Raw genomic sequence first — 72,089 nt, 5'->3', positions numbered from 1 at the left:
CGCTGGAATTTATGATGATTTTTATCACTTGGCTGAGAATGCAGGCCTCACCGACTTCCTCCACGACCAGCGCGAACAGTATCTCCTACTCACTAATATTTTTGTGCAAAATTTTTATTTTCATACTAAGAAATCACCACCTTCAGTGGAGTTTCATTTATATGATGAGGTGAAGGAGAGGTCACTCCGTGATTTTTGTCGGGTCTGCAAGATACCCTTTGTAGGCAGCATCGAGGAACCACACCGTAGTGATGTGGAGGATTTATTGATGAAATTGTTGTAGGGGAAACGAGAAAAGTTTCCGATGCAAGAATTACTAGCATACATTTTCCTGTTCTACGTTACTTTGTAATATTTGCTAGTAGATGTTTAATTGGTCGCGGGAACAGTGGAAATCTCAGAACTCCTGCTATTGTTATTTTGCGCCATGCTTTGTTTCGTGATACAACTTTCAGTTTAGGCGCTATTATTGCTAAACGATTAAGTCTGAACCGTACAAAGGGCCCCATCTTCGGTGGCATCTTTGCTTCGTGCCTTGCTGCACACTTTGAGATACCTATTAGGCATTATGAGAAAGAGAAAAAGTTCCTGCCCCCTGTTTTTCTAGATTATAAGAGTATGATAGCACATGACTTTACTGTTAAAAATAAGAAGCAACTGCTTAAGTATAATTTGATTTTTGGCAAAACTCACTATGAGGTTATTACCTTGCCTGCACCCTCTTTGTTTAACATATTTTCAGGCACATACCTCATCTTGCCGGAGGCCGTTTATGCATACTGGAGTCTGACACCAGTTCTAGAGCCTGAGCCGGAGCCACCCCTGGACCCTTATCGACAGTCTGTTTATCAGTGGGATCCGGAGGAGATCGCCAACCAGCGGCACCCAGAGGACACTCCTCCATACACCAGAGGGGGCAGCTTTGAGCCGTGGTCCTAGACCAACTTAGGCCAAAAGCCTAAGCTTGGAGGAGTACGTATTTCTCACCGACATTACATTCATGTTCACACACTCATGCCAGTTGTCGGTGCTCATACTTTTTCACTGTACTATCCATGCTAGTTTATTTTCTGTTTTAAGCCTTCTTCTTGTGTGTTTGAAAAACCTTAAGAAAAACCAAAAAAATTAGTTGTAGCTTTTAGCTAGTTTACTTTCCATGCCTGTAGTAGTAATAATTAAAAGAAAACCCAAAAAGATTTCTCGTTCTTCTTTTGCTTGTTGGGAGCTTTCCGGTGTAAATAGTTTTATTTCTTTTCTTTCCTTTGAGGGTCGAGAGGAGAAGACCATTATGAAAATGTTGAGTGGCTCTTATATGCATTATTGTTGATTTAACCAAGAGCCCATATTACCTTGTCTTCTCCCTTGTATTGAATGCTTGCAGATTCCATTTTATTCCAATGCACATGCATTATTATTATTATCCACACCGTTCGGTCATGCAAGTGAAAGGCAATAATGACGATATATGATGGACTGATTGAGATGAGAGAAGCTGGTATGAACTCGACCTATCTTGTTTTTTGTAAATATGATTAGTTCATCGTTCCTGATTTAGCCTATTATGAATGAAACATGTTTGCAGTGACAATTAGAGATTATAGTTGCTCATGCCATGCTTAATTAGCTAGGAGTTTATAATGGTTTACCTTGCGTGCCAACATGCTATTAAAATGGTTGTGATGTGGTATGATAGGGTGGTATCCTCCTTTGAATGATTCGAGTGGCTTGACTTGGCACATGTTCACGCATGTAGTTGAAACAAAATCAACATAGCCTCCATGATATTTATATTCATGGTGAATTATATCCTACTCATGCTTGCACTCAGTGTTGATTAATTTTAATGCATGTTCATGACTGTTTTCGCTCTCTAGTTGGTCGCTTCCCGGTCTTTTTTCTAGTATTCACTTGTACTAAGCGGGAATACTGCTTGTGCATCCACTTCCATAAACCCCAAAAAGTTATTCCATATGAGTTCATCATACCTTCCTATATGTTGTATCTACCTGCTGTTCCAAGTAAATTTGTATGTGCCAAACTCTAAACCTTCAAATAAAACTATGTTTTGTATGCTCAAATAGCTCATGTATCAACTAGGGTTGTCTATATCTTCCATGCTAGGTGAGTTATTCTCATGATGAGTGGACTCCGCACACCATTCACGAGAAAATGGCTGGTAACCGGGATGCCCAGTCCCATGCTCAAATCAAAATAATTGCAAACAAAACTCCCCGAGGACTGTTGTTAGTTGGAGGCACCTGTTGTTTCAGGCAAGCCATGGATTGATGCTTGTTGGTGGTGGGGTAGTATAAACTTTACCATTCTGTCTGGGAACCGCCTATAATGTGTGTAGCATGGAAGATATCGAGATCTCTTGGTTGTTATGTTGACAATGAAAGTATGCCACTCAAAATATTATTTACCTCTATTTCAAAAATCGAGCTCTGGCACCTCTACGAATCCCTGCTTCCCTCTGCGAAGGGCATATCTATTTACTTTTATGTTGAGTCATCATCTTCTTATTAAAAAGCACCAGTTGGAGAGCACCTGTGTCATTTGCATGCATTACTATTAACTTACATTGAGTATGACTATGACTGGATCTCTTTTACCACAAATTACAATGTCTAGTCAGTCCCTGATCTTCAGAGGTGCTCTGCATTTATGTTTTGCGGTCTCAGAAAGGGCTAGCGAGATACCATCTTGTCATATCATATTATGATTGTTTTGAAAAAGTGTTGTCATCTGAGATTTATTATTATTGCTCGCTAGTTGATTATGCCATTGATATGAGTAAACATGAGAGCTAAATGTTATTGTGAATATGGTTGGTTCATAATCTTTACTGAAAACTTGAATGCTGGCTTTACATATTTACAACAACAAGAGCAAACAGAGTTTGTAGAAGTTTTTCTTTATCACTTTCAGTTTGTCAACTGAATTGCTTGAGGACAAGCAAATGTTTAAGCTTGGGGGAGTCGATACGTCTCCAACGTATGTACTTTTCCAAACACTTTTGCCCTTGTTTTGGACTCTAACTTGCATGATTTGAATGTAACTAACCCGGACTGACGATGTTTTCAGCAGAATTGCCCTGGTGTTATTTTTGTGCAGAAATAAAAGTTTTCGGAATGACCTAAAACTTCACGGAGAATATTTTTGGAATAAATAAAAAATATTGGCGAAAGAATCAACACCAGGGGGCCCACACCATGTCCACAAGGGTGGAGGGCGCGCCCCCTGTCTCGTGGGCCCCCTGAGGCTCCACCGACCTCAACTCCAACTCTATATATTCACGTTTGGGGAGAAAAAAAATCGGATAGAAGGATTCATCGCGTTTTACAATAGAGAGCCGCCGCCAAGCCCCAATCTCTCTCGGGAGGGCTGATCTGGAGTCCGTTCGGGGCTCCGGAGAGGGGAATCCGTCACCGTTGTCATCATCAACCTTCCTCCGTCACCAATTTCATGATGCTCACCGCCGTGCGTGAGTAATTCCATTGTAGGCTTGCTGGACGGTGATGGTTTGGATGAGATTTATCATGTAATCGAGTTAGTTTTCTTAGGGTTTGATTCCTACTATCCATTATGTTCTGAGATTGATGTTGCTATGACTTTGCTATGATTAATGCTTGTCACTAGGGCTCAAGTGCCATGATTTCAGATCTGAACCTATTATGTTTTCATGAATATATGTGAGTTCTTGATCCTATTCTGCAAGTCAATAGTCACCTACTATGTGTTATGATCCGGTAACCTCGAAGTGACAATAATCGGGACCACTCCTGGTGATGACCGTAGTTTGAGGAGTTCATGTATTCACTAAGTGTTAATGCTTTGGTCCGGTACTCTATTAAAAGAAGACATTAATATCCCTTAGTTTCCAATAGGACCCCGCTGCCACGGGGGGGTAGGACAAAAGATGTCATGCAAGTTCTTTTCCATAAGCACGTATGACTATATTCGGAATACATGCCTACATTACACCGATGAACTGGAGCTAGTTCTGTGTCACCCTATGTTATAACTGTTGCATGAGGAATCGCATACGACATAATTATCCATCACTAATCCAATGCCTACGAGCTTTTCACATATTGATCTTTGCTTAGTTACTTTTCCGTTGCCACTGTTACAATTACTACAAAACTTCTACTGTTACCTTTGCCACCATTACCATTACTTCCATACTACTTTACTACTAAATACTTTGCTGCAGATATTAAGTTTTCCAGGTGTGGTTGAATTGACAACTCAACTGCTAATACTTGAGATTATTCTTTGGATCCCTTGTGTCAAATCAATAAATTTGTGTTGAATACTCTACCCTCAAAAACTGTTGCGATCCCCTATACTTGTGGGTTATCACTGTCCACCACCGGGCGCGCAGGCAGCGAGGCAGGGTCAGGCGCTGCAGCACCAGATTCTGAAGCACATCGATCTGCCGCCTGCAGAAGCGATCCGGAGGCGGATCCGCCTCGTGTTTCAGTGTCTCCTGCTGGGGGGGGGGCACATAAAATGATGCCCATTTGGACCCAAAATTGCTCCTGGGGATGAATCTGCAGCAATAAACTTAGGCAAAACATGATGAGTAGTCAAAGGTTGATCAGTACTATTGTGTTCACCCCCGTGATCAACGCCGGAAAGGGAAGGTGGAAGAAGGAGTATTTCTTGTTTGAGAAGGGCATCAGAATTTGGATGAAGGGATTCAAAAGGGAATTTTGTTTCATCGAAAACAACATCACGGGAGATGTATATATACATGTCTTGTGGCCACATCAAGACATTTACTCCCTTGTGTTGGGCACTATAGCCAAGAAAAATGCACTGTTTGGATCTGAAGCTAAGTTTGTGAGTATTATAAGTAGTGGCGGAGCTTGAGCCGAAATTAGGGGGGGGCATGGGCTAGAGGGGGGCAAACATAACTAGTTTAGCTGTTTTTAATGAAAAATATGCCTAGCGCAAAGGAGCATATACATGTTTTCATGTGAGCTTGGGGGGGCATGGTCCAGGTTGGCCCCATGTAGCTCCGCCACTGATTATAAGGACGGAGATTGGGCCAACAGACGCACCCAAAGACATGGAGAGAAGTATAATCTGGCTTGGTGTGGAAGAGGCGCTTAGTTGGGGTTTCATTGTTGATAACTCGACTAGGTAGGAGATTTATGAGGTGAACCGCGGTTAGGAAGGCCTCATCCCAAAACTTCAAGGGCATGGAGGCGGTAGCAAGAAGTGAAAAAACCCACATCAACAATGTGTCTGTGTTTACGTTCTGTGGAGCCATTTTGCTGGTGAGCGTGGGGCCAGGATGCATGATGAGGGATCCCTATTTTCTGGAAAAGGGAGTTCAATTTTTCATACTCACCACCCCAGTCTGATTGCATGGCAATAATTTTGCTATCAAATTTTCTCTCAATTAGGGATTGGAAGTTGTGAAATACTTGGAAAACATCGGAACATTTCTTAAGCAAATAGAGATACTTGCTATAATCATCAATAAAGCTCACGTGGTATGTGTGTCTACCAACAGAGCAGGGGGCTGGACCCCATACATCAGAAAAAAATGAGCTGCAAGGGTTTTGTGGACACACTGGTAGAAATAGAATAGGGCAATTGGTGACTTTTTGCCCTTTGACAAGCATCACAAATGGTTTCACGATCATGCTCACCAACAAATGGTAGCTTATGTTTACTAATAATTTGATAAACAATGGAAAAAGATGGGTGGCCTAAACGATTGTGCCATCGTTCCGAAGAGACTTTGAAGGCTCCATGAACTTGCTGATTGAACTTGGAAAACTTGGAAATCAGCGGATAGAGACCGTGCACGCATCTACCGCGATAGATGTCCCTTCTCGTGACCTGGTCCTTGATCAAAAAGAAAAATGGGTGAAATTCAATAAAGACACCATTATCAAGTGTGATACGATGAACAGACAGAAGATTTTTTGATGCACTTGGAACATGTAAGACATCTTTGAGATGAATATCACAATGTGGGGTTTCAACAATAGACTGACCAACATGACTTATCATCATACCTGCAGCATTTTCTGCCGTGTTGATTTGCTCCTTGCCGTGGTATCTTCCATGCATGGTCAGCTTCTCAAGATCAGAGGTGATGTTCTCGTTGGTGCCTAAATCAAGGTACCAGTTGGAGTCAACTCCGTAGGAGGTATCCACTGCATTCGCAACTCATTTCCTATGGGATTTATCCTCTGCATAGCGCCATTTGCATTCTTTTGCGATGTGGTTAGTTTTTTTTTTTTTGCAAATCTGACATTTGTTCACATATTCCTCATACCCGGCAAAGTGACGACTTTGGTTGTTGTTGTAGTAGGGGCGCGGCTGGCCGTTGTTGTTGTAGTAGCCGCCACCGCCACGATGATTGTTGCTGTAGTTGTTGTGGTTGCCGCCACCGCCGCCACGGTAGCCACTGCCACCGCTGTTTCCATGGCCGCCACCGCTGCTGCGGTAGCCGCCGTTGTTGCCGGCGTTGTTGCCGTCGTTTTTGAAGCCGCCGTTGCTGCTGCCGTTGTTGCCGCCACCCTTGGGGAAGCCGTGGTTACCCTTAGGAGGGCCACCACGTCCTCGAGCAGCGGCGTTTCCAGACGACTTGAAGGCGCCCGATCTAGAGCCGTGGAACATCTCCACTCTTTGATCGAAGTTCGACACCATGCCGAATAGATCATCGACAGAGAGGGGCTCAGTGCAGACGTCAAGAGCAGATATGAGGGGTTGGTAGTCCATATCAAGGCCAGCAATGAGGAAGTAGATCAGCTCTCCCTCGAGAAGAGGCTTTCCAGCCATGGCCAGTTCATCTGCGAGTGCACGCATCTGATCGAAGTAAGCAGCAGCAGATTGAGAGCCCTTTTGGGCATTGGAGAGGGCGGTGCGGCAGTTGTTGGCACGTGACCTGGACTGGGCAGCAAACATGTTTGCGAGGGCAGTCCAGATGGCGTGGGATTTTTCTAGGGAGGCGACTTGCACCAGAACTTCTTTCGAGAGATTGTGAAGCAGATAGGCTACAAGCTGCTGATCCTGGATCAACCAGGCGGAGTAGGCTGGGTTTGGAATGATCTGATCTTTGCCTTCAGCGTTCTTTGAGGTGATGGTGGCTGGTGGTTCTGAGATTGTCTCCTATAATCTGAGACCGGGCTTGAGCTCGCCACAGAACATAGTTCGTGCAAGTCAGGGGTTCTGAGATGGTGTTGTTTAGGCCAGCGGAGGAGAGGGTTGAACTGGAGGAAGACATGGCGAGATGAGGTTGGATGCGTTGGTGGAGGTTGATGACGGGAGCTAGATGAGAGGGAAGAGGGAGGCTCTGTATACCATGTTAGGTTTTGTAGAAGCGTCTCAACTCCTGTAACATGGGAGCCCGCGTATATATATTGATATGGACGAGGCCAGCTCTCGCGGGAGGCATACATTGAGGTAGTTGGAACCACGAGAGAGATACATGGAGATAGAGAGGATTACATCAAGAGATAAACATGAAATAAAACAAAGAGATCTCCTCTAACTACCCTAGCACCAGAGGTGGCATGTATGCGTATGTGACATAGCATGGGTGTATAATCCAATGTTTAACAGCAAAAATGTTAAGCAATCTCAGAATGCTGCCATCAAAAAACACAATTTGTTCAGTGCTCCGGACAAACCATCAGCCACATCTGTTCAAAATTACCACCAAAGGTACCAAGTACTCCCTCCGTCCCAAAATATAAAAATGTTTTTGACACTAGTACATACTAGTGATTAGTGAAGTACAGTTACTCATCTTGTTTAATCAGGATGCTTGTAGGTACCAGCTGGTGCTTGAAAACCTACGCAGCTCCTGCAGAACGGCGTGGCATTGTCAACCGTTGAACCTCAAAATGGCGGACAACCAGGTTGAAAGAGACACCACGATAGTTGCACTTTGGAGACCACCAGTATAGCTTGCACTGTGTACAGCTGTCTCCCCTTTGTACTTTCCCGAAAACAAGTTAGTATGCCGGACACCTCGCTTTGTTGTTGCTGCCCTTTTTTTAGATCATCAGGGATCACGGTTCCATTTCATTTGGAGGAGGAGGAAGATCACCCCGCATCAGCACATGCATGGTGTCGCTCTCCCATCCGGGGAAGCATAGGCATAGCCACCCTCCGTCTTGAGCCGTTCCGGACCAAGTATGAACATCAGCCCGCTCTTTGCATTCTCCCGTCCGGTGTCCAATGGCAAAAGAACCCTGAGCTTGTTCATCAAGTGCTGAATGGACATCGGTCTGTTGCTGCCTTTTGTCTCCTGCAAATTTTGTTTATCTGAAACACAAAAATAGTAATAAACAAACTGAAAGGTGGTCAGTGGCTTCTTTCACTTGTCCGGTACGTACTCGTCCAGAGCTCCCGCATATATATCTCGAAATTGATGTACACACGACATGGTATGGCCGATGTGCAGCCGACGCAGACTCTACACCGTGAGATTGACATGAATCTAATTAACAAACGGCCTGATGGGCAACGTCGTCTGAGTATCGTCTGAAAGCATCGGCTGCATAGCAATGCTCTATATATCTCACGAAAAAGGGAGCAGTTCTAGCAACCGACTAGAATAACACCTACACCTACACATAGCTGTCGATCGACTAAGTATGTTGTATCCTTATATGATTGACACTCTCAAGCAAATCATTGCCATCTGGTTGAAGATGATCGGTCTGAACTTTCGGGCATGCATGCGGTGTTCGGCACTGGCTAGTGCTGCTCCTAGTGAGCTGAAAAATGCAGGAACATGAACAGTGTAATTGGACCACGTCATGCATGAAGGATGATTGGCGAGATCGATTAGCACATGCAGTGCATACACGTATCCTTCCTTGGCGATGAAGCTTAGAGATTGTTGTTGGATAACCAGTCATAGGGTCATAGGCTAGCTAGCTATATGTGCCAAGTGCTGCAAGTCAGTTACATCCGACTATTGTTCGGTACGTACTGTTTGGTACTATTGGAGCTACTACTATGGAGTAGTAGGTTGGTAGGTCTTGGAAAAGAAAAAGAATCATAAGAAGGACAGTTTATTAACGGAAAAGGTAACTCCAAATGCATAGTATTATTCCCTTCGTTCGGTATTACTTTTCAAAAAATAGATGTATCTACAACTAAAATACATTTAGATACATTTATATTTTGGACGAGTAATTCCAAACGGAGGGAGTACGTGCTGCTAGTTGCCTTGCCTAGATGGATGGATGGATGATCGTGGCCGCAGTGTGCATCCGGTGGGGTGAAGACGACACGTTTTGCCACGCAAGTTTTTTTTTAAAACGAATTTTGCCACGCAAGTAGGTAACGGAGGTGAGCATGTATGGATAGGGAGGAGCTTGATTTGGGTTGCATCGGATGGGTCAATGTGAGTTTAATTTACGTGTGTTGCTAGCTAGCTGATAGGGCTTATCCATTCTCGACAAGGACGGCTGGAAGACGATATCATAGGATGTCTACGTGATAAGCACGTACGTACGCTGAAGGCTTGCTAATCGAGAACCGAACTGACACCGGCCGATCACCGCGCTGCCGGCACCTCACACCGCGCTTTCGCGTCGCACCACGGGTTCCGTGCAAGCATCCGGGTGCCTGTTTCGAGTCGCAAAGCTCGACCTCGACTCTCCAGCCGGCCGCTGTCAACTCCTCTTGCTCGCAATCTATCAACGCACGCTTGTCCCAGTCCGGCTCGACGACCTTGATGCGCCCACTTTCCAAGCGACGAGGATTTTGTGTATGCTCGCGCACCGCCGGTTCCAGAAAAAAAAAAAATTTATTTAGTACGACAACGACGGTGATGGAACGGCACCGATGCTTATCGTGGCGGTCGTGTCTAGGATCGGAACAAATTGATTCCGGGCCATCACAATTCAACATTCATCCTCATGCCAAGGATCCCACTTTCGGGATGCCTCCTCAAGTCCATGCTATCGCTGTCTGCGATCCATCACGCGGAGGCCAATAGATACAACGGAGCACGGAATTATTCAGTGCGCAGGGGATAGGCAGGAACCAACTGCGAGACTCGCTTGCAGTCGCCTCCAAGGGGCGGCTCGGGCGAACCATAGCCGCCCCCGACCCCCGACCTTCCCACGAACCCTGGCGGACGGCGGGCGCTCCTCCTCTCTCCGCGAGGGTATCTTTGGCCGAGGTGCGATGGTGACCCTGGGCGCCCGGCGTGGAGGCGGAGTTGTCACGTTTGGGCGGTGGCCTGATGGGATTCCGGCGGCGGCTAGGTCACCACGGTTGCGGGGGCAGCGTGGGGCCGGCCATGGCGGGTGGCGGTGGCGGATCTGGAGTTTCCCACTCCAGATCGGTTCATCTCCGTCATCACGCGAACGCTTGGGGCGGTGACCCTGGGCTTGGCGGTGGTGGTCATCCCCTTCATCGGGAGTGGTCGGCCAAAAGGCTGGGTGGTCGGATCTCAGATCCGTCATCTAGTGCCGGCTGCGAGTCGGGGAGACATAGTTGCCAGTGAGCCGACGGCGGGCGATGACTGTGTTCTGCGTCGTTACCTCGATGAAGGCATCGCGGTGTAACTACTGTTGACCCACTCGTGCTGCTCCGGAGAAACCCTAGGATCTGGTCTTCCAGATCGAATGATGGCGGCACTGCGGTGTCGTTTCTCTCTTGGGAGCATCGTTTGTGGAGTAGCGTTGGACGATAGAGGCAGGAGATGGAGCGGCTTTCTCTTGCACGGAGCTTCGATGGAGATGTCAAGTCATGCCTGGCCGATAGGTACTATGTTGTGTCATACTTGTTCGGCAAGTGCTGCGCACGACGGATCTTCCAGAGACTTAAAGCTGCGTTGGCTGGTGGTACTTGGCGGCATGGTGCTGCAGTGTACCGGCGGCGATAGCGACGTACTCAGCAGTTTGCGCGCAGGGAGGTGGTGTCATTGGGCGCCGTGGTGGCATTGTGGATGGCCGGACTGGCAAGGATGATGCAGATCTCTGTTCTGAAGATGGGTTATCGGTTCGATGATGATGTAGGTTTCGATATGTTATGTAGATGGATCGGTGACGAAACCAGTTTTAGATATGAAGAGTGAGAGCACTCCACATTATTGAGTTTGTAAGTATGAGTGATGGCTTCGGTAGCTTGATATATGCTTTTATGAGATCTTTATTGATTAATTAATAAAGATGGTTGTATGCATCGATTGATGCAAAGGCACAGGGTTTTAACGTCCTTTTAAAAAAAATTCAGTGCGCACGAAGATATTACTACTCTACGTCTACGTGATAAGATCACTCGATCGGGCCATCACTTACGGCCTGATGAAAAACGGCGTACGAGTGTCTCGGAGCCTCAGCGCTAGCGATAAGAGCAGGTCCGTGGTCGATGCCATCCGACCAAAGCTTTCCAAATCCAAAGAATAAAAATGGCGGCTGGGTGGACGGACCTCCACAACGCTGGCTCCTGGCTGGCCATATACGTCAACGATCTCTCCCTGCTCCTCTTTTATACACGACGTTGTTGGCCAACTACGTAAATATATATTCTGTCCAGGTTATTTGCTCGTCTCTTTCTCCCGTAGTGCGACCGTGGTAAGATAAATTACTCATCTTGTGAACATGCCTGATGATCAAAGGATGCGATGTATGTGGTGGATGAGTGAGTGGGTTAGTGGCCAGCACAGAAGCCAGGCATATACGGCGCCGAAGGTCTCATCCGAAACTGGATCCTGACCCTCAGGCACAGGGACAAAGCACTTGCTGTCCTCACTCCGACGCCAACCATCTCATTTAATCTGCTGGTTTTATGGTGCAAGAACGTTCAGACAACGCAATTGGGCGGTTTAATGATGGGTTCAGTGCAAGTGGTTAGTGGACCATGTTGCCATCGTCCATTTTCATTTCACAACATCGCTTCTCCTCATATCATCCATTACATGGGACATGTTTCATTTTTTATTATGGCTCCGTTGGAAATCATTCAGAGATGTTGCAATATTTTGAACACGCTCACATAACAAAAATTCCCCAGCCAGTCGGCGTTCTTCAAGGACATGCGGGCAGCTTGGAACCCGGCACAGCCGGCAAGATTCCGGCCGGTTGGTGCCAATCTGTTTATGGTGTAGGCTTCATGCCTTGGCGATTGGGAGCGGATCATGTTCCAGGGGCCATGGCTTTTTAGATTTTGGGTTGTACTTCTTCACCCATACGATGGATTCAGCAGGGTAAAGGATGTCCAGTTCGTTCATATTCCTATTTGGTTGCAGATACACAAACTTCCTGACGGGTATTGCAGTAAAGATACTGTGGAAAAATTGATTCGCAAGGCTGGTGAGATCTTGGATTTCAGGCTTTCAGAAAATTCTAGAGGATATTATGTGAGGATTAGAGTGAAACATGATGTCAGAGAACCTCTAACAAAGCACTTTAGTATTATTACAGGAAAGGAGAGGCAGGTGTATGCTGTGAGATAGGAGAAACTTGCACGTTTTTGTAAGCATTGTGGTAAAATAGGCCATGAGCATAAGGAGTGTGGATTGGGTGTTTACACCGCAAAGGAATTGAAGTTTGGGGACTGGTTATATGCAGATCTACCAAACATGAACAGAGCTGAGATTAGAGGAGGTGGTCGGGTTTTTGCTCCTCCACCGTCTGCAAGTGTTGATGAGGATTTAACTGATACGGCAACTTGCCCAAGTAAAAACCTTCCTGCTGTGTTGGTTCCAGCGGGGTAGGGGATTGACAATCATATAAACATGAGTATGGACGAGGACAAAGGTGTTAGGAAACGCCTTCTAGGGGGTGTGCAGGTCATCAGGGCGAGGCAAAAGAACCATTGTTTGCTGTAACTTCAGGTACCGGTGATGATATCCAGACTTCTTCCCCAAAGTCAAGCTCCGATGATAAGAGGGCGAGAATGGTGTTGAACTCTGGTGATGATATTCATAATCTGGTGGGCTCCCTTCCGAAGTCGCGCCGGGAGCAATGAATTCCTTGATTTGGAACTGCCGGGGGGCGGGGAACCGCCAGACAGTTCGTGAGGTGTTGGCCCTCTCTAAAACCAACGTCCCCAAGCTTGTCTTTCTCTGTGAGACGACGCAAGCAGCTGATAAGATAGAAAAGATAAGGTGGAGGCTAGGTTTGAAAGGTTTCTGTGGTGTTAGTTATGTGGGACTAAGTGGTGGCCTTGCTCTATATTGGGATGAACCGTTACTGGTCATGGTGTTGGACTCATGTTAGTGTTTTATTGATGTTTCCGTGGAGGACAAGGGTTGTGATAAAAAGTGGCGTATGACCTCTGTATATGGTGAGGCAAGGGTTGAGAATCGACACAGCATGTGGGATCATCTCACTCGGTTGAAATCGGTGTCGCAAGATCCTTGGCTAGTATGTGGTGATTTCAATGGAGCCTTGTGGCAACATGAGCATATGTCAAGGGCACTGAGATCCGAGTCTCAGATGGCGGCTTTCCGGGATTGCTTGTTGTTATGTGAGTTGGAAGACCTGGGTTTTTCTGGATTGCCTTTCACTTATGATAATGGGTAGCTCGGTAACCGTAATGTTAGTGTGCATTTGGATCGGGTCTGCACGAACGAACAATGGCAGAACCTCTTTCTGGCGTCGAGAGTGGTACACCTTGCGTCCTCCTGCTCGGACCACTGCCCGGTCATCCTTGAAATGGTGCCGGTTGATGACCAAAGACGTCGTGGTGCTTCTAGGTATGAAATAATGTGGCAGCATGACCCCGCCTTGCCGGACATTGTCGCATGTTCTTGGGACGTAAACAAACCGGTTAGGAGGTTGGGATCAGTTGCAAAATCACTAAAACAGTTGATGAGGAATCTGCGTTTATGGAGTAGGAAGAATTTCGGATCAGAACGACCAGGAGAGCGCGATGGCAAGGGCGCCCTCGTCGCTGCCCACGTTGGCGCCGACCCTCGTCGCCGGGCGTCCCTTCCTCGTTGTCTCCTTCCCGCCACTCTCTCCTGCCGGCCTCCCGTCCCCGCCCTGCCCCTCCTCCCCGGCTCGCGACACCCCCTCCTCCCGTCCCTGAGCCGCCCGTGCTGGGCCGATTGGGCGGCGGAGGAGGACCGAGTCGAGGCTGTGGCGGCTACGGCGGGTCTCCCCCTTTGCCCGCGCTGGTTCGGCGACCGCCTGGCAGAGTGCCTCGTGCCGGTGCTTGGGCTGCCTGCGCCGGCCGCCTCGACCCCCTCCCTCTCCTTACCTTGCCGGCGCGGCCCCGGGCCCGTCGTGCACCACCTTCCCCACCACCACCAGAACCACGCTGGGAGGCCGGCCGCCGTGGTCGTGGGGCCCGAGCCCGTGCTTGGGGGGTGGCCGAAAGATCCGAGGTTGGTCCGGCGGCGATCTCGTGGCATCGCTCTCCGGCGTCGCTCGCCGGTGTTTCGCTGCCGTCGCAACCTCCGGCAGTGGCACCTGTTCTTGACCCTAGGGGCCCGAAGTTCCGCTCTTTCCGCCCGTCTGCGGCGGTGGCGGTCGGCGGGTTGGCGGTGGCAGTCGCCCGCCTGCGAGGAACCCTAGCGCCTTCCCTCCCCCTCCCCCTGGATGGGTTGGGCCGTCCCGGGCCCATTGGGCCGGCTGGGACGGGGGTTGCTGTTGGGCCTCCGGGTGGCTTTTCTGCCAGCCCGCCTCCTATTCCCCCCGCCTACCTCGGGCTGCGGCCCACCCCCCGTCTGGAGGTCCACCCCGCCCCTCTTTAGGGTTCGAGTCGGGACGACCTCCCTTTCCTCGACTCCTCCTAGCACCGCTACCCGCTCGTCCCCTCCCTGCACTGCTCCTCGCCCCTGGCCCCTCCTCCAGCACCCTCGTCCCCTCCCCCAGCGCCCCTCCTCCCCCCGTGGTGGTTCCTACCATGACCCAGGTGGCCGGGGATGGGGCTCCCCGCCCCAAGCGACGAGCTGGTGGTCGGGATGCGGCTGTCCCCTCGGACGCATGCCGTCCCTCACCGGAGGGCTCCCGGCGAGAGGCAGAGCTTCGCAACAGCCTCCTCCGCAACAAGGGGCCGGCCGAGGCTGACACCGCCGATTGGCGTTCCTCGCGGGACCGTGACCACTTCCCCGAGGCGTGGCGTGGTCGAGACCGAGACCAGGACCGGGACCGGCGTCCCTCTTCCCGTTGCTCTTGTTCCCCACCTCGGTCCGAGCGTTCACCGACTTCCCCCCACGACACTATGATCCCCCCGTCGCCAAGCTCAATTCCCTTCGTCCGGTCCTAGCAACAACAACAATCGCAATGGACGGGGTGCATTTGCTAAGAAGAAGAAGAAGAGGGGTGCCCAACTCCAACCGGGTGGTCCGGCCTCGTCGGTCACTAACCCGACGGTCATGGAGGCACCTTCCTCGACCGCCACCTACTTGAACTGTGGGGTGGTCGGGCATAGTCAGGTGGACTGCCCCCATGCCTCCTGCTTGCTACCTCTGCAAGAAGACAGATCATCCCGCCACCCTCTTCCCGGTGCACCAGCCTCCCGGGACGCTTGGGTTGTTTTGGCTATGCGTTGGGTGACCTGGGCTTCTTCCAGATGGACCTCCCTGAGGTCCGTACCACCCCGCCCATGACCGCTCTCATCTCGGTCTTGGATGGTCGGACGGCTTCTCCGGCCATCATCTCTGAGGAGCTTCACCACCTGTTTAACCCAGATTGGAATTGGGAGGTGACCGTGATCTCGGACCGGGAGTTCACCACGATCTTCCCCGACCCGGTCAGTCTTTGCTACGGCACCCACAGCGCCAGACTCACGCTCGCCCTCAATCAGCTCTCAGTCCGCATCTCTGTCCCGTCTATGGACCCGCTTGCGATGGCCACCCTGTCTACGATTTGGGTGCAGATCCGTGGGCTCCCCCACCTGCTAAGGATGAGGGAGTTCTCCGTGGCTTGTCCCGTATGTTGGGCAAGTTTGTGGCTGTCGATAGCGCCTCACTGCCCAAGGGACCTGCTGTTCGGATTCAGATCAAGTCCCCCGACCCCTCCAAGCTCAAGACGACGATTCGGATGTTCTTCAACGACGTTGGCTATGACTTGTACATCTCGGTTGAGGGTGGGACTCCCATTGATCCCCTCAGCCCAGATGATGGGTTGGCCCCAACCCCGAGCTGGGCCGGACGGGGGGGGGGGGGAGGGGGGCTGACGCTCAGGGTTCCTCCCGGCGCCCTCACAACCACTCTTCCTGCTCTAAGACCTCCGACAACGGCTCGACAGAACCTGGTGACGATGTCCCTCCAGCCGGCTCCTCCCACCCCTCATCTACTCACAGCTCGGGGCTGGGCTCCCACGACGCCTACCCCAGGAACGAGTCCGAGGACATTAAGGCTATTGCTGCCATGCTCAATGAGGCTGCCACCCTCCCTCCTAGCGCCACCCTCCTCCTCCCTTCCTCCCTGCGCCGCTGTCCTTATCTGAGGAGGAGGGGAGCGGTGACAGTCGGGGTAGCATGGAGGTCCGCCCCCCGTCCTCCCCATGGCATGTGTCTTCGGTGCCGGTCCAGGAGGACACCTTGGCGCCGGCCCTTCAGGAGTCTGACCCCGCAGCTCCCCCTTCGCGCATGTCCTCCAGGCCTCCCAAGTACCGGGTGTCGTGGTTCTAAGCCTGACAGTAGAGTGGGGGTAGGTATGGAGAGGCAAGGTCCTAGCTATGGAGAGGTTGTAAGCACAAAGGATGTACGAGTTCAGGCCCTTCTCGGAAGAAGTAACAGCCCTACGTCTCGGAGCCCGGAGGCGGTCGAGTGGATTATGAATGTATGAATTACAAGGTGCCGAACCCCTCTGCCTGTGGAGGAGGGTGGCTTATATAGAGTGCGCCAGGACCCTAGCCAGCCCACGCAAGAGGGGGTTTAAGGTGAGTTAAGTCTGGGGCGTTACTGGTAACGCCCCACATAAAGTGCCTTTACTATCATAAAGTCTACTTGATTACAGGCCGTTGCAGTGCAGAGTGCCTCTTGACCTCCTGGTGGTCGAGTGAGTCTTCGTGGTCGAGTCCTTCAGGCCAGTCGAGTGAGTCCTCATTGGTCGACTGGAAGGCGACCTCTTCTAAGGATGTCTTGGGGTAAGTTACTTGGAACAGGTCCATGACCCTACCCTAGGTACATAACCCCATCATTAGCCCCCGAATGGATTGAGGCTTCGAGTGAAGGAGTTGATGTCGTTTCCGATTGACCTTTGCGCTCTAGTTGTGCGCTGTTCTGGACCAAAGAATCTCTTCGTTGACAGGGAGCAATTTGCCTTCAGTCGACTCGATCCATTCTGTTTTTGCATCGAGTGATCTTTCGGGCTTCGACGATCTCCGAGCGACGGATCGCCGGAAACACCGCGTCTGACAGACTGATTTGTTGCTCGCGGATTACGCGGGATGCGAAATTTGGGGGCGCGCGCGAAGCGGGGCGGACCGCGGCGTTCGGATGGGACGGGGCATAGACGCCTCGATCTTCGCGCCGCCTTTTTCGCCACGTATCCAGCCTGCATAACTGCTTTCAGATATGATTAGATCAACCGGGCCCACATGTCGGCCACTCGGAAGGGACCTTATAAATGCGCCCGGCGAGGATTTCTGTGCTGCGCCCCAGCATTCTCCCTCTCTCTCTGCTTCCTTCTTCCCTGCTCAGCGTGCTCGCTCTCGCCCCCGCACCACTTCCCTTCGCGCATCTCTCCGGTGACCATGGCCAAGGAGAAGACGGCGGCGCTGGAGCGCGCCAAGAAGGCGTCGGCGTCGGAGAAGGCGAAGGGGAGATCCACCAGCCGCGGAGGGTCCTCGTCCAGATCCCGCCTGCCGAAGGGCTGGGTCCAAGGAGACTGGATCCAGTCGACCATCACAGAGAAGGACCTCCTCGACATGGCCAACGAGGGCTTGATCCCTCACGGAGCTGCGAGGTTGCCGGGGAAGGAGTGGCAGCCACAGCCAGAAGAGGGTGAGTGTGTGCTTTTGGCCACTCATGTTGATCGCGGGTTTTCCTTGCCGCCAAGTATTTTCTTCCGTGGCTTCTTGAATTTCTTCGGAGCGCAGCTCCACCACTTTACCTCAAACTCCATTGCCTATCTTGCCGCGTTCGTGTCCATGTGTGAGGGTTTCTTGGGCTGTCGACCGCACTGGGGTTTGTTCAAACATATATTCACGTGTCGATCTCAGACCGTGAAGAAGGCGAGCCCAGGTGATGAGAGAACCCGAGTCGTCCAAATGTGCGGAGGCCTGGGGATTCAGGTGAGGAATAAGAGCACCTTCCCGCCCATGACCTTTCCCGAGTCCGTCAGAGGCTGGCAGTCGACTTGGTTCTACTGCCAGGTCCAGTCGACGCCAGGGCAGTCGAGTGGACTCCCTCCGTTCACCATGGACCGAGTGAGCAAGCCTTCCCCTCTGAAGCTGATTCCGGAGGAGAAAGCTGACGTGAAGATGTTGATGGAGCGCGTGGTGCAGTTGGTTCGGGAGGGAGTGACGGGCATGGACCTCCTGGAGGTTTTCCTCAGGCGTCGCATCCAGCCTCTCCAGTTCCGGAGCCACTGCATGTGGTTGTACTGTGGGACCGAAGACGAGACTAGAGTCCATCCAGAAGCAGTCGACGATGTCACTCTGGAAAGATGGATGGTAGCCGTCACCGGAAACAAGGACAACCCACGCGGAGCCAGAAGGATTCCTCCACTCGACCACAACAGTGATCCAAATAAGGTACACTTGCCCTGCTCTCCACTGCATTCTTGTCGCATTCATCTCTGTTTACTCTGCCGACTGGTCGACTGATCATTGTCTTGATATCTGCTAGGCCCTCACCGAGCTGTACTCGATGCCCAATGGGGCACAAACTCCGACTGAGGAGGGTGAGGCGAGTGGGGGCGAGAGCCAGGACGAGGAGGAATGGGACTCGGACATTGCAGGGGACGACGACGACGATGATGATGACGACGGCGATGATGATGACGCCGAAGACGAGGAGGAAGAGGAGGAGGTCGTGCCACCGCGCTCGGAAAGGCGGTCGAAGCTCGTCCACGACCCTTCAACTGAACGTGGCAAGGAGGTTGCGACGCAGTCGACCAAGCGCCCTAGGACCACTTCTCCAGCGCCGACTGAAAAGGCGCCGAAGCAGCCTAGGGGGGCTCCGCCAAAGCCGACCAAGCTCCTGCCGAAGATGAAGGTGTCCATCCCCACCATATCAGGGTAATTGTGCTGCTCATATTTTCTTATTCTGTGCGAACTTTATCTCTGGTCGACGCTGAAGTTAGTCGACTGATCCTTTGGAGTTGCAGTGCTGCTACTTCTGAGACCTCGGCCCGGGCTGATGACCACGAGATGGAGGATGCAGCAACTTCGAATCCAGGTACTGTGTTCTTAACACCGTTCTTAGTCGACTGACTCGCGATCTCTGATCCTGATCCTTCTCCGCAGCTCCACCCAACACCGTTATCAATCTCCCTGACGACGACGAGGATGAAGAACCACTGACACGCAGGAGGAGTCGGAAAGCGTCCGCCAGTAAGGTACCTCAGGATGTGACGGCGCCTGAGATTCTGACTGTGGATGAAGGGAATACCACTCGACACACGGTGTCCTTCGCAAATCCACTGACGAGTGCTCAGCAGCCCTCCCTTTTTACGACGCACCACGTCCCAGAGGACCAAGCTGGCGCAGCGAAGGAGGCAATACGCCAGGCGGGACTCATGATGGAGCAGCTGAAGACCATCCGGGACGCGAGCCAGGCAGCTTATGACGCCAGTTCTGCCCTCCAAAGCAATGTCCAGGTCAGTCGACCGCTGTTTGTTCTGTTGGATATGCTACCAAAAACTTTTCTTTTCCGGAATTTATATTAGTCACCCACTGGGTGTGTCGAATAAACTCCGTGTTAGCGGGGGCACGCTGAGTGCACCCGCTGGGTGTAGTCCCCAAGGCTAAGGTCGACTGCTGGCAGTCGGCCTTAGGCTTTATGATGTCAATCTTTCTGTCAGTCGACTGGTCGACTGGACTTCACAAACCGGTGGGGGCACGCTGAGTGCACCCACTGGGTGTAGTCCCCAAGGCTAAGGTCGACTGCTGGCAGTCGGCTTTAGGCTTTATGACGTCAATTTTTCTTTCAGTCGACTATGTCGACTGGATTTCACAAACCGGTGGGGGCACGCTGAGTGCACCCACTGGGTGTAGTCCCCGAGACTGTGGTCGACTGCTTGCAGTTGATCACAGTCTTAGAGAATGCATCTCTCTTTTTTTTTTGAGGTCGACTGGTCGACTTTGTCTTCAACAGGACGTTGCAGGGGACGACGACGACGATGATGATGACGACGGTGATGATGATGACGCCGAAGACGAGGAGGAAGAGGAGGAGGTCGTGCCACCGCGCTCGGAAAGGCGGTCGAAGCTCGTCCACGACCCTTCGACTGAACGTGGCAAGGAGGTTGCGACGCAGTCGACCAAGCGCCCTAGGACTACTTCTCCAGCGCCGACTGAAAAGGCGCCGAAGCAGCCTAGGGGAGCTCCGCCAAAGCCGACCAAGCTCCTGCCAAAGATGAAGGTGTCCATCCCCACCATATCAGGGTAACCGTGCTGCTCATATTTTCTTATTCTGTGTGAACTTTATCTCTGGTCGATGCTGAAGTTAGTCGACTGATCCTTTGGAGTTGCAGTGCTGCTACTTCTGAAACCTCGGCCCGGGCTGATGACCACGAGATGGAGGATGCAGCAACTTCGAACCTTTGTACTGTATTCTTAACATCGTTCTTAGTCGACTGACTCGCGATCTCTGATCCTGATTCTTCTCCGCAGCTCCACCCAATACTGTTATCAATCTCCCTGATGACGACGAGGATGAAGAACCACTGGCACGCAGGAGGAGTCGGACAGCGTCCGCCAGTAAGGTGCCTCAGGATGTGACGGCGCCTGAGATTCTGACTGTGGAAGAAGAGAACACCACTCGACACACGGTGTCCTTCGCAAATCCACTGACGAGTGCTCAGCAGCCCTCCCTCTTCACGACGCACCACATCCCAGAGGACCAAGCTGGCGCAGCGAAGGAGGCAATACGCCAGGCGGGACTCATGATGGAGCAGCTGAAGACCATCTGGGACGCGAGCCAGGCAGCTTATGACGCCAGCTCTGCCCTCCAAAGCAATGTCCAGGTCAGTCGACCGCTGTTTGTTCTGTTGGATATGCTACCAAAAACTTTTCTTTTCCGGAATTTATAGTAATCACCCACTGGGTGTGTCGAATAAACTCCGTGTTAGCGAGGGCACGCTGAGTGCACCCGCTGGGTGTAGTCCCCAAGGCTAAGGTCGACTGCTGGCAGTCGGCCTTAGGCTTTATAATGTCAATCTTTCTGTCAGTCGACTGGTCGACTGGATTTCACAAACCGGTGGGGGCACGCTGAGTGCACCCACTGGGTGTAGTCCCCGAGACTGTGGTCGACTGCTTGCAGTTGATCACAGTCTTAGAGAATGCATCTCGCACACTTTTTTTTGAGGTCGACTGGTCGACTTTGTCTTCAACAGGATTAGTGGGGGCACGCTGAGTGCACCCACTGGGTGTAGTCCCCGAGACTACGGTCGAATGCTTGTATTTGGCTGTAGTCTTAGAAACGTGTGTTTATCCCTTTTTTCACTCGGAAGTGAATTATATTTGACATTTAGTCGATTGGTTCTTCACAGAACTCCTGTGATCTTGTGGCTCGCTACTCAGAGCTGGAACAAAACATACTCAAGTCGAGCTGAGCTTGAAGCTGGTTCAGGAGAAGCTGACAAAGGCAAAGGAGGAGACCGAAGGTATGTTTGGTGAGACCCTGACGACTGCTTTTCCCCTTGCTTGTTTCAAAATCCGATCTTGCTGTAACTTGTAGGTAAGGTAAGGGAGGCCCAGCAGAAGAAAGACCTTGAGCTAGCTGAGAAGATCAAGCTTGCCGACGAGAAGTTAGCTTCAGTCACCAAGCTTGAACAAGACAATACCAATCTGAAAGCTGCTCTTGGGATTGCCAACAAGGAGGTCAGTCGACTGAAAACTGATAAAGCTGCACTGACCGACCAAGTCAGCAAATTGACTGGGAAGAAAACTGATCTGGAGGCCTTCCTGAGTGGACTTGCCAAGAAGCTGTTTCTTATGCTTGAAGGTAAACCTCTATGCTTGGCAGACATTTCCAATTGTGATTTTTCCATTTGACCATCCTCTTGACTTAGTGACCACCCTTGCAGAATTTTGTCAAAACTTTGAAGAAGAAACTAGCCGGCTGGAGCCAAACCTCGACCCCGTCAATTCTCCGGTGAACGACGAAGTTGCCATGGAAGTTTTCCGACTGGAGTCCCGTGTTGCAGCTGTCGTGGACTATCTCGCAAAGCTGAAGGCCGCCACATCGTGCATCGACTTGACGCTCTGGCCTGAGGAGACACTTCAGAATGACCTTGAGTCACTGATGGCCCGCTTGAACACGATCCCTGGTCGAGTGCAGGAGTGGAAGAAGTCCTCGGCTCGGTGTGGTGCAGATGTCGCTCTGTGTCTGGCCCGAGTCCACTGCAAAGATGCGCGAGAAGAGAAGCTGGCGGCCCTTCGGGTGGCCAATACCAAGAAGCACGACTTCAGATCCTTTATGGAAACTTTCCTTGCAGCTGCCACTCGGATCGCCGACGGGATTGACCTTGATGAATTTGTTGCACCTTCCAGCCCTCCACGGGAGGGGTAAAAAACTTCTTCTGGCTCGACGCTTTAGATTTGCCTCGGTATGCCGAGTGAAATTGTAACCGACAAACCTTAACAGGCTTGACGCCTGAGCACTTTCGGTTCCTTTAGATGTCGATTCAAACTTGGATTTGGCTCTTGAATACGATTGCCTTCGGCTCGGAATGTCTTTTGCAGGTTCAAAGCAAGGTGCCTGTGCTGCAGTCGACTTATTCTTTAGTCCACTTAGACGAGCACTGGGCTGCAGCTAAGCCCTCCGAATGAGAGGGTTGCTCTCCACTTGGCAGGGTTTTTATACCTTAGGCGAGCGCTTGGACTGCAGCTAAGCCCCCGAGTGAGAGGGTTGCTCTTCACTCGGTAGGATTTTTGTAACTTAGGCGAGCACGAGGCTGCAGCTAAGCCTCCGAGTGGAAGGCTGGCTTACCACTCGGTAGGATTTTGATAACTTAGGCAAGCACGAGGCTGCAGCTAAGCCTCCGAGTGAGAGGATTGCTCTTCACTCGGTAGGATTTTCACAACTTAGGTGAGTGTTTGGACTGCAGCTAAGCCCTCGAGTGAGAGGGTTGCTCTTCACTCGGTAGGATTTTTGTAACTTAGGCGAGCACGAGGCTGCAGCTAAGCCTCCGAGTGGAAGGCTGGCTTACCACTCGGTAGGATTTTGATAACTTAGGCGAGCACGAGGCTGCAGCTAAGCCTCCGAGTGAGAGGATTGCTCTTCACTCGGTAGGATTTTCACAACTTAGGCGAGTGTTTGGACTGCAGCTAAGCCCCCGAGTGAGAGGGTTGCTCTTCACTCGGTAGGATTTTTGTAACTTAGGCGAGCACAGGGCTGCAGCTAAGCCCCCGAGTGAGAGGGTTGCTCTTCACTCGGTAGGATTTTCACAACTTAGGCGAGTGCTTGGACTGCAGCTAAGCCCCCGAGTGAGAGGGTTGCTCTTCACTCGGTAGGATTTTTATAACTTAGGCGAGCACAGGGCTGCAGCTAAGCCCCCGAGTGAGAGGGTTGCTCTTCACTCGGTAGGATTTTCACAACTTAGGCGAGTGCTTGGACTGCAGCTAAGCCCCCGAGTGAGAGGGTTGCTCTTCACTCGGTAGGATTTTTATAACTTAGGCGAGCACGAGGCTGCAGCTAAGCCCCCGAGTGAGAGGGTTGCTCTTCACTCGGTAGGATTTTCACAACTTAGGCGAGTGCTTGGACTGCAGCTAAGCCCCCGAGTGAGAGGGTTGCTCTTCACTCGGTAGGATTTTTATAACTTAGGCGAGCACGAGGCTGCAGCTAAGCCTCCGAGTGGAAGGCTGGCTTACCACTCGGTAGGATTTTCACAACTTAGGCGAGTGCTTGGACTGCAGCTAAGCCCCCGAGTGAGAGGGTTGCTCTTCACTCGGTAGGATTTTTATAACTTAGGCGAGCACGAGGCTGCAGCTAAGCCTCCGAGTGAGAGGATTGCTCTTCACTCGGTAGGATTTTCACAACTTAGGCGAGTGCTTGGACTGCAGCTAAGCCCCCGAGTGAGAGGGTTGCTCTTCACTCGGTAGGATTTTTATAACTTAGGCGAGCACGAGGCTGCAGCTAAGCCTCCGAGTGGAAGGCTGGCTTACCACTCGGTAGGATTTTGATAACTTAGGCGAAACGGATTCGCAGCTAAGCCTCCGAGTGGGAGTCTGGCTCACCACTCGGTAGGATTTTTACAAACTTAGGCGAAACGGATTCGCAACTAAGTGACAGATATTGTGGAGGAACTATGACACTATTATTTTGAGGTCCATGAACTACAAAAGTACTTTATTGCAACTCATCCGAGTGATAAAACTTAAGTGTAAAATGGGCGGAGTAGCTCCGCGTTCCAAGCTCGGGGCTCGTCGATATTATGCTCGACGTTGTAAAGACGGTACGCCCCGTTGTGGAGAACCTTGGTGACGATGAAGGGGCCTTCCCAAGAAGGAGCAAGCTTGTGTGGTTTGTGCTGATCCACTCGGAGAACCAAATCCCCATCCTGGAAGGCTCGACCTCTCACATTTCGGGCGTGGAAACGGCGCAGAACTTGTTGGTAGATGGTCGATCGGATCAGGAGCCATCTCCCTTTCTTCCTCTAAAAGGTCGACTGCGTCCTGCCGCGCTTGTTCAGCTTCTGCTTCATTGTAGATTTCAACTCGAGGAGCATTGTGGAGAAGATCACTCGGCAAGACTGCTTCAGCTCCATAGACCAAGAAGAATGGAGTTCTTCCGGTCGACCGATTAGGCGTGGTCCGCAGTCCCCAGAGTACAGATGGAAGTTCGTCAACCCAAGCTCCAGCCGCGTGTTTGAGATCACGCATCAGTCGAGGCTTCAGTCCCTTGAGAATCAGTCCATTAGCTCGCTCTGCTTGTCCATTCGACTGCGGATGGGCGACTGATGCGTAGTCGACCCGTGTGCCCTGGGAGTCGCAGAAAGCTCTGAATTCCTCTGAGTCAAAGTTCGACCCATTATCCGTGATGATGCTGTGCGGGACTCTATATCTGAATATTAGTTCCCTGATGAAGCTAATAGCAGTACCGGTGTCAAGGCTCTTGATTGGTTTAGCCTCGATCCACTTGGTGAACTTGTCGACTGCCACCAGTACATGCGTGAAGCCACTTCGTCCTGTTCTCAAAGGACCGATCATGTCCAGCCCCCAAACTGCAAAAGGCCAGACGAGTGGGATGGTCTTCAAAGCTGACGCAGGCTTGTGCGACATATTCGAGTAGAACTGACATCCCTCGCACTTATCTACTATCTCTTTTGCCATCTCGTTCGCCTTGGGCCAGTAAAATCCGGCTCGGTATGCTTTGTCCATGATGGTCCGAGAGGACGCATGATGACCACAGGTCCCCGAGTGAATATCATTGAGGATGAGTCGACCTTCTTCTGGTGTTATGCACTTCTGACCGACTCCAGTCGCGCTTTCTCTGTATAATTGTCCTTTGATTACGGTAAAGGCCTTAGATCGACGGACGATCTGTCGAGCCTCTTCCTCATCCTCCGGAAGCTCTTTCCTCAAGATATATGCGACATACGGAATCGTCCAGTCGGGAATGACCACCAAAACCTCCATGATCAAGTCGACCACCGCTGGGACTTCAACTTCAGTCGGGTCTGTGGCGCTCTTGGGCTGCGGAGTTTCTTCGGTGAAAGGATCTTCTTTGACTGACGGAGTGTGTATATGCTCCAAGAACACACCACTCGGAATGGCTTCTCTCTTGGAACCTATCTTTGCTAGATCATCAGCTGCTTGATTTTTCAGTCGGGGTATATGATGGAGCTCCAACCCCTCGAACTTCTTCTCCAGCTTCCTCACTGCACTGCAGTATCCAGTCATGGCTGGGCTTCTCACGTCCCACTCTTTCATCACCTGATTGACCACTAAATCCGAGTCGCCATAGACCATTAGGCGACGGACGCCGAGTGAAATGGCCATGCGCAACCCATATAGGAGGGCCTCATATTCTGCCTCATTGTTGGAGGAATCAAAGTGAATCTGGAGCACATATCTGAGCTTGTCTCCTCTGGGGGAAACCAGGACAACCCCAGCACCGGAACCATTCAACATCTTAGAGCCATCGAAAAACATGGTCCAATGCTCCGAGTGAACTTCAGTCGGCTGCTGTTGTTCAATCCACTCGGCGAGGAAATCTGCTGTCGCCTGGGACTTAATGGCTTTCTTTGCCTCAAACTTGATATCAAGGGGAAGAAGTTCAATCGCCCATTTGGCCACTCGACCAGTTGCATCTCTGTTGTGCAAAATCTCTGATAGTGGAGCGTCGCTGACGACTGTGATGGAATGGTCAGAGAAATAATGAGCAACCTTCTTTGTGGTCATGTATATTCCATACACAAGCTTCTGATAATGAGGATATCTCTGCTTGGATGGAGTCAAGACTTCAGACAAATAATACACTGGGCGCTGAACTTTGAGAGCTTTTCCTTCTTCTTCCCGCTCGACCGTTAGCACAGTACTGACGACTTGTCCTGTGGCTGCGATGTAGAGCAACAGAGGCTCTTTGCTGATTGGAGCAGCAAGCACTGGCTGGGTGGAGAGCAGAGCTTTTAGCTCGGCAAACGCTGCATCAGCTTCTGGAGTCCACTCGAACTTGTCAGCCTTCTTCATCAGTCGGTAAAGAGGCAGTGCCTTTTCACCGAGTCGTGAGATGAATCGACTTAATGCGGCCAAGCATCCAGTAAGCTTCTGGACATCGTGCACTCGCACAGGGCGTTTCATTCGGAGAATAGTGCCAATCTTCTCTGGGTTAGCGTCGATTCCCCGTTCGGAAACGAGAAAACCGAGTAACTTGCCACCAGGAACTCCAAATGTGCACTTTGATGGATTGAGCTTGATATCATACCTTCTGAGGTTGGCAAATGTTTCGGCGAGGTCAGCGAGCAGGTCGGAACCTTTTCGTGACTTGACAACAATATCATCCATATAAGCTTCCACATTCCGACTGATTTGGGTGAGCAGACACTTCTGAATCATTCGCATAAATGTGGCTCCGGCATTCTTGAGGCCGAATGGCATGGTGATATAGCAGAAGCACCCGAATGGAGTGATGAAAGCTGTTTTTACCTCATCGGGCCCGTACAGACGGATCTGGTGGTACCCGGAGTAAGCATCTAAAAAAGACAACCTCTCGCATCCCGCGGTCGAGTCAACAATTTGATCTATGCGAGGGAGAGGAAAGTGATCTTTCGGGCAGGCCCGGTTGATGTGCTTGAAATCAATGCACATTCGGAGCGACTTGTCCTTCTTAGGAACCATGACGACATTAGCGAGCCACTCGGAGTGGTATATCTCTCGGATAAATCCTGCCGCCAACAGTCGAGCCACTTCTTCATCGATGGCCTTTCTCTTCTGGACGGCGGACCGCCGAAGATGCTCTTTGACTGGTTTTGCAGACGAGTCGACTCTTAGGCGATGCTCAGCCAGTCCCCTGGGAACACCTGGCATGTCAGCGGGCTTCCATGCAAAAATGTCCCAGTTCTCACGGAGGAACTGGATGAGCGCTTCTTCCTATTTTGGGTCGAGTGTTGTGGAGATGCGGGTCGGAGCTGCTTCGGGGTCGGTCGGGTGAATGTGAACAGGCTTCGTCTCACCAGACGACTGGAATGCAGACTCTGTGGCGGGCTTCTTGGATCGCAGCAAGTCACTCGGATCTGCGTTTTGCTTGTATTCTTCGAACTCGACCGCTGTCACTTGGGAATCGGCAATCTTGGGGCCCTTCTGAAAGCACTCCTCTGCCTTTTTCCTATCACCGGTGACAGTGATCACACCTTTGGGACCGGGCATCTTCAATTTGAGGTACACGTAACATGGTCGAGCCATGAACCGTGCATAGGCTGGTCTCCCCAAAATGGCATGATATGCACTTTGAAAATCCACGACCTCAAATGTCAACTTTTCTTTGCGAAAATGCTTCGAATCACCAAACACTACGTCCAAAGCTATCTGGCCGAGTGACTCGGCCTTCTTCCCTGGTATAACTCCATGGAAGCTCATGTTACTAGTGCTCAGTCGGGACATCGGAATGCCCATACCTTTCAATGTGTCTGCATACAATAAGTTCAGCCCACTTCCACCATCCATCAGCACCTTTGTCAGTCGAGTGCCTTCGACAACTGGATCGACCACCAAAGCTTGCCTCCCGGGGGTGGCAATATGAGTCGGGTGATCAGATTGGTCGAATGTGATGGGTGTTTGAGACCACTTCAGATAATTTGCCTTTGCTGGGGCAACCATGTTCACCTCTCGGTTAATCACTTTCAGTCGACTTCTGCTTTCCACATCTGCAAAGATCATCAGGGTGGAGTTGATATGCGGATATCCTCCCTCACTGTCCTCTTTGTCTTCGGCCTTGTCCGACTCCTTCTCCTTGTCCTTAGACTGTTTTCCCTGAAACTGCTGGATCAGGAGTCGACATTGGCGAGTGGTGTGCTTTGGGTAAATGATATTCCCCTCTTCATCTTTCTTCGTGTGAATGTGACACGGCATATCCATCACGTCGTTCCCTTCTTTATCCTTTACCTTCTTGGGGTTCCAGGATCCTTTTGGTTTCCCCTTAAACTTTCCTTGAGTCACGGCCAGAGCCTCTCCAGGAGCTGCCGGTTCAGCCTTCCGCTTCTGTTTCCGACTGGTGTTTCCTTTTTCCGACTGACTCGGCTTGTGCTTGCCGCTTCGGAGTCGGTCTTCTTCTTCGTCGTTGGCGTACTTGGTAGCAATCTCCATCATCCGACTCAAGGTCATGTCACCGGTTCGACCAAATTTCAAACTCAGTTCTCTGTTCTTGACGCCGTCTTTGAAGGCGCATACTGCCTGATGATCAGAGACATTTTCCACAGTGTGGTGCAAAGTGATCCACCTCTGAATATACTCTCTGAGAGTCTCATTAGTTTTCTGCACGCAGACTTGCAACTCTGTCAATCCCGCTGGTCGCTTACAAGTCCCTTCAAACGTTCTGACGAACACTCGGGACAGATCTTCCCAAGTGTAAATGCTGCTAGGAGGTAATTGAGTCAACCATGCCCTGGCAGAACCTTCCAACATGAGGGGCAAATGCTTCATGGCCACCTCGTCGTTCCCACCACCGATCTGAACTGCCACTCGGTAGTCTTCAAGCCAAGTTTCAGGCTTAGACTCACCAGTGAACTTGCTGACTCCTGTTGCCAACCTGAAATTGGGGGGGATAACTGCGGCTCTGATAGCTCTGCTGAAACATTCAGGACCAGAAACACGTACTCGACTGCTCGTGGGTACATCTCTGTCGAGTGCGCCTCGATGGGCTCTGTTCCGGTCGACCAACCCTTGCACAATAATGGATCGCGCGTCGAAGCCTGGCTCTCTGGGGTCAACTGGAACCCTACGCCCTGTACTGTACTGACGCCTATCATCTGGCTGCCGAGGAGCATAAGACCCACCCCTCGGAGGGGAATAGGGCACTCGACGCCTATCATCTCGGTCGAGTCTGTCGCCATATTGATCTCGCCGATTCTCACGCCCTTCGCGCCGCGGAGGCGATCTGGGGCTGTGAGCCGACTGAACCGTATTCACAGTGACAGATCGACTGTGAATTCTGTTGCGCGACTGAGACACGGCTGAATTCTGATCTCCTGCTGCCCGGAGCAGATCCCTGATCTGCAGCAAACCTCTGCCAGCTTCTGACTGCGAAGGCTGAATGGACTCTGCTATACGGGTCGCAGCTGCTAAATTTTGAATTGGGGTTCGATATACCTGAGTCGGCGGGAAGAGTTGACGTCGACTGGTGTCGGGAACTCGTTGCCGCGCGCGCTCGTCGAGTGCTCGCTGAAGGTTCTCCAGTTGAGTGCGCTCGGCCAAATTGGACAGACGCGCCTCCTCCAAGGCACGAGCCTCGGGGGTTTCTCCTGCGATGGGAATACGCAGGGGATCCTCGTTCCTGCGGCGAAGCTCTTCTCTTTGCAGAGAGTCGAGTGGCTCGGGCTGGTATTCTTCGAAGTCTCGTGCAGGGTCGCCGCCGTCACCTGCTCCACCACCACGGGCGAAGCCAGGAGGGCTGTGGGGCCCGTCGACCATCAAGATTTCCGCCGCTGGATCACTGCTTCCGCACTCGGATGCAGTCTCTCCGGAGCCAGTTGACTGATCGAACAAGCCATAGAGAGATTCGTTGGGCTCGATTGCCGCAACTTGTGTAGTGGCCGATTGGCGAGCCACCGCGTGACTCACCCATCGCTGAAGCCTCGACCGGCCTGAGCGCTTGCGCTGGCGGGAGACCGGGAGGGTGGACGATGGAGGAGCCGACCGATACTGGGTCGACGGTTGCCGCAGCAGAACGCCGCGGACACATGCGCGAAAATGCGTCGCACCGCGGACGGGGAGCGCGTCTACGTCGAGTGGAGCCTCCTGGAGCCATGCGGAGTCGTCGGCGATGAAGGTGAGAGTGCCGAGACGGATCTCTTGACCCTTGACCAAAACTCCAGCAGACACCATGATGAGAGTACTCGGAAGAATCGCAACTTCTCCACAAAATCGCTAAAACACCGGCCCCAAGGTGGGCGCCAACTGTCGTGGTTCTAAGCCTGACAATAGAGTGGGGGTAGGTATGGAGAGGCAAGGTCCTAGCTATGGAGAGGTTGTAAGCACAAAGGATGTACGAGTTCAGGCCCTTCTCGGAAGAAGTAACAGCCCTACGTCTCGGAGCCCGGAGGCGGTCGAGTGGATTATGAATGTATGAATTACAAGGTGCCGAACCCCTCTGCCTGTGGAGGAGGGTGGCTTATATAGAGTGCGCCAGGACCCTAGCCAGCCCACGCAAGAGGGGGTTTAAGGTGAGTTAAGTCTGGGGCGTTACTGGTAACGCCCCACATAAAGTGCCTTTACTATCATAAAGTCTACTTGATTACAGGCCGTTGCAGTGCAGAGTGCCTCTTGACCTCCTGGTGGTCGAGTGAGTCTTCGTGGTCGAGTCCTTCAGGCCAGTCGAGTGAGTCCTCATTGGTCGACTGGAAGGCGACCTCTTCTAAGGATGTCTTGGGGTAAGTTACTTGGAACAGGTCCATGACCCTACCCTAGGTACATAACCCCATCACCGGGGCCGCCACCGCTCGGCCTCTACTCCGGTGTCGTCCGCCCGGATGAGTTGTTGGGGAACGTAGTAATTTCAAAAAAATTCCTACGCACACGCAAGATCATGGTGATGCATAGCAACGAGAGGGGGGAGTGTGTCCACGTACCCTCGTAGACCGAAAGCGGAAGCGTTATCACAACGCGGTTGATGTAATCGTACGTCTTCACGGCCCGACCGATCAAGCACCGAAAGCATGGCACCTCCGAGTTCTTGCACACGTTCAGCTCGATGACGTCCCTCGAACTCCGATCTAGCCGAGTGTCGAGGGAGATATCCGTCAGCACAATGGCGTGGTGACGATGATGATGTTCTACTGTCGCAGGGCTTTGCCTAAGCACCTCTACGATATTATCGAGGAGGACTATGGTGGAGAGGGGCACCGCACACGGCTAAGACATCAATGATCAATTGTTATGTCTAGAGGTGCCCCCTGCCCCCGTATATAAAGGAGCAAGGGGGGAGGCGGCCGGCCAAGAGGAGGGCGCGCCAAGGGGGGAGTCCTACTCCCACTGGGAGTAGGACTCCTTCTTTCCTTGTTGGAGTAGGAGAGAAGGAAAGAGGAGGAGAGGGAAAAGGAAAAGGGGGCTGCACACCTTGTCCAATTCAGACCAGAGGGGGGGTGCAGGCCTACTTCCTTTTGGCCTCTCTCCTCTATTCCCGTATGGCCCAATAAGGCCCATATACTCCCTAGCGAATTCCCGTAACTCTCGGGTACTCCGAAAAATACCCGAATCACTTGGAACCTTTCCGAAGTCCGAATATAGTCGTCCAATATATCGATCTTTACGTCTCGACCATTTCGAGACTCCTCATCATGTTCCCGATCTCATCCGGGACTCATAACTCCTTCGGTACATCAAAACACATAAACTCATAATATAACTGTCATCGAACTTTAAGCGTGCGGACCCTACGGGTTCGAGAACTATGTAGACATGATCGAGACACGTCTCCGGTCAATAACCAATAGCGGAATCTGGATGCTCATATTGGCTCCCACATATTCTACAAAGATCTTTATCGGTCAAACCGCATAACAACATATGTTGTTCCCTTTGTCATCGGTATGTTACTTGCCCGAGATTCGATCGTCGGTATCTCAATACCTAGTTCAATCTCGTTATCGACAAGTCTCTTTACTCGTTATGTAATGCATCATCCCACAACTAACTCATTAGTCACATTGCTTGCAAGGCTTATAGTGATGTGCATTACTGAGAGGGCCCAGAGATACCTCTCCAACAATCGGAGCGACAAATCCTAATCTCGAAATACGCCAACTCAACATGTACCTTCGGAGACACCTGTAGAGCTCCTTTATAATCACCCAATTATGTTGTGATGTTTGGTAGCACACAAAGTGTTCCTCCGGTAAATGGGAGTTGCATAATCTCATAGTCATAGGAACATGTATAAGTCATGAAGAAAGCAATAGCAACATACTAAACGATCAAGTGCTAAGCTAACGGAATGGGTCAAGTCAATCACATCATTCTTCTAATGATGTGATCCCGTTAATCAAATGACAACTCATGTCTATGGCTAGGAAACACAACCATCTTTGATCAACAAGCTAGTCAAGTAGAGGCATACTAGTGACACTATGTTTGTCTATGTATTCACACATGTATTATGTTTCTGGTTAATACAATTCTAGCATGAATAATAAACATTTATCATGAAATAAGGAAATAAATAATAACTTTATTATTGCCTCTAGGGCATATTTCACATCACCATGTGATTTAACACCAATATTCAAGTTTGTATATGATTAATACCCATAGTCCACATCGTCATGTGATCAACACCCAAAGGGTTTACTAGAGTCAATAATCTAGTTCACATCGCTTTGTGATTAACACCCAAAGAGTAGTAAGGTATGATCATGTTTTGTTCGTGAGAGAAGTTTAGTCAACGGGCCTGTCAAATTTAGAGTCGTATGTATTTTGCAAATATTCTATGTCTACAATGCTCTGCACGGAGCTACTCTAGCTAATTGCTCCCACTTTCAATATGCATCCAAATTGAGACTTAGAGTCATCTGGATCGGTGTAAAAGCTTGCACCGATGTAACTCTTTACGACGGGCTCTTTTATCACCTCCATAATCGAGAAATATTTCCTTAGTCCTCACTAAGGATGTTCTTGACCGTTGTCCTGTGATCTACTCTTAGATCAAAAATTGTACTCCCTTGCCAAACTCAGAGCAAGGTATACAATAGGTCCGGTACATAGCATAGCATACTTTATAGAACCTATGACTGAGGCATAGGGAATGACTTTCCATTCTATTTCTATTTTCTGCCATGGTCGGGTTTTGAGTCTTACTCAACTTTACACCTTGTAATACAGACAAGAATTCCTTCTTTGACTGATCCATTTTGAACTATTTCAAAACTTGCCAAGGTATATACTCATTGAAAAATCTTATCAAGCGTCTCGATCTATCTTATAGATCTTGATGCCCAATATGTAATCAGCTTCACCGAGGTCTTTCATTGAAAAACTTTTATTCAAGTATCCTTTTATGCTATCCAGAAATTCTATATCATTTCCAATCAACAATATGTCGTCCACATATAATATCAGAAATGCTATAGAGCTCCCACTCACTTTCTTGTAAATACAGGCTTCTCCAAAAGTCTGTATAAAACCATATGCTTTGATCACACTATCAAAGCGTTTATTCCAACTCCGAGAGGCTTGCACCAGTCCATAAATGGATCGCTAGAGCTTGCACACTTTGTTAGCACCTTTTGGATCGACAAAACCTTCTGGTTGCATCATATACAACTCTTTTTCTAGAAATCCATTCGGGAATGCAGTTTTGACATCCATTTGCCATATTTCATAATCATAAAATGCGGCAATTGCTAACATGATTCAGACATACTTAAGCATCACTATAGTTGAGAAAATCTCATTGTAGTCAACACCTTGAACTTGTCGAAAACCTTTTTTCGATAAGTCGAGCTTTGTAGATAGTAACACTACTATCAACGCCCGTCTTCCTCTTGAAGATCCATTTATTTTCTATGGCTTGCCGATCATCGGGCAAGTCCACCAAAGTCCACACTTTGTTCTCATACATGGATCCTATCTCAGATTTCATGGCCTCCAGCCATTTCACGGAATCTGGGCTCATCATCACTTCCTCATAGTTCGTAGGTTTATCATGGTCTAGTAACATGACTTCCAGAATAGGATTACCATACCACACTGGTGCGGATCGTACTCTGGAAGACCTACGAGGTTCTGTAGTAACTTGATTTGAAGTTTCATGATCATCATCATTAGCTTTCTCACTAATTGGTGTAGCAATCACTGGAACTGATTTCTGTGATGAACTACTTTCCAATTCGGGAGAAGGTACAATTACCTTATCAAGCTCTACTTTCCTCCCACTCACTTCTTTCGAGAGAAACTCCTTCTCTAGAAAGGATCAATCTTAGCAACGAATATTTTGCCTTCGGATCTGTGATAGAAGGTGTACGCAACAGTTTCCTTTTGGTATTCTATGAAGACACACTTCTCCGATTTGGGTTCGAGCTTATCAGGTTGAAACTTTTCACATAAGCATCGCAGCCCCAAACTTTAAGAAACGACAACTTTGGTTTATTGCCAAACCACAGTTCATAAGGCGTCGTCTCAACGGATTTTGATGGTGCCCTATTTAACGTGAATGCAACTATCTCTAATGCATAACCCCAAAATGATATTGGTAAATCGGTAAGAGACATCATTGATCGCACCATATCAAATAAAGTGCGTTTATGACATTCAGACACACCGTTACACTATGGTGTTCCAGGTGGCATGAGTTTGTGAAACTATTCCACATTATTTTAACTGAAGGCCAAACTCGTAGATCAAATATTCATCTCCATGATTAGATCGCAGAAACTTTATTTTCTTGTTACGATGATTTTCCACTTCACTCTGAAATTCTTTGAACCTTTCAACTATTTCAGACTTATGTTTCATCAAGTAGATATACCCATATCTACTAAAATCATCTGTGAAGGTCAGAAAATAATGATACCCGCCATGAGCCTTAATACTCATTGGTCTGCATACATCAATATGTATTATTTCCAACAAGTCAGTAGCTCGTTCCATTGTTCGGGAAAACGGAGTTTTAGTCATCTTGCCCAAAAGGCACGGTTTGCAAGCAGCAAATGATTCATAACCAAGTGATTTCGAAAATCCATCTTTATGGAGTTTCTTCATGCGCTTTACACCGATATGACCCAAACGACAGTGCCACAAATAAGTTGCACTATCATTATTAACTTTGCATCTTTTGGCATTAATATTATGAATATGTGTATCACTACGATCGAGATCCAACAAACTATTTTCATTGGGTGTATGACCATTGAAGGTTTTATTCATGTAAACAGAACAACAATTATTCTCTGACTTTAAATGAATAACCGCATTGCAATAAACATGATCATAGTCATGCTCAACGCAAACGCCAAATAACATTTATTTAGGTTTAACACTAATCCTGAAAGTATAGGGAGTGTGCGATGATGATCATATCAATCTTGGAACTACTTCCAACACTCATCGTCACTTCACCCTCAACTAGTCTCTGTTTATTCTGTAACTCCTGTTTCGAGTTACTAATTTTTAGCAACCGAACAAGTATCAAATACCCAGGGGCTACTATAAACACTAGTAAGGTACACATTAATCACCTATATATCAAATATACCCTTGTTCACTTTGCCATCCTACTTATCTACCAAATATTCAGGGCATTTCCGCTTCCAGTGACCATTTCCTTTGCAGTAGAAGCACTTAGTTTCAGGCTTTGGTCCAGCTTTGGGCTTCTTCATAGAAGTGACAACTTGCTTGCCATTCTACTTGAAGTTCCCTTTCTTTCCCTTTGCCTTTTTCTTGAAACTAGTGATCTTGTCAATCATCAACACTTGATGTTCTTTCTTGATTTCAACCTTCATCGATTTCAACATCACGAAGAGCTCGGGAATCGTTTTCGTCATCCCTTGCATACTAAAGTTCATCACGAAGTTCTACTAACTTGGTGATGGTGACTAGAGAACTCTGTCAATCACTATCTTATCTGGAAGATTAACTCCCCCTTGATTCAAGCGATTGTAGTACCCAGACAATCTGAGCACATGCTCACTAGTTGAGCAATTCTCCTCCATCTTTTAGCTATAGAACTTGTTGGAGACTTCATCTCTCTCAACTCGGGTATTTGCTTGAAATATTAACTTCAACTCCTGGAACATCTCATATGGTCCATGACGTTCAAAACGTCTTTGAAGTCCCGATTCTAAGCCATTAAGCATGGTGCACTAAACTATCAAGTAGTCATCATATTGAGCTAGCCAAATGTTCATAACGTCTGCATCTGCTCTTGCAATTGGTCTGTCACCTAGCGGTGCAACAAGGACATAATTTTTTCTGTGCAGCAATGAGGATAAATCTCAGATCACGGATCCAATCTGCATCATTGCTACTAACATATTTCAACATAATTTTCTCTAGGAACATATCAAAATAAACATATGAAAGCAACAACGCGAGCTATTGATCTACAACATAATTTGCAAAATACTATCAGGACTAAGTTCATGATAAATTTAAGTTCAATTAATCATACTTCCTCCGTTCCTAAATGTAGGGTGTATAGTTTTTGGCATGAAAATTAAAGAACGCACGTGAAGGCAAAATTTCACAAGTTTTGGGCAAGTTTACACCTGACTAATTGACATGAGAAAATAGAGGAGCTTGCATGATATAAGGAAATGTAATCAAATCCTAAAAAAATTTTATCCAAACGAGTGTTGCAACGCAATACACCTTATATTTTGGATTTTTTTTTCAAAAATCTATACACCTTATATCAAGGAATGGAGGGAGTATTACTTAAGAACTCCCACTTAGACAGACATCTCTCTAGTCATCTAAGTGATCACGTGATCCAAATCAACTAAACCATGTCCGATCATCATGTGAGATGGAGTAGTTTTCAATGGTGAACATCACTATGTTGATCATATCTACTATATGATTCACGTTCGACCTTTCGGTCTCCGTGTTCCGAGGCCATATCTGTATATGCTAGGCTTGTCAAGTTTAACCTGAGTATTCCGCGTGTGCAACTGTTTTGCACCCGTTGTATTTGAACATAGAGCCTATCACACCCGATCATCACGTGGTGTCTCAGCATGAAGAACTTTCGCAACGGTGCATACTCAAGGAGAACACTTCTTGATAATTAGTGAGAGATCATCTTATAAAGCTACCGTCCAACAAAGCAAATAAGATGCATAAAGGATAAACATCACATGCAATCAATATAAGTGATATGATATGGCCATCATCATCTTGTGCTTGTGATCATCATCTCCGAAGCACCGTCATGACCACCATCGTCACCGGCGCGACACCTTAATCTTCATCGTAGCATTGTTGTCGTTTCGCCACCTATTGGTTCTAAGACTATCGCTATCGCTTAGTGATAAAGTAAAGCAATTACAGGGCGATTGCATTGCATACAATAAAGCGACAACTATATGGCCCCTGCTAGTTGCCGATAACTTGGTTACAAAACATGATCATCTCATACAATAAAATATAGCATCATGTCTTGACCATATCACATCACAACATGCCCTGCAAAAACAAGTTAGACGTCCTCTACTTCGTTGTTGTAAGTTTTACGTGGCTGCTATGGGCTGAGCAAGAACCGTTCTTACCTACGCATCAAAACCACAATGATAGTTCGTCAAGTTAGTGTTGTTTTAACCTTCTCAAGGACCGGGCGTAGCCACACTCGGTTCAACTAAAGTTGGAGAAACTGACACCCGCCAGCCACCTGTGTGCAAAGCACGTCGGTAGAACCAGTCTCGCGTAAGCGTACGCGTAATGCCGGTCTGGGCCGCTTCATCCAACAATACCGCTGAACCAAAGTATGACATGCTGGTAAGCAGTATGACTTGTATCGCCCATAACTCACTTGTGTTCTACTCATGCATATAACATCTACGCATAAAACCAGGCTCGGATGCCACTGTTGGGGAACGTAGTAATTTCAAAAAAATTCCTACGCACATGCAAGATCATGGTGATGCATAGCAACGAGAGGGGGGAGTGTGTCCATGTACCCTCATAGACCGAAAGCGGAAGCGTTATCACAACGCGGTTGATGTAGTCGTACGTCTTCACGGCCCGACAAATCAAGCACCGAAAGCATGGCACCTCCGAGTTCTTGCACACGTTCAGCTCGATGACGTCCCTCGAACTCCGATCTAGCCGAGTGTCGAGGGAGATATCCGTCAGCACAATGGCGTGGTGACGATGATGATGTTCTACTGTCGCAGGGCTTTGCCTAAGCACCTCTACGATATTATCGAGGAGGACTATGGTGGAGAGGGGCACCGCACACGGCTAAGAGATCAATGATCAATTGTTGTGTCTAGAGGTGCCCCCCTGCCCCCGTATATGAAGGAGCAAGGGGGGAGGCGACCGGCCAAGAGGAGGGTGCGCCAAGGGGGGAGTGCTACTCCCACCGGGAGTAGGACTCCTCCTTTCCTTGTTGGAGTAGGAGAGAAGGAAAGAGGAGGAGAGGGAAAAGGAAAAGGGGGCTGCACCCCTTGTCCAATTCGGACCAGAGGGGGGGCGCAGGCCTCCTTCCTTTTGGCCTCTCTCCTCTATTCCCATATGGCCCAATAAGGCCCATATACTCCCTGGCGAATTTCCGTAACTCTCCGATACTCCGAAAAATACCTGAATCACTCGGAACCTTTCTGAAGTCCGAATATAGTCCTCCAATATATCGATCTTTACGTCTCGACCATTTCGAGACTCCTCGTCATGTCCCCGATCTCATCCAGGACTCCTAACTCCTTCGGTACATCAAAATACATAAACTCATAATATTACTGTCATCGAACTTTAAGCGTGCGGATCATACGGGTTCGAGAACTATATAGACATGACCGAGACACGTCTCCGGTCAATAACCAATAGCAGAACCTGGATGCTCATATTGGCTCCCACATATTCTACGAAGATCTTTATCGGTCAAACCGCATAACAACATACGTTGTTCCCTTTGTCATCGGTATGTTACTTGCCCGAGATTCGATCGCCGGTATCTCAATACCTAGCTCAATCTTGTTACCGGCAAGTCTCTTTACTCGCTATGTAATGCATCATCCCGCAACTAACTCATTAGTCACATTGCTTGCAAGGCTTATAGTGATGTGCATTACCGAGAGGGCCCAAAGATACCTCTCCAACAACCGGAGTGACAAATCCTAATCTCGAAATACGCCAACTCAACATGTACCTTCGGAGACACCTGTAGAGCTCCTTTATAATCACCCAGTTACGTTGTGACATTTGGTAGCACACAAAGTGTTCCTCCGGTAAATGGGAGTTACATAATCTCATAGTCATAGGAACATGTATAAGTCATGAAGAAAGCAATAGCAACATACTAAACGATCAAGTGCTAAGCTAACGGAATGGGTCAAGTCAATCACATCATTCTTCTAATGATGTGATCCCATTAATCAAATGACAACTCATGTCTATGGCTAGGAAACACAATCATCTTTGATCAAGAAGCTAGTCAAGTAGAGGCATACTAGTGACACTATGTTTGTCTATGTATTCACACATGTATTATGTTTCCGGTTAATACAATTCTAGCATGAATAATAAACATTTATCATGAAATAAGGAAATAAATAATAACTTTAATATTGCCTCTAGGGCATATTTCCTTCAAGAGTGCCCGGCTCGGGGCAGCTCCGCGGCTGACCGGGGCCTCGCCGACCGTGATGGAGAAGGCCTCCCAGCGCGCCACCATCCGCAACCTTGACACAGGTCCGTCCGACTCCCAGGCCCACTGTCCTGATTCTGATGATATTTGTGATTCTTCCTTCTCCGCTCTTGCTGGTGTTCCACCTGGTCATCTTGCCAAGGTCGTGGCCGACTCGGCTATAGTCTTCCATGGTGAGAAAGGCCCGGTCTTAGAGCAGCTTGCGTCCCTCCAGGCCAAGTAGATCCTGGAGGGTCACCTTGCATCCACTAGAGCTCGCGAGGCGGCAACAGCTGCAGAGGCCCCCACCCATATGCCCCGCCGTGCTGGGGGTCGGGGTCCCCGTGAGGCTGACCTGGGTGAGATCCATGGTCGGACGCGCTCTCGTACTGCCCAATTGCGACGTGCCCTTAGTGCTACTACCACAGTTGGGTCCCGGGAGGACCCATTAGGTGAGTGATCATGCGCGCTCTATTCTGGAACCTGCGGGGCTTCGGTCACGATGGCCGCTGCAGGCAGCTTATTGACTACATGCGCGATGAGCCCATAGATGTGTTAGCAATCCAAGAAACAATGCACACCAAATTCTCTGTCGTGGAACTTGAGCGCCTTAGCAGATGGCTATTCGCTTGGCACCGGTTGCCATCTAGTGGAGTGTCAGATCACTGCGGCGGCACCCTTTTAGGTGTGAAGGATGCCACCTTCGAGGTGGGCTCCATGGATCGTGGATCCCACTTTGTTAGCATGGAGGTCTGGGAACGCGATATGAATTTCAAGTGGGAGATAATCGTGGTGTATGGCCCTGCTGATCATAGTCGCTCAGCCGCGTTCCTGGCCAAACTTCATGCCAAGATCTCTTCACCGACCCTTCCGGTGGTGGTAGGGGAGACTTTAATCTCCTTCGCTCCGCCGAGGAAAAAAGCAACTCACGGGTCGATCTTGCAGAGATTCGTCGTTTTAACGACTGGGTTGCAGACCTAGGTCTCCTTGAGCTAGACAGGGTCGGGCCGAGATTTACCTGGACCAATAGATAGGTTTCCCCGACCCTTAGTGTGCTAGATCGTGTGTTTGTATCCACCGACTGGGAGCTTCGGTTCCCTTTGGCCTCCCTCCAGGCTATTACTCACATTGGGTCCGACCACATCACCCTTATCTTATCATCTAGGGATGAGAGGCCGCGTGCCCCACCGTGGTTCCATTTCAAAACTTTCTGGCTCCGGCAACCAGGCTTTGTGGCAGCCGTGCAGGCTAACGCTAAGCCCCATAGGCAGATGTCGATCCTGGACGAATGGCACCACCTGTCCAAGCAATCCCGACAGTTCATGAAGGGATGGGGGCTAATATCGGGAGGGATCTTCAGATCCAGAAGGCCTCCCTCCTTGAGGAGATCCGGGGCCTTGACCTCCGTGCAGATATTGCTGGGATCTCCATGGAGGAATGGGCTCATAGATACAGTTTGGAGGACTCCCACATGGAGATCTACTCCAGCGAGGAAGAATATTGGCACCAACGTGGTTCTATGAACTGGGTGTTGTTTGGAGATGCCAACACTGCCTACTTCCAGGATTGTCTCGTACCAGCATGTTGCATTAAAAGAAAAATAAAAAGCACACGACGCTCCAAGATTTACACATATCACGTGAACGAAACAAAAACCGAAACATACCGATACTTGTTGAGAAAGGATGGAATGCCTTTTGGGGCATACCCAAGCTTAGGCACTTGAGTCTCCTTGAATATTTACTTGGGGTGCCTTGGACATCCCCAAGCTTGAACTCTTGCCTCTCCTCCTTCTCCTCATATCAAAACCTCCTCGATCTTTGAACACTTCATCCACACAAAACTTAACAGAAAGCTCTGTGAGATCTGTTAGTATAATAATGCAGATCATTACTTTAAGTACTGTTGCAAACCCATTAATATTTTGTTTTTGCATTATCCCTGCTGTATTATAACTTCTCCATGGCTTATACCACCGATACAATCGATAGTTTCATCAAAACAAAAACAATACATCAAAACAGAATCTGTCAAAAATAGGATAGTCTGTAGTAGTATGAACATTGACAATACTTTTGTAACTCCAAAAATTCTGAAAAATTAGGAAAAAATAAACAATTTGCATAGAAGTACAGTGTAAAAGTTTCAGAAACTTTTGAATTTCCAGTAAAAAATTGTAAAATCACGCACTATAGCCAAAGTTTCTGTTTTTGCACCGCACATACCAACAAGCAATCTAATCATCCTAAAGGCAAATCTTGGCACATTATTTTTTATAATACAATGGATTTGTACAAGGGGAGGATAATTATTTTTGTTGAGAAGTTTCTGTAATCAAGGTTCACAAAGTTTCCATGGGCATGAACAAAGTTCAAGGGCAGCTCCCACTTTAACAATGGTCGTCTCTCTCACTTTCACTTCTATTTTTGAAAAAGTTTTAGATTCCTATCTATATATTTTTTGTTTTAAACTTTATAAAAGCACACAACAGAATAAAATGACTCTCTAAAATTTCCGGGTTGTCTCCCTGGCAGCACTTTCTTTAAAGCCATTAAGCTAGACATAAAGTGCTCAAGTAATGGATCCACCTGGATCCCAAGGTATATCAAAGCCAATTTTAATTAGCAATGATTTTGTAACATCCCAAATTTTCAATTTGGAATGTTATACATAGATCATCATTGCATATCATATTTTTGTTGCATTGTTGGCTCGATCCTAGAAATTCTACGCAACTCAAGGACCCACGGAGAGAGTTGGGGATTTCGTTATTTTCATATTTGAGTTTTTTCTCAAATTTTGAAAATAGGATCATTTGATTTTATTTATTTTATCTTCAATTATTTCTGCTACCAAAATTTTAGAGAGGGAATAAAATGACTTTCCCAAAATAAAGAAATAATGAAGATTTAATAAAAAATCAAATAAGATTTATTTTGGAGTTTTTCGCCTTTTATTTGGATTTAGGAAAAATGCGCGTTTTTAAAAATTGTATTTAGGCCCAAAATAAATGTTCATCTTGTCCGGCTTGATTTTCGAAGCTGGGGAAAATTTATTTCGGGATTTTTGGAGTCCGTTTAGTATTCCTTTTTATTTTTTTCCTTCTGCGCGGAATTATTATTTAAAAAAAACGCGAACCGCCTCTGGGCCGTGCCCGAGCGGGACTCCGCTCGGGGGGCACTATATAAAGCGCCACCCCGGCGCCCCCAGGCCCGTCAGCCGCCCCGCCCCAGGCCCAAGTCGCCGCCGCCGCCAGCCCAGCCGCCACCCGCGCCCAAACCCTAACCCTAAACGTCGCCGCCGCCAGCTGCCGCCGCCGCCGCCGGAGTGTCGCCGGACTTCGCCGCCGCCTCGATCCGCGTGCCGCCGGTTTTTTTTATAAAACCGAGCGGTTTTTCTTCGGTTTTTTTTCATTTTTTCGTTAGATCGATTTTTTCGGTTCGGTTAATTAGCGAGCGTTCGCTCGCTTGTTTGTCTTAACGAACGTGTTCGTTAGATTAGTTTAGTTAACGGGCGTTCGTTCGTTAACCCGTTCCTCATTTTTCTTTTTCTCGGATTTAATCCGTGATTTTTCTGATCGCGATTCTTGATCCGATTTCATTTTAGTATAACTTTTCGCTCGTTTATCAGAATCAGGCGATTCAAGCGCCTGGAGTTTCGTCTCGAAACCCTCTTTCCGAATAATCTACTTAAACAAGTTTTTGCTTCTGTAAAATTTGACTTAGATCCAGATTAGTAAAACGAAGCTGTTTTCTTTCGCCGTTTGACTTTCGTTGCTTTGTTTGCTTTGTTTCTTTTTGCAAACCGGAGTTCTTAAGTTGAACATTCTGGTTAGATCTTTTATTCGAGTTTTTACCTGTGCATTATATGAGTACTTATTGTATGCTTGTTTGTTTGTCTGCAATAGAATACCCGGAGTGCGCCGCCTGTTACTTCGAGTCTCTAGGTTTCGCGGATCATCAGCAAGGCAAGTAACACTTTGATCATACTTTTCTACTACCCAGTTTTATGCATTAGATCAATCCTCAAACATTGCATGACTAGGATCTAATTAAATTGTGGGATGGGAAGTAGATGAGGTAGTACCTATTACCTGTTTTATTACCAAACCTTTGGGAGTTATTTCTACGTTTGCTTATTATGCCATGCTATGCTAGTAGACGTGGATTGGGTGAGTGATTTCCATGACAGATGTGAGTTTGTTAATTTAATGGTTGATTTAAGGTGGCAACTTAAATACACATCTGGGTGGATTGAGGCACCTGGTTTCTATCAGGACTTGCCTGTATTTCTTCGGACCGCCACCCAGGCTCAAAGGGATCATGAGATTATTCATGCTAGAAACTTCCGTGTGCAGCCACATGCTATTATGGGCTCTAGCATAGTTGACTAAGTTGTGCGAACTCTTACAGGGTAGACTAGCAGATGTAGGGGATGTAGGTTGGTACGGTCTACCCTATACGTAAGGTGCAAGCGCTTCTGAAAGACTATGTCTCGGTCATCCGTTTCTCAAACACCATGTAGTGCGAGAAACCAAACGGAGGAGATCGAGTCATGTGGGGAAAAGTGCGCAAACCTCTGCAGAGTGTATAAACTAATCATGGTTAGCCGTGTCCCCGGTTATGGACATCTTGAGTATCTAGTACTTGGATATCATGTGGATCTCATCATGTTACTTCTAAATTAATATTGTTGGGATGTTAATGAGTACTTTTAATTGGGATTGAGAATGCTCTCAACCATTCTCAATGTTTAACAACCACCATGATAGTTAAATAAACTTATTCCTTTGCAGTAGGGAAAAATTGGCTTTATGCAAAAACTATAACCATAGAGCTTTACCACCAGCCAGATATGCATGTAGTATAGCTTATTCCATTGTTATTCTCTATGTGTTACATTGCCAGCATATTCCATGTGCTGACCCGTTTTCGGGCTGCAACGTTTCATGTTGCAGACTTTTCAGACGACGAGTAAGATGCTTTTAGGTCGTGGTTCTATACTCAGTGATGCCGTTGGAGTTGATGGACTCGCTTATCTTCCAAGCCTTCCGCTGTTATCGATTTTTAGATGGCCTTAAGCCATATTTATTTCAATAAGTTCTCTTTTGAGACATTCGATGTAATAAGTGTGTGATTGCTACTCTGTTATAAATCCTCCAAGTACTGTGTGGTGTCAGCATTACTGATCCAGGGATGACACTGAGCACAGAGATCAGACTGTTTGAGGTCTGGTGCTACAAAGGTGGTATCAGAGCACACGCTGACTGTAGGACACGACCACTAAGCTTAAAGCCCTAGATCACTACTCTTTCTTCTCATTTCTGACTCCTCATCTTTTCTATTCTTTAGGATGGCGGATGCAAGGATCAAGTTCACACAACCAGATGAAAATTCACCTTTTGGATATCACTTGAAGGAAGCCACTAGATACCTGAACATAGGAGTACCAAGCTTCACCGGGACTTTCAACGCCACTTTACCCGAAGAGGAGCGCTGGAGGATTCAAGTCTACATTCCATGAAGGACATTTGCACCAGCCACAGAGCCAATAGAGTTTACCTTTGATGCACCAACATGGAGCCTAGGAAAGAGCATGGCAGCTCACATCGCCATGGGACGAATTGGAGAAGTTTACCACAACGATCTCAAGAATACTATCTACCAGATTTGTGGGCGCCGAGATGAGCATTGGGAGATGATCACCACCAGGAAGGACAAATCAATCGCAGCTTATATTCAGGAGCGAAACCAACACATTCGACGCCAGGAGAATCAGATGTGCGCAGATATGGAGGAGCTGCAGAAGGCTATGACCAAGATCAAGGAGCTAGAAGGAGAACTCAAGGCTACATGTAAAGACTATATGGAAGAAATCGTCGCTCTAGTAAGACAGAACGGTGACCTTAAGGAGAAGATTGGAGTATTCATGGGAGGATCAGCACCCAGAGGAGAAGAGGATGAACCTACTTGTCCAGATAATCATATCATCATTGACAACACCGATTCGGATCCCGACGACAGCGATGATGACTATGTTGATGAAGCTGGAGCAGATATCATGGAATCTGCATCGGAGCAGTTTTTCTAGTTGACCACCATAACAGTAGTAGAATTTTCCACCATTTAATTAGTTTTAGTCCAAGCACTTTTGTAACGATAGTTAGACCGTTGTATGCCCTTGTTTGAATTGATTGGAATGATATTGTGTGCTTTTGTCTCATGTGCATATGGGTAGTGTTATCTCACTAGACCTCATTCTATTCTTAACTCTCCTCTCCCCTTTAAACCCTTAGATGCCTCCGAGACGCGACCCCGAGTTTGTTTTCCCGCCAGAGATCACTCAGTTGATTCAGCAGCAGAATACCTTGATTCAAACATTGGTACAGAACCAAGGCAACAACAACAACAACAACCCACCACCACCACCTGTTGACCATCTGGCACGTTTCTTAAGGTTGAATCCGCCGGTGTTTTCCAGTAGCACCGAGCCGATAGTAGCAGACTTGGCTCCGTAAGATAGGGAGGCAGTTGACCACGGCAGGATGTACAGATGGAGAAAAGGGGAAGTTTGCCGCACATCAGCTTGACGGACCCGCAGCAGCATGGTGGGAGAATTTTACAGCCACTTACCCTGTAGACACTGTCACATGGAATCAGTTTCAGCAAGCTTTCCGTACTGCCCATGTTTCAGCAGGAGCTATGGCCATGAAGAAGCGTGAGTTTCGCAACTTACGCCAAGGAGGACGGACAGTTGGCCAGTATGTGGATGATTTTAGTAAGCTAGCACGTTATGCCCCAGATGACGTTGCTACGGATGCAGCTAAGCAGGAGAAGTTTCTAGAAGGACTGAATGATGAGCTGAGCATGCAGTTGATGGTAGCCACTTTCAATAACTACCAGGAGTTAGTAGATCGTGCTCTTATGATTGAGGGGAAGCAGCAGCAGATTGACAATCGTAAGAGGAAGTATGCATAGGGGAAGTACAATTCTGGAGCTCAGCAGAAGCCACGCTTTACCCCAAAGTCAGGAGGACACTTTCAGCATACTCACGGAGGAGGCAACTCGCACAATCATAATGGCACAAAGAATGGAAACGGGAATGGAGGAAGCAATGGACAAAGCCGCACCAACCCGTCAACACCATCCAAGGTAGACCTGAGCCATATCACTTGTTATAAGTGCCGTAAGACTGGGCATTATGCAAATGATTGCCCAGAAGCCCAAAATGGAAATGGCAATGGAAGCTCAGGAAAGAAGCCGAACCCTTTCAACAGGGGGCAAGTGAACCACGTTACCGTGGAGGAGGTTGAAGCTCAGCCAGACGTAGCAATAGGTAAGTTTTTGGTTAAGACATTTACTGCAGTTGTTCTTTTCGATACTGGTGCTTCGCATTCATACATATCAAGGGGATTTGTGGATAAATATAAACTACCGACCCAAGCACTTAGGTCACCCATGCTAGTAACCTCACCCGGAGTAGAGTATACGGCTAGTATATGGTGTGATCGACTGCCATTGAGGATTGGACACCATGTATTTCCCTCGGACCTAATAGTTTTGGAATCGCAAGGTTTGGATGTGATATTAGGCATGGATTGGTTATCGAAGTATGGAGGGAATATAGATTGCGCCAGTAAGTCGATTTTGCTTACCACCCCTGAAGGAAGAAGAATCAAGTATGTATCACGGCATGAGCCTAGAAGAGCACATGTAAATTCCTTATCAGGAGTTGTGCAGGAGGAAGTACCAGTGGTAAGGGATTTCCCCGATGTATTTCCAGAAGAGATGTCAGGCATGCCACCGGATAGAGACATTGAGTTCTTAATTGAACTACTGCCAGGCACTGGGCCTATATCCAAGAGACCGTACAGGATGCCAGCCCAAGATTTGGAGGAAATCAAGAAGCAGATTAAGGAGTTGTTGGACAAAGGTTTTATTCGCCCAAGTTCTTCACCTTGGGGATCGCCAGTACTTCTAGTGGAGAAGAAGGATGGATCGTTGAAAATGGTTGTTGATTATCGCGGATTGAATGAAGTAACAATCAAGAACAAGTACCCACTACCAATGATCAATGATCTGTTTGATCGGTTGCAAGGAGCTAAGGTGTTTTCCAAGATCGATTTGTGATCAGGGTACCATTAGTTGAAGATTCGGGAGCAAGATATACCAAAGACGGCTTTTACCACTAGGTAGGGCTGTATGAGTATACCGTTATGTCATTTGGTCTGACTAACGCCCCAGCCTATTTTATGAACATGATGAACAAGGTGTTTATGGAGTTTTTGGATAAGTTCGTCGTGGTGTTCATTGATGATATTTTGGTGTACTCGAACAATGAAGAGGAACACAAGGAGCACTTGCGTTTGGTACTCGAGAAGCTCAGAGAACATCAGCTATACGCCAAGTTCAGCAAGTGTGAGTTTTGGTTGAAGGAAGTTGGATTTCTCGGACATGTTATATCCGGAGAAGGTATCGCAGTAGACCCCACTAAAGTTGTCACTGTGACAAACTGGGAAGCACCAACAACAGTTGGAGAGATCAGGAGTTTCCTTGGACTCGCAGGATACTACCGGAGATTCATTGAAAATTTCTCGAAGATTGCGAAGCCTATGACAGAATTGTTGAAGAAGGATACTAAGTTCATTTGGACTGAGGAGTGTGAGGCTAGTTTCCAAGAGTTGAAGAAACGTTTGGTTACCTCACCAGTATTAATTCTGCCAGATCAGACCAAGGATTATGAAGTGTATTGCGACGCTTCACGTCGAGGACTTGGAGCAGTGCTTATGCAGGAAGGAAGAGTTGTTTCGTATGCTTCACGACAACTTAAGCCTCATGAGTTGAATTATGCTACTCATGATTTGGAGTTAGCAGCCGTAGTGCACGCACTGAAAACATGGAGACATTTTCTCATTGGAAATCATTGTGAGGTGTACACGGATCACAAGAGTTTGAAGTACATCTTCACGCAGAAGGAGTTAAATCTCAGGCAGAGGAGATGGTTGGAGCTTATTAAGGATTATGATATGAGATTGCATTATCACCCCGGGAAGGCTAACGTTGTAGCAGACGCGTTGAGCCGCAAGAGCCATGTCAATACACTAATGACGGGAGAAATACCCAAGGAGTTAGCCGAGGATCTTCATGAACTATGTTTGGAAATAGTTCCGAGAGGCTATGTAGCAGCATTGGAGATTCAGTCTACTTTGATGGATAAAATCAGAGAAGCTCAAAAGGCAGATAAGGAAGTTGCTTCCATTAAGGAAAGGATGAGCAAGGGAAAGGCTAAAGGATTTCGTGAGGATGAGCACGATACCTTATGGTTTGAGGACCGTGTTTATGTGCCCAATGACCCGGAGATCAGGAAGTTGATTCTGCAAGAGGCACATGATTCACCATATTCGATTCACCCCGGAAATACAAGATGTATTTGGATTTGAAGGAAACTTTCTGGTGGACCGGAATGAAGAAGGATATTGCAGAGTATGTAGCAGTTTGTGATGTATGTCAGAGGGTGAAGGCAGAACATCAGAAGCCAGCAGGATTGTTACAGCCATTGCCTATACCCGAATGGAAGTGGGATAAACTAGGCATGGATTTCATCACGGGATTGCCCAGGACTCGTTCAGGCTATGACTCGATTTGGGTTGTAGTCGATCGTTTGACGAAGGTAGCTCATTTCATCCCAGTAAAGACTACCTACAGCAGTGCCAAATTGGCTAAGATATACATGACAAGGATTGTATGTTTGCATGGAGTTCCGAGGAGTATCGTATCAGATAGAGGAACCCAATTCACCTCAAAGTTCTGGAAGCAGTTGCACGAAACATTGGGAACCAGGCTGGAGTTTAGCACAGCTTTCCATCCACAGACAGATGGACAGACCGAGAGAGTCAATCAGATTTTGGAGGATATGCTTAGAGCTTGTGTTTTGGATTATGGATCAAGTTGGGATGACAACTTGCCATACGCGGAGTTTTCTTACAACAATAGTTATCAATCCAGTTTGAAGATGGCCCCTTTCGAAGCCTTGTACGGAAGGAGGTGCAGAACCCCGTTGTTGTGGGATGAGGTTGGAGACCGCCAGTTGTTTGGACCGGATTTGATTAAGGAGTCTGAACAGAAAGTAAAGTTGATTCGCGACAGGCTCAAGGTAGCCCAGTCAAGGCAGAAGAGCTATGCAGATTCAAAACGCAAGGGGACAGAATATGAAGTCGGGGACAGAGTTTATCTTCGAGTATCTCCACTTCGAGGAGTTAAGCGTTTTGGAGTTAAAGGAAAGTTAGCGCCACGTTTTGTGGGGCCATACAAGGTTTTGGAACGCATGGGAGAAGTAGCGTACAAGTTGGAATTACCTGAGGGATTGTCAGGAGTTCACGATGTGTTCCATGTTTCACAGTTGAAGAAGTGTCACGCAGAGATGGCTGATATACCACTGAGAGATAATGTGCCACTGGAAATGATTTAGTTGAAAGAATATTTGACCTATGAAGAGAAACCAGTTAAGATTCTGGATTATGCCAGCAGAGTTACCCGCAGTAAGGTTATCAAGTTTTGCAAAGTTCAGTGGAGCCACCACACCGAGGAGGAAGCCACCTGGGAGCGAGAGGAAGACCTGCTCAAGGACCACCCTCACCTATTTGCTAGCCAACCCGAATCTCGAGGGCGAGATTCATCTTAAGGGGGGTAGGTTTGTAACATCCCAAATTTTCAATTTGGAATGTTATACATAGATCATCATTGCATATCATATTTTGTTGCATTGTTGGCTCGATCCTAGAAATTCTACGCAACTCAAGGACCCACGGAGAGAGTTGGGGATTTCGTTATTTTCATATTTGAGTTTTTCTCAAATTTTGAAAATAGGATCATTTGATTTTATTTATTTTATCTTCAATTATTTCTACTACCAAAATTTCAGAGAGGGAATAAAATGACTTTACCAAAATAAAGAAATAATGAAGATTTAATTAAAAATCAAATAAGATTTATTTTGGAGTTTTTCGCCTTTTATTTGGATTTAGTAAAAATGTGCGTTTTCCAAAATTGCATTTAGACCCCAAATAAATGTTCATCTTGTCCGGCTTGATTTTAGAAGTCGGGGAAAATTTATTTCGGGATTTTTGGAGTCCGTTTAGTATTTCTTTTTGTTTTTCTTCTGCGCGGAATTATTTATAAAAAAACGCGAACCGCCTCCGGGCCGTGCCCGAGCGGGACTCCGCTCGGGGGGCACTATATAAAGCACCACCCCGGCGCCCCCAGGCCCGTCAGCCGCCCCGCCCCAGGCCCAAGTCGCTGCCGCCGCCAGCCCAGCCGCCACCCGCGCCCAAACCTTAACCCTAAAGGCCGCCGCCGCAAGATCCGCCGCCGCCGCCAGCCGCCGCCGCCGCCGGAGCATCGGCGGACTTCGCCGCCGCCTCGATCCGCGTGCCGCCGTTTTTTTAATAAAAACCGAGCGGTTTTTCTTTGTTTTTTTTCGTTTTTTCGTTAGATCGTTTTTTTGGTTTGGTTAATTAGCGAGCGTTCGCTCGGTTGTTCGTCTTAACGAACGTGTTCGTCAGATTAGTTTAGCTAACGAGCGTTCGTTCGTTAACCCGTTCGTACTTTTTCTTTTTCTCGGATTTAATCCATGATTTTTCTGATCGCGATTCCTGATCCGATTTTCGTTTTAGTATAACTTTTCGCTCGTTTATCGGAATCGGGCGATTCAAGCGCCTGGAGTTTCGTCTCGAAACCCTCTTTCCGAATAATCTACTTAAACAAGTTTTTGCTTCTGTAAAATTTGACTTAGATCCAGATTAGTAAAACGAAGTTGTTTTCTTTCGCCGTTTGACTTTCGTTGCTTTGTTTGATTTGTTTCTTTTTGCAAACCGGAGTTCTTAAGTTGAACATTCTGGTTAGATCTTTTATTTGAGTTTTTACCTGTGCATTAGATGAGTACTTATTGTATGCTTGTTTGTTTGTCTGCCATAGAATACCCGGAGTGCGCCGCCTGTTACTTCGAGTCTCTAGGTTTCGCGGATCATCAGCAAGGCAAGTAACACTTTGATCATACCTTTTCTACTACCCAGTTTTATGCATTAGATCAATCCTCAAACATTGCATGATTAGGATCTAATTAAATTGTGGGATGGGAAGTAGATGAGGTAGTACCTATTACCTGTTTTATTATCAAACCTTTGGGAGTTACTTCTACGTTTGCTTATTATGCCATGCTATGCTAGTAGACGTGGATTGGGTGAGTGAATTTCCATGACAGATGTGAGATTGTTAATTAATGGTTTATTTAAGGTGGCAACTTAAACACACATCTGGGTGGATTGAGGCACCTGGTTTCTATCAGGACTTGCCTGTATTTCTTCGGACCGCCACCCAGGCTCAAAGGGATCATGAGATTATTCAAACTAGAAACTTCCGTGTGCAGCCACATGCTATTATGGGCTCTAGCATAGTTGACTAAGTTGTGCGAACTCTTACGGGGTGGACTAGCAGATGTAGGGGATGTAGGTTGGTACGGTCTACCCCTATGTAAGGTGCAAGTGCTTCTGAAAGACTATGTCTCGGTCATCCGTTTCTCAAACACCATGTAGTGCGAGAAACCAAACGGAGGCGATCGAGTCATGTGGGGAAAAGTGCGCAAACCTCTGCAGAGTGTATAAACTAATCATGGTTAGCCGTGTCCCCGGTTATGGACATCTTGAGTATCTAGTACCTGGATATCATGTGAATCTCATCATGTTACTTCTAATTAATATTGTTGGATTTGTTAATGAGTACTTTTAATTGGGATTGAGAATGCTGTCAACCATTCTCAATGTTTAACAACCACCATGATAGTTAAATAAATTTATTCTTTTGCAGTAGGGAAAAATTGGCTTTATGCAAAAACTGTAACCATAGAGCTTTTCCACCAGCCAAATATGCATGTAGTATAGCTTATTCCATTGTTATTCTCTATGTGTTACATTGCCAGCATATTCCATGTGCTGACCCGTTTTCGGGCTGCAACGTTTCATGTTGCAGACTTTTCAGACGACGAGTAAGATGCTTTTAGGTCGTGGTTCTAGACTCAGTGATGCCGTTGGAGTTGATGGACTCGCTTATCTTCCAAGCCTTCCGCTGTTATCGATTTTTAGATGGCCTTAAGCCATATTTATTTCAATAAGTTTTCTTTTGAGACATTCAATGTAATAAGTGTGTGATTGCTACTCTGTTATAAATCCTCCAAGTACTGTGTGGTGTCAGCATTACTGATCCAGGGATGACACTGAGCACAGAGATCAGACTGTTTGAGGTCTGGTCGCTACAGATTTTTAGTTTAGTAGTGAGCACAAAGCAACATATATCATGGAATGACGATGTCTAACTCTCTTCCTATGCATCAACATGTCATAAAAGAACAATTCGTGCACATCAACTAAAAGCCAATACATAGCATAAGCAGTTTCTTGCAATTTTATTATGTTGGAAACATAGAGAGGCGGAGATGTAGTTCCTCTCATAATAATTGCAAGTAGGAGAAGCAAGCACTTGCATATTATATATATCAATATTATCATGTGAAATAGTGAAATGCAACCCATCAATATAATCCTTAATAAGAGCAAATTCTCCGATATAGTGTAGTTGGGAGAATTCAAGAAGATAATAAGACTATCATGTTTGGGTGCAATAGCAACAATATCATTCTTAACATAAGGAACTATAGCAAGTTCATCTCCATAAGCACAATTCATATGGACATCTTGGCCACAAGCATAGCAAGCATCAAGTTCGTCAAAAAGGGATATTTGAAATGAATCAACGGGAGCAATCATCATAGCATTCACCCTTCGGTAAGCACGAAGGGATATTAAAAAATGTATGAGTTGGAGAGTTACTATCATTAGAAGGTGGGCACGGGTAGCTAATCCGCTCTTCCTCCTTTTGTTCTTCACTCTCCCATCATCTTTTTCATCCAATGAGCTCACAATTTCACTAATTTCTTCTTCCATAGATTCCTGCAAAATATTAGTCTCCTCTTGGACAGTGGAGGAGTCCTGAATATATGGCTTAACATAAGCATTAGAAGCATAGTTTTCATAGCAATATTTAAGTATGGAATTTTTTTAGATTCATCATACTTTTCAATCAAAGAAGAAATTTCATAAGCACCCCTAAAAGCAACAAATTCTTCAATTTGTTCAACACCATAGTAATTATAAGCACCCTTGGCATAAGAAGATAAGATTCCATTATCACTAAACTCACATTGGTAGGGAAGGTGTTTCTTAGGGCCTTCAGAACAACAAGTAAAATCATATAATTCACATAAATTCCAAGCATAGCATTGCATAGTATTAATTTGATGCCGTAAGAGTTTCCATTTTTGAGATAAGCGGTGTCGCACAAAATAAGCATGTGCATTTAATGATTTGCCCTCAATTAAGCTAACTAGGGTTTCAGCACGAGCACATAGGGATCGAAGATGATCCAAGTACAAAGCTTCAGCAGTATGATAGATTTTGGGTGGTTCTTCAACCATTGGTTTAGTAGGTACAATTTTTTTTGGTATTTTGCATTTCCTACCCATATCTAAAGGTAGAAAATAAGAACACAAAATAAAAACTACTTAGTGATAAAGCAAACAAGCACACACGAGAATATTCACCGCACGCTATTGCTCCCTGGCAACAGCGCCAGAAAAAGGTCTTGATAACCCACAAGTATATGGGATCGTTTGTAGCCTTTTTTGATAAATAAGAGTGTCAAACCCAACGAGGAGCTAAAGGTAGATCAAATATTCCCTCAAGTTCTATCGACCACTGATACAACTCTACGCACACTTAACCTTTGCTTTACCTAGAACAAGAATAAAACTAGAAATACTTTGCAATAATAAAACTATGAATAAACTGCAAGATAATAAAATTAGTTGTTTAGTATAAAGCTTTTGTCACACAAGAAAGTCATTTGTGCCTAGGTGATCGATAACTAGACCGGTAATCATTATTGCAATTTAATATGAGGGAGAGGTATGAGCTAACATACTTTCCGTACTTGGATCATATACACTTATGATTGGAACTCTAGCAAGCATCTGCAACTACGAAAGATCATTCAGGTAAAACCCAACCATAGCATTAAGTATCAAGTCCTCTTTATCCCATACACAACAACCCCCTTACTCGGGCATAAGCTTCTGTCACTGTAGCCACCCACCATAAGAGAATCATGAACATATTGCAACACCCTACAGCGGGGATCCCTCGCATTTGCGCGACATGGAGGGCATCATAGGACAACACCAAAATAAAATGTACAACTCAAACAAATCATGATCATCTATCAACCCATAGGACAAAGCATATCTACTCAAACATCATAGGATAACCACATATCATTAGGAAATAATATATAGTGTTGAGCACCATGTTTAAGTAGAGATTACAACAGGGAGAAGAGGTGTTACACCGCTGCACAGGGAGAAAGCTGGTGTTGACGGTAGCAAGATTGTTGATGTAGATCATCGTTACGATCCTTGCCCAGCGGCACTCTGGCGCCACCGAGAGAGAAGAGGAGAGCCCCCCTCCTTCTTTTCCTTGCCCCCCCCCTAGATGGGATGTGAATTCCCCCTCAGGTCCATGGTCTCCATGGTGGCAGAGGGACAGGAGCCCCTCCGAGCTTGGATCTCTCTCTTGTTATCCTCTGTTTCGCTTTCCTGTTTTTTTGCCGAAAACTGTTTCTTAAATTTCTGAAGATCCGTAACTCCAATTGCGCTGGGATTTTAATAGATTTTTTCCAGATATAAGCTTCCTTGCGCCCGAAGTATTGCAACAACCGCCTTACGAGGTGGCCACCATCCGCCACCATGCGCTTGGGGGCTGGGCCACGCCCTGGTGTCTTGTGGAGGTCGTGGGCCTCCGTTTGCGTTGATTCCACTTCCCAAAAATCACATATATTCCAAAATAATTCCCCATCAATTCTTATTGGATTTGGACTTCGTTTGATATGGACTTCGTTTGATATGCAGCAGTTCCATTTGTTGTGACAACTTTACGTCTAGTGGAGGGGCAGATATTGAACTCAGAAGAACAAGTCTTCACCCTATTCTCCTTGATCTAAGATCACTTAGACCTCACCTAATTAATCATGGTAGATTTTCAAGGCAGATCTCCAAACCTTCACATACTCGTTCTTCAGCAGTCCACAATGACTCTTGAATGCTTCCTACTAGTGCCTAACTGTCCAGAAAATCACAATCTTCAAGAGTAACAAGTCTTTGGTTCACTTGAACAGATTCTTCAGTGCTGCTCAATCACTTTGGCTTTGGGTATTGGGGTTTTCCTCACAAGGATTCACTCAAATGCTTCGAGAGGATGGGTTGCTCAGATAACACTTGTTAAAATTTCACACAGAGTAGCCAACAACCAAATGTTGGAGAGGGGTGCCTCTTTATAGACATGGTCTAAATCCAAGGTCAGATATGACCGTTGGATGGGACGAGTTTGTTGGTGGCGAGGCAACAATTGAACTTTTGAAGTCCCAAATTCCCCATGGTAGGAATGATTACTTTCTTTGGTGATCCAAAAATGGAGCATAAAGGATTCTCGCCTTTTTCCCCAGAGGTTACCCTGAGTTAATTGAACCCACAAGAGGACGGTGCCCTTTAAGCTAAGGTCTCAAACAAGTTTTTGACCGGATCGTAAATCAAGCTGGCACTAAAAAGATTTATAATAAAAATAGGCATGGGTATGACACTACGATCTCCTTGGCCTTAGCCTGGCTCGTTCTCCATGATCCAGTGTACCTGCAGGGATGAAGAGAGTGATCGAGACAACCGACAACTACGGAACAATTTTATGTCACACATACGAGACATTAATTCAAAGTACTTCCATTCATCCCTGCAACAAATACATCGGGTTGCAAGGCCCTTGCCTCAATTCATGACCTTACCGAACTACTCATACATGAAGATCAGATCACACAAAGAACACATCATGAAGATAGATTGATAATATGTCTTGTAATGGATGTTGTGTGTGATACACAATTACAAGTATGACTAGATTTCTGAGAACTATGGTGGATGATGTTGTGGCTATGGAGATGGGAAATGGCGGCGGGTAGGGTTGATGGAGATGGCTATGGTGGCGATGAACGAAGACTCACTTGTTCTGCGATGTTCTATTGCTCATATGGTGTCGGTTCCTTTATAAAAGTTGTTCAGGTGGATCAGACGCGTCAGTTTCCATGCCGTACTACCGCTCATACAAGCGGGTGTGGTCATATGGAACATCGTCTTTTGCTCTGTTTCTTTTGGTGCGCCTCCCACTAGATCTCCTTTTTCTTCACTTTACTCATTTTCATGTATTGGCTTGATTTCGTCCATAAATAGCCCATTTCCTGTGGAAACAAAATAAATATAGGACATTTGGAATCCTATGCATTTATTAATATTAGTAGCAACATCGGAGCGAATATCTCAGTTTTAATGAAATATATCGGTCTAAACTCAGGTTAGAATGTAAAAGTAACACCGATCAAGGAACACCAAACTGTTGGTTTCTGAATTCTTTGGTGAGGAACTGAGGACTTTGTCTAAAGTGTCCCGAAGAATATCATCTCGGACACTTAAGAAAACGACATCGCGCTCTCAGAGATTTCCAAAGTCTTCATTCAAAGAAATAGGTTTGGATTGAGCACACCTCAAAAAAATTGTCTTCGTATCACCTAGACCCCTTAATAGTACGGATTTCCCTATGACTCAACGAACAATAATAATGCTATAAAAGACTAAGTCTTCACGATCTAGTTCTTTGGGTAATTCTTCGCAGAGGGTGCACCCAAATATTCAATGTTTCCTTCACATTTTTAGGGATCCTATCAGTGGTTAAACCAAATACTCAGGGACTTTCACCTGTGTATACTCACAGACATCAATACTCCAAAACTATAAAGGGGAGTAGGGGACACTAGAGGCACTTACAGAAGATCTGACCTGATGGCATTTTGAGGATTTGACTGACCAACCTCACACCAGCGCACGCCTCAAGAGCTATTTGAAAATTTGGAGCAAGAGTTGTTCGGGGGTTCCGAAGAGTGTATAGGGAGGAGAGGAGAGTGCTTCGGCGGTTCTGAATGGAGTCTGTTCTTGAGCTTGTACAACGAGGGTTTTGCAACTACTATATCTGGATAGCTTTCTGAAGGGTTTGAAGTGGAAGAGATCGAAGGCACCACACGAGTGAAATTAGTTAGACATGGTGGAGAAATCAAAGTCTTTGTGAGGGCTTTGGAGTTTGATCTTTAATCACATAGATAATGGAACTCTGCGTAGCAACCTCATTGCCATCTTATAGTATTGTCAACCCTATGGACTCAATAGCAACCTCGACGGTTCCATTTTTTTCTTGAGATGCATATACGATGCCTTTGATTTGGCATCCAACACTTGTGGGACTTTTAGTCAAGCCATGGATGGTCGCTAAATCAATATCCTAGTGGAAAAAAAATTCCAAATGCATCAGTAGGCATTTCCAACGACATACCCATATTCTGGCTACCCAAACCATTATAGGTAGAGGAGAGAAAAGGTTAGGGTAGCCCCCCCCTTTTTTTAACTTTTGTAGCATATCCAAAACTGGGTACCCATAATTTAAGCTTCTAGTTCTGTCATCTATTTGTACATATGCAATTCAAATTGCTCTAAATTAAACACAAGTGTATATCATTCATCACAAAGATGTTGCAATTAAACATTATTTGACAACAAATAAGAAAAAAGATTCAAAATTTCATTGATCACTTTGTGTTCACCGAGCTCACTTCCAGCCAAAATCGCCGTTGTGGCTTAGGACGGCGAAGGGAAGGTGATGGGATGAAGGGCGATTGGACGACAAGGATGGGCGAACTAACTACTAAGAAGGGCAATTGGCAGCTGGATGAGTCTGATGAGGTCGGACAGGACGAGGCGCCCGCCTCCAAGTTGGTCGTGGGGGTCGAGGTGTATGACCTCCAGAAGCACCGGGGCGGCGGTTGGGAGCCCCCCACCCCACCCCACCCCAACCAACCAAAACCGGTGGAGCAGTGGCGGGACTAATGTGAGGTGGAGACACAAGGCAGTATGTAGGTCGAGAAAGTCAGAAAAGTGCAATGGAGGTTGTGACGAAGGAGAGGATGGCACAATGGAGGTCTGGTGACAGAGCCTGAGTGGTGCGGAGGTTCGTGCAGAATTTTTTCCGCACGGGTCGTTGGGCATTCTCACGTGCGTTTTCATGTTTTGGGTACTGGGGTGGGAATAGCCATATTTGAATATTTTGAAGGAAAAAAATAGGTACCTACCTATAAATTATGGGTACTCACTGCATTTTGGGTATGCTGCTGAAGTTGATTCTTGGACTAAAATACCCAAAATAAGGTTTTGGCATTCGACAAAAATGTGGTAGATAACCTAACAAACAGAAACAAGCTAGAACTTGTATGAAGCTGAAATAAACATATGCATCCGTGTCTCCAATGCAACTTTCTATCTTTTTCTCTTCCCAAATTAAAGCGGCTATATCTGATATATATTGCAGTAGACTGCAAAGAAATATGGAAGTATTTCAAAAATTTAAATATGTTTTTTTACCATATTATAAAGATTTCTTCATTCACTAGAAATACTATAACCTCCTTTGACCGAGGACTGACTAATTGTAAGTCAATTGTGCAAATGTGTTTATATTAATTTAAAATCATTGAGGGTGACGTAATATTCTTTTCCTATTGCAAAAGTAAAAACTATGATATGTTTGTTCTCATAGATGAAAATGATAAAAAATATCTCACGCGGAAAAAATGATACAAAATATACAATGGATCTCAATGTGAAATCTATTGGTCGACTGAGATACAGTTTAGTTAAATCTTAGTCGACTGAGACTTGGTTATGTCTTGGTCGATGTTATATTCCTGAGATTTTACATTGAAATCCATGTAAAATTTTCTTTTCAGATAGTTTTTTTCCTTTCTCACATGTTACTCACTTGATTGAGACATCGCTAAGTTTCAGTCACGTGAGATCTAGCCATGCCCTTGGAGATAACGTTCGCTAGTCAATTTTTTTATATTCACAAATACGCATGTAACACGTACACATACACGTGTATTTTAACAAAAGCACTGGCCTTTGAAGAAAGAAAAACAGTTTTTTCGCTAATTTCGAATTGCCTGTATCTGGTGGGAAATCAGTTTTTTTTTCTTGAAAGGTTGTGAGAAATCATTCGGTTGATATTTTTCCTCACGTACGTACTCCTACATGCGCACACACGGAGCTGGGGCGCATATCCCGTGTTCCACCCCGGCCACGGCATCCCATCTCGCTGACAGCGGGCCACCACCACTCCACCAGCAGCCCAACGCACTGCTGGATTCCATGGAGCACCGGTCCGCGAGCACTGCACTGAGCCCGGCGACACAAGTGGCAAATTTGACCATTTTGACCTATGGACGAAATCAATTCACGGAATGAACTGGCCTTGAAACTATTTCACAGCTCTAACCTTTTTATGTAGCGCCCGCCACGACGGCGCCACACCCTACTGTGCAGCGCCTAGCCCGGGGGCGTTGCACTCTAGTCCACCGTGGCAGCCCCTGGGCCCGCACCCAGTAGTGCAACGCCTCCGAGCTAGGCGCCACACTTGTAAAGTGCAGCATCTAGCGCTTAGGCGCTGCACTGTGACTTATCCAGCCACTCGGCTGGCCCCCCTCCCCCACCCCCACACCACACACACTCTCCCACTCTCCTCCCCTGAGCTTTGCCCCCTTTCCCCCTCTCTCCCCCTCTCAAATCCTCTCCCAAATCTTGCAAATTTGAAGATTTTGTCCGTGGATTTCGAAGTCAAACCCTCCCTCAAGGTAATATTCTTCATTCCCCTTGTTTTGATCCAAGTAAAGTTCCCCATTGCTCATTTGTTGCTTGTTTGGGGAAACCCTAGTTTTGTTTGGATCTAGAGATTTGCATGGAAATGTGAGATGTTTGTTTGCCAATTTCTATGGTTAGGCTTTGTTAGTATGCTAGGGTTATTCTTATGGGTGTTCTTATGTTGGTGCTAGGGCTAGGGTTATGGTTATGGTTATGGTTATGGTTATGGTTAGGGTTAGGGTTAGGGTTGTTGTTTGATATATATATTAGGGTTTCTATTCCGTGTTAATCCTTGTATTAGTACTCATGGAAGAAATGTTACTTTGTGTTATTGCAATGCTTATAGGGATGGGAAGAATATGTGTGTTTGTTCATCATGGGGACAAGGACGCCTTTTTAAAAGGGAATGTAGAACCGGACCCGGATGAGGTTGACATTGTGTTTGATAGTAGTCCTAGCTATGCGGAGCTCTTGCAACAAATTAGGGAAGATTTGAATTGGACGGACCCTAGTGATATCATAGAGTTGGAGGGAAGGCATAATGTTGGTTTTGGAATGCACATCCGTTGGAAGACAATGCGTGTCAACTCGGAGCAACGTTGGGTTGCATACAAGGAGACGGTGGCCGAATCACTAGACAAGGCTCTTGAGTTATTTGCAACGAAGAAGGTTGATTCAAGTTTGTATTTGGACTTGAACCGGAACCCCTCCCCTTTGGTTGCTAGTAGCCCCACACCCTTGAAGCGAGATGAAATTGTTGAACCTCTTTTGACCCAAGAAGTGAGGCCAACATTGAGCCCTTTTACAAACAACGAAGATGAAGCTTTGCAAGAGGACAATAATGAGTATGCGGACGATGACAATGAAGTTGATCTCCATGACAAAATGTGGGTGATCTCGACAAATATCACTTGCAAGAGACAATGGACCCTTCCATCCCTTTTTCCCGTGCATATGCATCGGACTCGGATGACGATGGTCCCGATGAACAAGTTGATGCGGAGGGGTTCACGGTGAAGGAGGCCGAAGCTTTCGAGAAGGTATTTGGTCGGGATCATCGAACTACATTGTTCAAGGATGTTAGTCTCGCGGATGAAGCCGTGGTAGATGGTGGCCAATGTGTACATCTTGGTGTTAGGTCAAGCTCTTATCGTGATTTGGGAGACGACAAGAACCGCATTGCTAAAGGTTCTAAGTTCGACACCTTCTTGGAATTGAAGATGTGGCTCGACAACTACTCGGTTACGCATTATCGTCCACATAAGGTGGTGCACTCGGACGTCAAAGTGCGCTACACGGTTGCATGTGCATGTGAAGATGAAATATGTCCATGGATTGTGCGTGCAAGACCATGGAAAGGAGGTCCCACTTGGCACGTAGTGAGTTGTGTGCCAACTCACATGTGCCAAGGCAAAAGGGTGGATGGCAAGATTGTGTCCCAAAACCACAAACAACTCACGTCCGAGTTCATCGCTTACAGGCTCTCCAACTCAATATCCACACTTCCAACAATGAGCGTCCAACATGTGATTGACCTTGTGAAAGCCATCTTTCACTACAAGGTGAAGTACGACAAGGCATGGAAGGCGAAGCAAGCCGCATTTAAGATGTTGTATGGTACTTGGGAGGAAGCATACAACCGAATCCCTAGGTTGTTGTTAGCCATGGCCGCGACAAACCCGGGCATGGTTCATGTGGTCGAGCCTCATGGGCACCAAACAACGGTTCATGAAGGAAGGAAAGTCAGAGTATTTGGCCGTGCTTTTTGGGCGTTCGAGCAATGTGTGAGGGCTTTCGAACATTGTAGGCCGATCATCGCAATTGATGGCACGTTCTTGACCGGACAATACAAGGGCACCTTGTTGGTTGCGATAGCAAGTGATGCCAATAACCGGGTGTTGCCATTGGCATTTGCTTTGGTTGAGGTGGAAAACAATGACAACTGGGAGTGGTTTCTGCATCTTTTGAGGACGAAGGTGTTACCCGCTCAAAGGGAAATTTGTGTCATATCGGATCGGCATCAAGGAATCCTTAACGCGGTGGAGATTGACATTCCCGGGCATGCTCCGTTGCACCATCGATGGTGCATGAGGCACTTTTGTTCGAACTTCTATAGGGCATGTGGCCTTAAGGAGTTGGCCGATGATCTTCAAGATTGTTGCCTTGCTTTCTCCGAGAAGCGCTTCGCCACTTTGTACAACAAATTTCTCGCACACAAAAAACTTGATGCCGGGGATCAAGACTTTCTCAATACGCAATCCCACTTATGCAATGTCAATTCACCTGCTCAGGCGTGATCGCGTCCATCTCGCTCCTGTACAGCTTGTACATGACCGAGGGATCATCCGTCATCTCATTTAACACATCCCACTTGTAAGCCCAAGTCGGGCGCCGTAGTGGGTCGTGTTTCTCGTCCCAATCCTCGAACTTCACTTTCTTCGGTCGTCCAACCGGCAAACGCTCCCAGCTCCATATGGAAAGTGCCAGCAAACAACCACCAATACCTCCAGATAGCCTACAACAGGCTTCGTCCAACTGCACATAAAAGAGAACATGGTTGAATTAAAAGCAAGATCACATTCATAATGTACCAATGAATTGAAACAGAAACAACTTCATACCTGTCTATACAAGTAAGCCAGTGTCGCCGAACCCCAACTCCATTTGCTGTCGAAGACGGTCAACGCCTTGAGCCACATCCATGGAGCATTCTTGCCTGTGCCATCAGCAAACATACTCCTGGATATCACGTACCACATGTAGACACGAGCATATGTCTTCACCGTGTCCTCATTAGCATCCTCAGGACAATTACTGAAGTTCGATACAATCCACGTGAAAGTAGCACCGGCTGCGACTCTTTCCTTCTTATCGCCTTCTACTTCTGGTTCCCGCGGCTCCGGAGGAACCATACCGATAAGGGCAAACATTTGCTCGCGCCACCCATCAGAATCGGTGCTCATACATAGAGGTTTTCCATCGATAGGAAGACCGGTGATCATAGCTATATCCTGGAGCGTCAAGGTCATCTCCCCGGTCCAAAGATGGAAAGTGTGTGTCTCCGGCCTCCAATGATCAATAAGCGCGGTGAGTGCTGGAGCATTGTTGGGTGGCGTCGACCTGCTGATCAACTGAATGAAAGGGAGAAGTCCTGTCTCCCTAACATACGGCGTGTACCGCTCATCATAGCGCATCCACCCAAGGTTGACCCCGTGAGCCCGAAGCTTCAGAGGTGCAAGCTCCTACAAGAAAACAAACAAATCATTACATATGGGGGGTATGTGTTTGAAAAAAAACACAAAATTCATAACACCGGCAACTTTCATTATTACCTGCTGCTTCACCGACATAGCGTACGACCGGTGTTGTAGATCCCAATGATCATTGAGAAGCCAAACCATCCTAGCAATTTGCAAGAAAGCTTTCTTGTCAACACGATTATCTTTTGAATACAAAAAAACTAAAGTAGGCCTACTAGATGCAACCATACCAATCTATGTATCCAACCATATCAAATCAAACGTAACTAATAAAAAAGGGTTCCACAAATAACTAGGCCTACTTCATACAAATAACTTTTCCATAAACTATGCCTACTTCATAAAAATAACTCTTCCATAAACTAAACTAGGGTTCCACAAATCAAACAAACAAGGGTTCCCCAAATCAATCAAACAAATCAATACATGCAAAGTTCTAATACATGCAAGATTCAAATCTAATCTAATCAAACAAGGATTCCCCAAATCTTCAAAATATCATATTTTCTATGGATAGAAAGAAGGGGATCGGAAGAGAGTACCTTCTAGGATGGATTGGTGAAGAAATGCACGGACCAAATCGTCGGATCTGAAGGATTTGGGAGAGGGGATTGAGAGGGGGAGAGGAGGAACCCGCCGCGCCGCTGCTTCTGTTACTTCAAAACCGAACGAATGGGTGGGGTGGGGGGAGGGGGAGCGGGCGGCTGGCGTCTAAGTCACCGTGCAGCGCCTACGGGCTGGGCGCTGCACTTTACAAGTGTGGCGCCTAGCCCGGAGGCGTTGCACTGCTGGGTGCGGGCCCAGGGGCTGCCACGGTGGACTAGAGTGCAACGCCCCCGGGCTAGAACCTGCACCGTAGGGTGTGGCGCCGTCGTAGCGGGCGCTACACAAAAATGTTAGAGCTGTGAAATAGTTTCAAGGCCAGTTCATTCCGTGAATTGATTTCGTCCATAGGTCAAAATGGTCAAATTTGCCGACACAAGTCAAGCCACAGGAGTGCATCCACACAACCAAAAAAAAAGTTCCAAATAATACAGTATCACTAGAAGAAAATAATGGTGCCACATTAATATTTGGCCTTAATAATATTTTGAAAACTGCGGCCCCGCAGTCCCCGCGCGCGGCCCTATATAAAGGCGCCCGTCAGACGCGTCTCCAGCAGTCACTCACCGGCGCCACCAGTACCACCCCCACCCACCCCACCTCCTCCCTCCTCTGCTCCTGCTCGCTCGGCAGAGCGGCTAGGCAGCCATGGCGCGAGCCTCGAGCCTGTCGCTGCTGCTCGCGCTGGTGGTCGCGGCGGCGACGTCGGCGGCGGGGGCCAGGGTGCCCGTGGACGCGGCCGGGAACGCGACGCTGAGCGAGCTCCGCGCGCGGCGGGGGCGGCGGGAGGCGCTCGAGAACGGCCTCGGCAGGACGCCGCAGATGGGGTACTTTCACTCACGCCGCCACCGTCCACCTCCTCCCTCTTGTCTTTTCCTCCTCGTTTGTTCGCCCGGTATAGCATGCATTCGATTCGTATCCTCCGCCTCACGCTACGCTGCCGCCCGATTAGCAGGAACAAAGCAATAGCATAAAAAAATACAGTATCATCGGAAACCAGAACAAATTAGTAAGATGGCTTCACCCCTCCCTCGGGAGTAGGAGTAGGAGTAGGAGTAGGAAGTAGGAGTAGGAAGTAGGGGTAGGGCTGACCGTAAAGAATCTGCCGTGGTGCGCGGTGATGATGGTGGCTTTGGGGCGAGAGGAAAGGGACGTTCATATGCGTCTCGCTTGCGGCGGAAGCGAGAGTGCATGGCCAAATCTCGGAGGCAGCGGCCACCGAGTCGTTAAGCCGCTCCCTCCGCTTTCATGATGGCTCGGGTTTGGACGCTTTTGTTAAAGCCCCTTTGGCCCCTTCCCTTGCCTTCCATTCCCGCACGCGATATTTCCAATTTCTGTTCCGCTTCGTGGCTGCAGGTACGGTTTTCCTACGTACAGTACTATTTTCCTTTTTCTTACAATTTCTGTCCGGCTACGTATTTTCTTTTGGCTGGACATAGGATGAGATATTTGGCGATAAGAGCCATTGCTTGGGCACGCACGTGTGCAGGCAGGTGCTGGGCATTTTTCTCTGCTTCCCTCGTCCTGTCATATACTTACTCCTATAGATCTAAAGTTTTTTTTTTTTGGCCACCATCTACTCCCTCCGTTCCAAATTACTTGTCTTGGATTTGTCTAGATACGGATGTATCTGCTAGATACATCCGTATCTAGACAAATCCAAGACAAGTAATTTGGAACAAACGGAGTATGTTGGAACGAGCATGTATGTGTTCTAGATTTCGCATGGATCCAGTATCTATTACTACTATAACACAGGGATCCAGCAGTATTTGTTTCTGCTACTATATCGATCAGTGACCTCATCCGTAATGCAAAATCTGCAGTGATCTTCGTGTATAATTGAACGAAAAAGAACAAAAACTGCGGAACAACCGAGAGCAAAGCACGCCCAAAGAAGAGGGAAAAGATTTGACGACCCTTCCTTTATCTATGCTCTCCTTTTTCCTTTTTCTCTGTTGGCCTTTGTGCCCACTGTCCTCTCCTCGCGCTGCATGCACATAGGAGTATTTTAACTGCGCAACCTGAACCGTACGGTGCTGCCGTCCCGGTGCTGTCATGGGTCGTCATCACGTACCCGGTCCGGCCACTGGCCGCTTCTGTTACTCCTCTCTGTGTGTGTCGGTTGCTCAATACGTCAGTACAGTAAAAAAGAAACACAGTCCTAGTACATTGGTCTGGAAGCAAATATGTCATGCGCAAGCATTGGTTATAATTTCTCGCGGGTCGCCATTTTTCTAGAGACGAGCCTCGTCATGAGTCGCGATTTTGCTTTTGACCTATGCTTCGTCATGGGTCGCCATTTTCTATTACAGTTTAGTCGATTTGATTTGATTAGTCTATTTGATTTGATCCTTGCTGATGATGAACCATTTCGTGTGTTAGGTGGAACAGCTGGAACCACTTCTACTTCGGGATCAGCGAGGAGATCATCAGGGAGACAGGTACGTCCGGGACACTCGCTCCTTCCTTCCTACAACCACTCCAATCCAACCCCCGTTTCAAGCCTCAAATCCTATGGTCTACCTGCAATTCTGCACCTCCCTTTCCACTTGTTCAATGCACATTCGGCCCAATCACTGTGCTTTCCGACATGTCGTTATCAACATCACGCCCAACGCTACTCTATAACAGTAGGTTAGCAAAACATTCAGCCCAATCACTGGATAATTCACCAGTACGCTTCACGGATTTTTGCTAAACTGCTGTTTATAGTACCAGCGTTCGGCGTGATAATGAAGTGCCGGTGACACTGACCCGGAGACTGTTATCAGGAAACAAGGAAAGATCCATAGAAAAGGCCAGCAGGCCCAATTAATCCCTCGCCAACAGACTAGATTCCTTTTGTCCGGCCGCGGGCACATCTGACATTGTGCGGTGCGTCGTCGGTGCACCGAGGCAGCCGAGAGATTTTTGTGCAGGCTCGTCTGCGTCCGCGTCCGCGTCGGCGCTGCCCCCAAGAGCCACAGACCTCTCCCTCCTCGCACACTGTCGGCCGGCACAGCCTACCCGTTGCTGTTGGTTGTTGTTAGTTGTTGCCAGTTACAGAGCATGTTACAGCTTGCAAGCAACAAGTTGCACGAAGCATACAAGGAACACGACAGCCCGCTGCGCATCGCCATATTCTCTCCTCCAAAATCTCTACCCAACCTTTATTCCTTGAGCCAGATCAGATCTGGGAATCACTCACCCATCCATCCATCCATCCACGGACGCCTTTTCTCCTTTTCAATGATCCAGAGATGCCTTTCGCTCGCCCTTTGTCCCGGAAATCTGCATAAGAAAAACAGGCTAATGGAGCCATGCGTTACTACTTTGTAGGCTTTCTTATAGCCTAATCGGTCCAATCCAATGCAGCACTCGAGAATGGAAAGATTCCAAGCATGAAGCATGTTTCACATCACAACTATACCCGCTGAGCGAGAGGAACACCTTCACACGCCACATGCCCCTACAGACTTCTTTATTTCTCCAGCGTAAGATATGCAGAATTCTGATGGGAATTATATCTCTGGTTGGCACGTTCATGAGGGGTGATGAGGACCCATATCCACATTTAAGGCAAACCGATCAATTGCGAAAGGGCGGCATGTGGAGGGCAGATCAGATCTTCCGGTCTTTGCGGTCCGATGGATAAACTAAATCAATTGACCCTAGCGTCACAAACCACAAGAGTCTCTCTGCAATCTATCCACAGATGACAGATGTACGTATCAGGATGGGGACTTTTGAGCTAACAAGTTGGGTCAGACAAGTTTTTTTTTTAACTTCTAATAAGAGGTGGCATGCACCTGCTCCCATGGTAGAATTTGTACTTACCCCCATCGACACATAACTATGGTTGGTTAGTGCTAGAACCAGTTAGTCACTAGAGTTGGGTTGTTGGTGCTCGACCAACGCCAACACCCCGTGATGATGTCCTTGTTTTTATTTACTGCAGCAATAATGTCATGGAGAATTTGATATGCTGTCAAATTGTACTATCATAATGACTGCGTCGTTGTTTTCCTTTCCTTCAGCTGATGCATTGATCAACACCGGTCTGGCCCAATTGGGCTATAAATATGTTAACATCGGTATGGACTGCTCTCTGGACAATATTTCCCATGACATGTTGGACACAACTACTAGAATTTTTTTAACAGCATGCTTTACTCAAATGTGTTTCCTGTCTCTTGTTTCAGATGATTGCTGGGCAGAATTAAACAGGGATTATCAGGTAATGATATACACTTGAGCATTGCTAAACATTCCTTTCTGTTCAGACAACTGTAGTATGAATTATTTCCAAGATAACATTAGAAGTTTTAGAAGCAGAAAATTATGCATATGGACACGATTTATAATATTATTTCTGTCAGTATCGATAATGTTCTATCATGATTTCTCAGGGTAACATGGTTCCAAACAAAAGAACATTCCCCTCTGGCATCAAGGCGCTTGCAGATTATGTGCACGCGAAAGGGTTGAAGCTCGGTATCTACAGTGATGCTGGGTATGCTAGCTATCCAATTCATCATAAAAATAACACTATTTTTTTCTCACACTGTTGCAACTAAACTCTTCATTGGCCCAAGAAAACTAGAATTTGTAAACATGATAAACTGGCCATAAACTCAAAGTAACTGTGACCATGTATTGCAGGACACAAACATGCAGTAACAAAATGCCAGGATCGCTCGACCACGAAGAGCAAGACGTGAAGACTTTCGCGTCTTGGGTATATACCCCTTAAAATTACTTACCTGATGGCTCGTGCCGAACCAAAACTGACACCATAAATCCTGATGTTCTTATAATTCCTGCCTTCTCGTCTCCAGGGAGTTGATTATCTGAAGTATGACAACTGCAATGATGCTGGCAGGAGTGTCAACGAAAGGTAGGGAGAACAATACCTCAAACTGCGGCATGACAAGTGCATTGGGTCTTATGTGTTAGATTGCAAAGTAAATTGCCATGGTTGATGCAGATACACTAGGATGAGCAACGCCATGAAGAAATACGGGCAGAATATCTTCTTCTCACTCTGTGAATGGTGAGTCTGCACGTCATAACATTTTAGGATGGAAAGGAGAAACGTCAAGCATTGCTGATTCACTCTTATGTGCTTTTGCCGTTTAGGGGAAACGAAAACCCTGCTACATGGGCACGGGGCATGGGTGGTAATAGCTGGAGGACAACCGGCGACATTGCTGACAACTGGGGCAGGTGCTGCTCATTTCATCTACTCAGGAATTTTTGGTCAAGTAGCTACTAGGATTAGCAGGACTGATCATAGTTACCTTGTTACTTCAGCATGACATCCCGTGCGGACCAGAATGACAGGTGGGCCTCCTACGCTGGACCTGGTGGATGGAACGGTAAGAGTTTCAGAGCAATCTGTCCCAGTGTTGCTGATTGCCCAACGATTTGTTAGCTTTGTTCGAACTGATCGATAGACGATGTTCTGCTCCAATCTCAGATCCTGATATGCTTGAAGTTGGAAACGGTGGGATGTCCGAAGCCGAGTACCGCTCGCACTTCAGCATCTGGGCACTTGCCAAGGTACCCATTATGTCCCATGTGCATTTAAAAATGTTGTTCCATTTCTCAAAAAGAAATTCCGCATTTCCTCACTGCAATCCTGGTTCTGAGTTGTGTAGGCTCCTCTTCTGATCGGGTGCGACGTGCGCTCGATGAGCCCGCAGACAAAGACCATAATCAGCAATCAGGAGGTCATCGCTGTCAACCAAGGCAAGCATTCTCTTCCACTTATTTGCCCATGATACACCTTCTTCATATGGGATTTTCTGTGTACTCATACTACAGTTGGTCTGAACAGATAGCCTAGGCGTCCAGGGAAAGAAGGTGCAATCCGATGGTGGTTTGGAGGTATTGCTCGATTCAAATCTCTTAGTAGCGACTTCCATGATGAGATTTCTGAAACTGAAACTTGGGAGATATTTTTGTAGGTTTGGGCCGGCCCGCTCAGCGGCAACAGAAAGGCGGTGGTTCTATGGAACAGGCAGGGGTACCAGGCAGCCATCACCGCACACTGGTCAAACGTCGGGCTTCCGGCATCCGCGTCCGTCACCGCTCGCGATCTATGGGCGGTAAGCTTGCTTTCTTCAGAGCTCAGTGCTCATTCTTAACAATCCACTGCACATTCCAGGGTTTCATCATCACAACAATTTCTGTCTTGTTTGCGCAGCACTCGTCGTTCTCCGCTCAGGGGCAGCTATCCGCATCGGTGGCGCCTCATGACTGCAAGATGTACATCCTGACACCAAAGTAACCGTAGGCGAAAGCATAGCAAGTCGATCGATCTAGTTCAGGGGGAAGGGTTTGCAAGGAAGGATCGATAGAGCTGAGATGAGGTGAATTGAGGAATGGGGTTTGGTTATATGACCTTAGAAATAAGCTGCAGCTGTATGTAAGGTGCCGTGAAAATGTGGCGGCGCGTGTGTTTCTGAACTTTGCAAGTTGTAACGAAAGTTGCAGCAATAAGAATGGGTTTTCGTAGCGCCGTCTTCTACATTTGGGGTTTCTCTCTGAAACTCTTGGGCTCAGCCAACCGAATCTCTACCACTGAATGGCAGCAAAAAGGGTCGTTGCTATCCGTAACTGAACTGGGAAGAAGATTTCTTTGGTATTCCAAAAAAAAAAGATTTCTTTGGTAAATTCATAATACAGATTGCCGCGTAGAAATTAAAACAGGCAGAGCGCACGAGCATACCCAGGTCTAGCCAGGGCGGTGCGTGTGCCCGCACGTCCGCGGGAGTAAGTTCGCCCAGGTGTCCCGCGGCGGCCGCGCCATGGACGAGACTCCGCTGGCGAAAGGCTCCTGCGTCCTGGCTGCCACGAAACCAACCTATCCGCCGCCAGACCTGGCAGATGGGCCTGGGCTAAACCTGCGTGCTGTACGGCCCCTTGGTAAATGGGCCAGCCCGGCGGCATGTTTATCCCATTGGCCCACGTAGGATTCAAGCTATTGTGCTGTTTTGAGCCTATATTCAGCCTATTGGGCTGTATTTTTTTCTAAAAAAAAATAAGAAAACTAAACCGTCCGTGTTGTGCCGGCATGCGTGCCCAGCCTCGCACGAGGCACGACCCTAAGAAGGCCACGTGCTGACACGGCCCGAGTATGTACATGCCGAGCCAGGCTCACCACGGATCCTCATGTTGGCTATTGGGTCGGCACACCAGGACCGACCCATTTGGCCAGGTTTGTCCGCCACTCGCTCGAAATCATGGCCCATCAATTTAAAATGACCCAGGTCGAAGGCCAAGATGAGAGAGTCAGAGCAATGT

The 72,089-nt window shown here is 47.4% G+C and overlaps 1 protein-coding gene and 1 pseudogene across 2 annotated transcripts; one reads left to right on the top strand and one right to left on the bottom strand.

The window, feature by feature from the left end:
* Window positions 1-59,586: 59,586 nt before the first annotated feature.
* Window positions 59,587-64,337, bottom strand: LOC123078405 (protein MAIN-LIKE 1-like; annotated as a pseudogene).
* A 1,008-nt stretch (window positions 64,338-65,345) lies between these two features.
* On the top strand, window positions 65,346-71,300 carry LOC123122390 (alpha-galactosidase). Of its 2 annotated transcripts, XM_044542592.1 has the most exons (15): window positions 65,346-65,626; window positions 67,185-67,243; window positions 68,819-68,875; window positions 68,984-69,018; window positions 69,191-69,294; window positions 69,444-69,519; window positions 69,620-69,678; window positions 69,769-69,834; window positions 69,921-70,007; window positions 70,095-70,159; window positions 70,261-70,343; window positions 70,442-70,532; window positions 70,621-70,670; window positions 70,751-70,891; window positions 70,990-71,300. In XM_044542592.1, the coding sequence occupies exons 1-15, from the start codon at window positions 65,448-65,450 to the stop codon at window positions 71,071-71,073; spliced, it is 1,236 nt and encodes a 411-aa protein (XP_044398527.1). In that variant the 5' UTR covers window positions 65,346-65,447; the 3' UTR covers window positions 71,074-71,300. The 2 variants fall into 2 exon arrangements, with proteins under 2 accessions (XP_044398527.1, XP_044398520.1); XM_044542585.1 differs by having other exon boundaries at window positions 68,819-69,018.
* Window positions 71,301-72,089: the final 789 nt, after the last annotated feature.

Source organism: Triticum aestivum, chromosome 1B (genome assembly GCF_018294505.1).
Source record: "Triticum aestivum cultivar Chinese Spring chromosome 1B, IWGSC CS RefSeq v2.1, whole genome shotgun sequence".
Classification (NCBI taxonomy): domain Eukaryota; kingdom Viridiplantae; phylum Streptophyta; class Magnoliopsida; order Poales; family Poaceae; genus Triticum; species Triticum aestivum.
The sequence above is the reverse complement of the archived record's forward strand: the minus strand, read 5'-3'. Positions and strand labels throughout refer to the sequence as shown.

Bases quoted from the DNA above. Each gene is read 5' to 3' on its own strand.
- LOC123122390 (XM_044542585.1), top strand. From the start codon at position 65,448: ATGGCGCGAGCCTCGAGCCTGTCGCTGCTGCTCGCGCTGGTGGTCGCG. The intron at 67,244-68,818 runs GTACGTCCGGGA...CCTTTCCTTCAG, and splicing joins GGAGATCATCAGGGAGACAG to CTGATGCATTGATCAACACC. The intron at 70,160-70,260 runs GTAAGAGTTTCA...CTCCAATCTCAG, and splicing joins TGGACCTGGTGGATGGAACG to ATCCTGATATGCTTGAAGTT.